Below are 51627 nucleotides of genomic sequence, written 5' to 3'. Positions count from 1 at the left end.
AAGGACCAGTAACATCAAAAAATTAAATTGTTTTAAAGTAATAAAAATATAATGCAGTATTGCCCTGCACTGGTAAAAGTTTGCTTCAGAAACACTACTAGTTTATATAAATAAGCTGCTGTGTAGCAATGGGGGCAGCCATTCAAAGGAGAAAAGGCTCAAGTTACAGAGTAAGCTCTGTAGAACATAATGGTGTTATCTGTTATCCATTATTTATCCTGTGCCCTATAGCCGTTTTTCAATTTCCACCATTGCTACACAGCAGCTTGTTTATATGAACTATAGTAGTGCTTCTGAAGCAAACAGATCAGTTTTACCAGTGCAGGGCAACACTACATGATATTTCCATTACTTTCAGTTTTTGGTGTTACTGTTCCTTTAAGTTAAACAGTGGAGAAGACTGTGCCACTCTCAAGCATTACACGTTGCCCTTCTGGCAGGAAAGGGGTTAAGAGACCAAGAAACCGATCACTTAAATACTCATTTTTCCACATCTGTAGATTATGAAGAGAAAAAAAAATACATAAGTGAAACCAGTGCAGCACAGACTCATCTCCAGTAAATATAATGGTGCAGCGAGAGCCACAGTGTGATCAGGTTTAACGAGCGAAAAAGCCAAAGGGCTGTAAGCTCTGCAATCTACAATGTGAGTAGCAGTCTAAGATGCGAGTAGCAGCGGCCAATAGACCCCGGTGTATGTGGAAGGATAAGCAAAAGCCTGACATCTCTAACAAAGGGTGAAATCCCTTCCCAGTGGGGAGTCATCACATACTAAGGGCTTTTTCAAATGCAGGCAAAGTTCATATAAAAATAAACATGGTGTATCATGACTTTGGAACACCGTTTTCTTTGGGTTGTCTTCTATTTTTGATGATTTTTGAAGAGAAGCTCTAAAAATCTCATTTAATCTGTCAGCTAGGAGGACTCCCTACCATTGCAAGCATTCCTCCCGCTCATTGAAACTTGAACCCAAACAGGTGGCCATACACGCGCCGATACAAGATGGCGACAGACCCAGTTGGCAGCTTATTGGCCCATGTGTGTGGCATTCTGATGGGCTTCCGCAATTGATATCTGATGTCGATCGGGCAGGGGTAAAAGTTCCGTCAGATCACAGACTGGATCTGTTCATTGATCCCACCGCCTATTATGATCCGATCGTTGGGCCCATGATTAGATCAGCCGATATCACCCGCCTCAATGTGGCCATATGGGGTAGAGCCGCTTGTTTGGCAAAATCACTAAATGAGCAAATCTCTATGTGCATGGATACTTTCACAAAGAAAAGAGCCACAATGTGAATAAGAGCAAAGCTCTGGTTACTTCTAAATGGACTAGAACTTTTGCAGGCAGCATGGGAAGAGACATTCTAGTCATTAATACTGAGCTGCATAGACCAAACCACTATGGATGACATTTCCTATTGGCTTCAATGAGAACTTCTCACGAGTTCATCTCCACGACACAACTGAGAACTTTATGATCCCGCCCCGAAGGTCTCATGAAGTTCTGAAAATAATGAGACATGTCACAGAGGTCTTGTGATCAGCAGATGTTTCTCCATGTGACTGCTGCCACTATCTGCTATTCCCCATGCAATTGGTCTTGCACTTAAGGGCAGGGGCACATGGGGAGCCTGTCGACTAATCGCCTCTTCTTCAGGGCAACAATCTCCCTGAACTGCCTTCCCCCTGCTTAAATGAAAAAAAAATCGCCTGCGCCAATGAACTCGCGGCGCAGTTTGGGGAGATTGTCACCCTGCAGAAGAAGCGTCTAAATCTTCCCATGTGTCCCTGCCCTAAACGTCTGTCACCCACACTTGGGCATTAGGTGCAGTATGTTACAAATATTTTTACTTGTGACAACAACAGCTTAACACTCTCTGTGCTACAACCTGGCACACAGCAGGTACACACTTACCTGAATGAGACGTCTATTTATACATGAAAGACAATGCAAACGATAACTTAAAGGGGAACTATCGCGAAAATGAAATAGAAGCTTCCTCATACTGAAGTAAGAAGCTTTCTGAATACAATCAATTAAAAATTCTGCATTGGTTCTGAAATAACCAAGTTTACCTTCACTATTCCTCTCTCAGCATCTGTTTCTCTTCATTCTGTCTTCATGCAGCAGTTGGGTGTCAGATATTCATTGACAGATTCAATATATCATATAGGGGGGGGGCTCCTTTTGCCTAGAAGATGTATTAGATCTCAGTCTATTAAAAACACCAGACATCATGTCTCTCTACATGCAGAATTTATGCAAAATGCAGTTATTTTGTTAGATTTTGTTGGTACTGGAATCAGTTATTTGAATGTGCTCTAACAAAATTACTGCCTTTTGCACATATTCTGCATGTAGAGAGACAGGATTTCTGGTGATTTTAATAGAGTGAGCTCTAATACATCTTCTAGGCAAAAGTAGCCCCCTATAAGATATATTGGATCTAACTGTCAATGAATATCTGACACCCAACTGCTGCATGAAGTGAATGAGCGAAGAGTGAATGAGTGAAGAGAAACAGATCCTGAGAGAGGTAAAGTGAACATAAACTTAATTATTTCAAAAATGGTACAAAATTTTTAATTGATTGTAGTTTATTATTTCATATGCTGAAGCGAATATTAAACTTTCATTTTCGCGATAGTTCCCCCTTTAAATTGTGAGTTTAAAATGGGCACTCTAAATTAACCCCTTTGCTGCCAGGAAGGTACCTAAGCAATTTAGCTAAATGCGTCTCTGCACCGAATGGCAGTGTATCGCTGGCAATCAGAGAAGGATAACGACAAAAGGAAGTAAAAAGGCTGCTTTAAACACACTTGTCGGCCAACCACATTCAATCTGTGTATATCGTATGGCGCTTTAACCACTATGGAGACTGTCCTGTTAAAATAAAGAGCAATAAATATAACCCATCCGAAAGGGGGAAGAAACAAAGGTTACCCTGCTTTCTAAGCAGATACATTTCCGTGAATATATTTAACAATCTCGTGGCACTTGCCTTTAACACTTTCTCACTGGATCAGGCAGTGATCCCACCTGCAGACTTACACAGGTCTTATCAAGGGCTACAGTACTTTGTATTACTTTCCAAAGGAGGCTGGTGTCGTTTTTCCTTTTCAAAGTACACGGGGGGGGGGGGGGGGTAGTTTAAAGCTGGGGGACTAATCATATACTCCTTGATGAGTAAAAATGACACCAATTCATATATAATCTTATATTGAATTGTTTTCTGTATGATTTGGCTTTCCATCCCACAAACGATGTTTTTGCGGGTAGAATAATCACTTTTTGCTTGTTCTGCGAGGAACGATAAGAGGTTTTGCATTTAATAAATTCCGTTCCCCTTTTCCAAAAATAAAAATCCAGAGTAATTACGTAGAATCAGACAAGGTTCCTCCTGGTGTGTGGATTCAAAGTATGTACATCTCAGAGCAGGCTGATGACAAACGGATTAAGGTGTCTTAGAAACGTCTCGGTGTCTGCTGGGATTTGACTGTGGGAGGGTAAAAATCACTACATGGTGTCCATAGAGTCACAATCTCCTCGCTCTTCCAAATCTTCCTCCACTGCAGGAGTGCCGATTGAGGCTGCAGGTGATGAGTTTTTACAATCAACGTTATCCTGGCGCTGGTAGAAAAGGACGTAGGCTGCTTTTGTCTGTAGAAAAAGGAATGAAATACATTAGCTGCTATCGAATAAAAGGCTTGGGGACGTTTAAGGCCTCAAGCACACGGGCAGATTCAGGGAGATTTAGTCGCCTGGGACTAATCGCCTCTTCTGCAGGGCAACAATCTCCCCAAACTGCCTTCGCTGTGCCTGCCGCCTACTAAAATGAAAAATCAACTGCGCCAATGCACTTGCGGCACTTTCGATTTCCAAAGTCACCCGAGGTTCGGAAATCGAATCGCCGCGAGTGCATTGGCGCAAGCGTTTTGTCATTATAGCAGGCGGCAGGCACGGCAAAGGCAGTTTGGGGAGATTGTCAGCCCACAGAAGAGGCGATTAGTGGCCAGGCAACTAAATGTCCCAGAATCTGCCCATGTGCTAGTTCCCTTAAAAGAAGTCTGTGCTCCTTATTTATCAGGTCCTTACCACAATTTGATCTTCAGAAGCCGGAGAGACGCTACTATCATCAAAATAGTACCACTGGTCTTTATCTTGGTTCTTTGCATACGCTGTGTCTGTGGGGCAAGAAACAAGCTGCTGTTGAATGTCTCACTGCTATGCATAGGCTTTAGGGTAAGGGTATACGGGAAGATTCGGAGAGATTAGTCACCCTGGCGACAAATCGCCTCTTCTTTGGGGCAACAATCTCCCCGAACCGCCTTCCCGCCAGCTATAATGAAAAATCAGGGTGGTACTTGCGGTGTTTCATTTTCCGAAGTCGCCTCACGAAGAAACTTCGGGTGACTTCAGAAAAAGAAGCGCCGCGAGTGCCATCTCGCTTGTGATTTTTCATTATAGCCGACTGGAAGGTAGGGGAAGGCAGTTCGGGGAGATAGTCGCCCCGAAGAAAAGATTTGTCGCTGGGGCGACTAATCTCACCGAATCTTAACCTAAATGAACAGTAACAGCAAAAAATTAAAGTGTTTTAAAGTAATGAAAATATAATGTACTGTTGCCCTGCACTGGTAAAACTGATGTGTTTGCTTCAGAAACACTACTATAGTTCATATAAACAAGCTGCTGTGTAGCAATGACAGAAACTGATAAAACAGGATTTTTGTACTCACCGTTAAATGTTTCTCTGTAGTCGAAAGGGGGACACAGGGACCGATGGGGTTAAGCTCCATCCTCCAGGAGGCAGGACACTTGAAGTAATTAAAGTGGGCGTGCCAGGTTAGGCTTAACCCCACACACTGTACTCAGACTTCAGTTTGTTCCAAAGCTGCTACTAGAATTACTAAACTTATAACAGGCAGAACTAGTAAACCAAGGAACCTATTCAGAAAAAACCAAATATGGTCTGTAGCTCGTCACTGGGCGGGAAGCCCTGTGTCCCCCTTTTCGACTACAGAGAAACAGATTTAACGGCGAGTACAAAAATCCTGTTTTCTCTGTCGTCTTTAGGGGGACACACCAAAGCAGTCCCAAACAGCAGGGTGGGTGCGAGCATAGACCGAAACTGCAGAATTACTTAATAACTGCTTGCAACACCTTACGCCCGAGAGAAGCCTCGGCCGAGGAAAAGGTGTCAACTTTGTAAAACTTGGTAAATGTGTTAACGGATGACCAGGTAGCCGCCTTGCAGATCTGCTCCAAGGAAGCAGAGTTACGCCAAGCCCAAGAGGCACCTACCGATCTAGTAGAATGAGCCCGGATACCTTCAGGCGGTGCTCTTCCCTTTGCAGTATATGCTTGCTTGATAGTTTCTCTAATCCAACGAGCAAGAGAAGTCTTAGAAGCCGCCTGTCCTCTTCGAGGTCCAGAGGGAATCACAAACAATGACCTTGAAGTTCTGAAAGCTTTTGACCGTTCAACGTACCAGCGAAGAGCTCTGACTACGTCAAGGCTGTGGATCCTGCGTTCCTTGTCGTTCTTAGGTTCCGGACAGAGGGAGGGAACGATAATCTCCTGATGCAGATGGAACTCCGAAACAACCTTCGGCAGGAAATGTGGAAGTGTGCGTAGAACAGCCTTGTCTTTGTGAAAGACGAGATATGGAGAGTCGCAAGACAGAGCGCTAAGTTCAGATACTCGTCTAGTAGAGGATATTGCCATCAGACCACTTTCCACGTCATCCATGCATCGGAAATTGAACCCAGGGGTTCAAAGGGAGGATCAAGTAAGGCTTCCAGCACCAGATTGAGATCCCATCCAGCTGTAGGCGGTCGGAATGGGGGTGCCACGTGAGCGACTCCCTGTAGAAAGGTGCGAATCGTCTCCTCAGTAGCTAGGCGCTTTTGAAATAGGATAGAAAGGGCAGAAACTTGCACCTTGAGGGAGCTGAGTTTAAGTCCTAATTGGAGGCCCCGCTGAAGAAAGGACAAGATTCGAGGGATACAGGGCTCCATGAACGTAAATTCTGACTCATTGCACCACTCGAGGTAGGAGTGCCAAACTCTATGGTACGACTTGGAAGACGATGGTTTTCGAGCTTTGAGCATAGTAGCAATAACCTCTTCCGTCAATCCCTGATTTCGCCAGATGGATGCTTCAACAGCCAGCCGTCAAAGAAAACAGACCGGGATTGTGATGAGCTATGGGCCCTTGCTGCAGAAGGTCTGGCCTGCCGTCCAGCCGGACCGGTGGAGCCACGGACAGTTCTTGAAGATCGGAGAACCAGGTTCTTCGCGGCCAGAAGGGAGCTACTACGATTACTGTGGCTCTGGACTGCTTGAGCTTCTTGAGCACCCGAGGGAGCATTGGAAGTGGAGGGAAGGCATAAGCCAGCTTGAACTGCCAGTGTTGTGTCATGGCATCTACCCCTGCCGCTAGAGGGTCTCGGTATCGTGCAAAGAAGGTTGAGACTTTTCGATTTCGCCTCGACGCCATGAGATCTATGCTTGGTCTTCCCCAGATTGACACTAGTTGATCGAAAGCCTCCGGGTGAAGCTCCCACTCCCAGGGATCGAGTTGATTTCGACTGAGGAAGTCCGCCTTTGTATTGGCCACGCCTGGTATGTGAATGGCTGATAGTCTGACAGAGTTCTGCTCTGCCCACTGCAGAATCTCTCTGGCTTCTGTCAGAGCTTTTTGGCTCCGAGTCCCTCCCTGTCTGTTGATGTAGGCCACCGTGGTGACTTTGTCGCTTTGGATGCGGACTGACTGTAGCCGTAGGAGGTGACTCCACTGACTGAGTGCCAACTTCACTGCCCTGAGTTCCAGAATGTTGATAGGAAGTCTGGACTCCGCGGGAGACCAGCGGCCCTGCGCAGAGTGGTTCTCCCAAGTTGCTCCCCAGCCCTGAAGGCTGGCATCCGTGGCCATCACCCTCCAATCTGGCGTCGCCCAAGATTGTCCTACTGCTAGGTTCTCGGGGGACAGCCACCACCGTAGAGCTTCTTTCGTCGCCGGAGATAACCGGACAGGTTGGTTCAACGATCCCCCCTTCCAGGTGGCAAGAATGCTGGACTGAAGAGGACGAAGATGTATCTGTGCGAAGGGGACAGCCTCGATGGCTGATACCATCGATCCGAGGACTTGCATTGCTCTGTGTACTGTGGATACCGGGCTGTCTATCAGAGACTGTACCTGACCCCTGATTCTGTTCTGTTTGACCAGAGGTAGACTCACGGTCTGCGTGAGGGTGTTGAATTCCAGCCCGAGAAAGGTCATGTGATGACTCAGAGTCATATTGGATTTGGACCAATTGATGGTCCAGCCGAAGCTCTGGAGAAGTGAAATCGCCCTTTGGAGATCCACCCAGGCCTTCTCTACTGACCGGGCTTTGATAAGTAGGTCGTCGAGATAAGGTGTCACCGAAATCCCTTGCAGTCTCAGAGTGGCTGCCGACACTGCCATTAGTTTGGTGAAGACCCGCGGGGCCGAGGACAGGCCAAACGGTAGTGCCACAAATTGGTAATGTCTGTTTTGAAATGCAAAGCGGAGGTAGCGATGATGAGGAGGCCAAATGGGAACATGGAGGTAAGCATCCCTTATGTCCAGGGACATCATTAGTTGACCCTGTTCCATGCCCCGAATTACTGATCTCAAAGTCTCCATCTTGAAGCGCACAGAACGGATGTACTTGTTCAGTCGCTTGAGGTCGAGAACAGGTCTGACCGTGCCGTCCTACTTTGGGACTGTAAAAAGGTTGGAGTAGAACCCGGAGAATCTCTCCGGCTGAGGTACTGGTGTGATAACCCCCGATCTCTCCATCTTGTCTATGCACTCCAGAAAAGGTCTTTGTTTTAAGGGATTGGAGGGTACCCTGGACATAATGAATCTCCTGGGAGGTTGTGCCGCCAGGTCGAGATGGTAGCCCCCAGAGACAATCTCCTTGACCCAGGCATCTGAAGAGTGACGGATCCATTCCTCCCGGAATCGTAGTAATTTTCCGCCGATCTGTTCCAACGATTCCGGAGGGATTGCCCCGTCATGCCGACGTGGGCTTATCAGCTGATGGTTTGTTGTGAGGTCGATTACTCTTCCACGGGGGGCGGTTCTTGTCGCTGGTTTTGGAGCGAAAGTGGGATCTTTGTGGCGGACTACCCTGCCGCGCGAACCGGCCACTCTGGCCACGAAAATTTTTTCCCCGTCTGTTGGCTGATGATGCTCTACTTCTGGCTTGTGGAAGGAAGGTGCTTTTACCACCTGTCGCTTGTGAGATAATCTTCTCGAGTTCCTCGCCAAATAATCGTTGGCCCTTGTACGGAAGAGAAGTTAAGGACTTCTTGGAACTAATGTCTGCTGACCAATTCTTCAGCCAAAGCGTTCTGCGTGCTGCTATTGACAGAGCCGAAGTACGTGAAGTAAACTGTGAGGCATCCAAGGAAGTATCACAAAGATAGCTTGATGCTTCCGCAATTGCTTGTGCAGAGGACAGAAGATCAGTTCGGGGAACACCACCCTGAATGTCCTTGACGAGTGACTCGGACCAAGCCTGAATGGCTCTTGAGACCCATGCTAAAGCCAAACAGGGCCGCAGTGTAGATCCTGCTGAGGAATATATTGCCCTTAAAAAACCTTCTAGTCTTTTGTCAGATGGATCCTTGAATGCCGCTGCGTCAGTGACTGGCAGCGTGGTAGATTTAGAAAGTCTTGACACTGGTGCGTCGACCACCGGGGATGACAACTGTACTGCCCATAATGGAGGGAGTGGGTCTGCTGCTGGCCCATGAGAGCATTCCTGAGAAGTGCCTTGCACTGTATCTTCAGCTTGTGTTTCTGGTGGAGCCCCAGAGACCATAGCTGCCCCCTGCCCCATGGTGCAAGTTCTGCAAAGCGACTCACCCTGTGCCCCCTGAAATTTTTGTTGACACTTAGCACACACAAAAAAATTCACCTGTGCTGTGGGGGCTCGTCCACCCGCCCTGCTGAATAGCCCCCCTGGCCTACCTTCTGCCATCCTATGTAGAGGGTGTGGGGTAGCCAACCTGTGCCGTCACCAGACAAGAGCTGTGCTGTGTAGCGCTGCTGAGCCGCGGGAAAAGACCCAAAATGGCCGCTGGAACGCACATGCGGGGGTCACCGGAGACAAGGTCATGCAGAATCAGCAGACATAGTGAACATACATTATATAACATATATGTAGTCACTTACCCCCCCCTCACACCGGCCAGACCCTCTGCGCTAGAATTAGAACAGGCATACGTCTGGGTGGTCTGTATAGCCCACAGGCTAGAGTTATGACCCCGGTGGATGTCCTCGCGTAGGGGGCTAACCATATAAGGTCAGGTAATCCTGCCTTAGGTGTCACCCCTGGTGTCAGTCACAGACTGACCGTAGATTTCTCTCAGAGGTAGAGATGTCCATCCTCCAGGTAGCAGGACACTTAAAAAACTGAAGTCTGAGTACAGTGTGTGGGGTTAAGCCTAACCTGGCACGCCCACTTTAATTACTTCAAGTGTCCTGCCTCCTGGAGGATGGAGCTTAACCCCATCGGTCCCTGTGTCCCCCTTAAGACGACAGAGAAAAGGCTATACGGCACAGGTTAAATAGTGGATAACAGATACCACCATTATGTTCTACAGAGCTTATCTGCTGTGTAACCTGAGCCTTTTCTCCTTTGAATGGCTGCCCCCATTGCACTGTAGCAGCTTATTTATATAAACAATAGTAGCATTTCTGAAGCAAACACAGCAGTTTTACCAGTGCAGGGCAACACTGCATTATATTTTTATTACTTCAAAACACTAATTTTTTGATGTTACTGTTCCTTTAAGGTGGCAATACATGTAACAATTACTTGCATTGTTCCTTTCAACACACACGTGTAGAGCTGAATCGTGAGATATACAGATAGAAACAATAGAATTAGTATCTGACGATTCAGTTCTAACAATGGCCGATGTTCAGGTGCCTTCAAAAGACGGCCCAATCGAGGAGCCGACCGATATCCAAGTGCTATCTTATTATTTAAATTCCCTCCAGTCCTAACGCATTGTAAATAACCTCTTTAGTTCAATACCCTTTGCCCAAAAGCCTCAGCTGGCTATTATTTATTAGGGATGCATTGAATCCACTTTTTTGGATTCAGCCTAACCCCCAAATCCTTTGCAAAAGATTCGGCCGAATACCGGGTGGGTGGGAAGGGGAAAACATTTTTTACTTCCTTGTTTTGTGACAAAGTCACGTGATTTCCCTCCGCCCCTAATTCACATATGCAAATTAGGATTCGGTTCGGCCCGGGCACAAGGATTCGGCTGAATCCTGCTGAAAAAGGCCGAACCCCAAACCGAATCCTGGATTCGGTGCATCCCTATTATTTATATCTTTGCCTCTGCCCTGCCCCCTCCTATGATGTCTGCCAAATGTGAGAATACAGATCAATGCAGAGGCTTGAGGGCAGGTTAGTGTTGTGCAGATAAAATATTTTGCACCTGCAAATTACTACCTCCTTGGATGATGTAATTTCATTATAATGAGGTCTCCATATATGCAGTGAAACAAATAATTAGCCCCTGACAAGCAACCAGTTGGACAGCACTGGTCTACAGTTTAGACTGGTTTATGATGCTTTTACTAAAGCTTCAAAATGAAAAAAAAAAAAGACAAGATTTAAAGGGACACCTATATCAGCTATTTGTCCCCAGACAAGTATCATTGTAGTTTGAGACCCTAACTCTCAGGTGACACTGGGTTCCCTGTAGTTCTGCTCTTATTGGCAGCTGATGGTATCTGTAATAAGCAACTCTTACACAGGTGTTACTTACAATGACCTCCTCCCATTCCTCCATAGTGGTCTGAAACTGCAACAAGATCATACACGAAGGGACCCGCTTGTGGGTCACAGACGAATTCGGACATATTCAGATCCCTAAAAGTAAAACAAAAGTTGGTGACGTTATAAATGCAGCTCATGATAACAGAAAAACTCAGGAAAGAAGCAGCCCGAGGCAGCTCCAGCAATGCCGCCCCCCTTGTCCCCAATGATTACTGCATCAGAGGGAGTCCAGAAGGGGGCTACATCGTTAGCGTAAAACGGACAATACCACTCTCTGCACTAGAAGGTTGAATTTTCATTTTAGAAAACTGAAATTCAACTCTTAAAGCGGACCGGTCAGCTACACATAAAAATCCTTTGCAAATAAAACATGGAAAACATTCTTTTTTTCTTTAAAAACATCCATACCTGTTATATCTGAGCTGTCAATCAAATATTATTTTCCCTGCTTCTATGCCTGAGGCTTAAGGTGGCCATAGACACACAGATCCGATCGTACGAATCGAGGATTCGTACGATTTTTGGATCGTGTGTGGCGTGTGCCGACATCTTTCGCCCGGCGGAGATCGGTCGTTTGGTCGGGTTTGATTTTGACCCATACGGCCGAACGATCAGATTACCCCTGATATAGCCATGCCTGTTAATGGCATATTGGGGAAAGATCCGCTCTTTTGGCAACATCGCCAAACGAGAGGATCTTTGCATTTATGGCCACCTTTAGAGTTGGGGCAGACAATTTCTTTCACTTTCCAATCAGCAATTCCTACATGTCACTGCTCTGTGCTCAAAATTTCCCCTTCACTCTTCAGGAGCGGGTCAAAAGGGCTCTTAAAGTTACAGGAGGCGGCTTTTTGCTGCCCCTTGTAAACGGCCGTTCATTGCCGCCTGAGGCAAGGTACTCACCCTGCCTCATGGCAGGAACGGCGCTGGTTGTGCTGCATTATATTTCATTATACTTCAAAATAGCCAGGGTCAGCACTGGATCTATCTACACAAACAAAAGGGCTGCGTGAGAAGGAAAATGCCAAATGCCCCATTGCAAATAACACTCTGCTGAGTAAGCGCTGGGCTAGTAGCAAAATGCACTGTGCTCAAGCCATTGTGGAATGTGCAGTGCTGAAGTGCTTGTGTTACAGACATGTCATTCTCAATCAACTGACTTTGTCATCATCTTGACAACAGATTCACAGACATACCACGAATGAAATCGTTTACATCCCAAATAGAAATACATAAAATATATTGTTAAGCTTTTACAGTATCTGTATATATTGCAACTTTGCTATACACTTTACATACGGTAAGTACTGTCTCAAGATTGTAACTGGACGAACTTTTTTTTTTTTTTTTTAAAGATTTTATTTTTAAATTTTTAAAATACAATTAAATGAACAATAAGAAGAAAAGGACAGAAAAGAAAGGAGAGGAGGCAATAAAAGGAGGCAAGGATATCAGTTATTTTGTACCCAGGTAGCACTCAGATGGCATCAAATAATTTGTAGATCCAGCCACGTTGCCCATATGGCTTCAAATTTCTATGGATAATTCTAGCAGGATTTGACCTTGCTCGTTTATTTGCGGATGCAACGTGTCGGGGCGTGACCCCTTTCTCAAGCATTATCCATGTTGTGCTGGTGTGTCTTGTATCTACACTGCTTTCGAGGTTGTCCAATTCCTCTAAACATCTAGCACCTGGAACTCGTGTGACTTTGGACGGCCAGGGTGTGCGAGTGTAAGTTTTTCTTTTTTTTTCAAATTTCTATGGGCAACTCCTTGCTAAGTTAGTAAGTTTCTGTCGTGGGAGGGAGTCATTTACCAATTTCAGCCAGAACTGCAGAGAAGGGGGATCCAGAGATTTCCAAGACATGAAGATTGCCTTTATTTGCACAATAGAACAGCTGTAAGTATCATGTTCTGGAGTAGGCCCGGAGTTGTAGTTCCCCTGTTAAACCCAACAGACATAGCTCTGGGGAGTGGATATTTGGGAGGGTGAGTTTTTCATTTATGTATTGGAGAACATTACTCCAGAATCTCTATTATTGGGCAGGACCAAAATACATGAAACAGAGACCCCACCTCAAGTCCGACACATTCTCATAGATTTTTGCTAGATGGTACGGGATTAAGTATGTCCTGTTTAGGAACTTTATTTGTACATACCTATCCTTCATAGAGATAGATATTTCTGGGACCAGCTGAAGAGCATCCTTCCACATCTCAACTAACTAACTAGGATATCCTTTGGCCATTTTATCTCAGCTTCATCTAAGGGCGCTGGGCTCGCTGTAGTGAGTATTATGTATAGCTAGGACAGACGTTTGGCCATGTTTTGTCTATGCAGGTGTCGCTCAAATGTCATTTCCCCTAGGTTTATGGGTCTTGTGGGGAATAGTATCGATAGAGCGTGTCGTATCTGCATATATCGCAGCCTCTCTGGAGAAGTGTAAAGCTCTTGCCGTAATACTTCATAGCCTTTACATTCTCTTCTTAAGGTCTCCCAGATTTTTTTGTTTGCTTGCTGGGCCCATCTAGAAATATCTGGCATGGAGTGGAAGTGTAGAAGGAAGTTATAACCCCATAGAGGGGTTTGGGGAGACCAGGCATCAGAGGAGCCCCAAATTAGCTTCAGGGATTCATGAAAGGCCTGTAAACAGTTGTCATAGCTGGGGATACAACATAGTTAGAGGAGGTTCCACGATAGGGGAGTTTTGCAAGAGCTTCAAAGGAACCTACTACCGCAACTTAAAGGACCACAGACGGATTATTTACTTTGGGGGGTCAGCCACCAGTGGACATATACTAGTTGAGCAGCTAGGAAGTATAATATGAGATTAGGTAGCGCTAGGCCTCCACCAGTGACTGGTGCTTGTAAAACTCTAAAATTTAACCTTGGATGGTCCCCTGGCCTCTAATTATTTTTTTCTATTCCAGCAAACCACTGTACTCTAGGGGCATTGGGAGCATTGTGCAGGACATATAGGAGCTATGGAAAGAAAATCATCTTAAAACATATTTATCCTGCCAAGAGGAGTGAATGGCAGGTCTTCCCAAATTGAAACTTTGTTACTTAGTGCCTGCACAATGGGACTTAAGTTTAGCTGTTCATATTTACTAAGATCCATATGGATTGTTATGCCCAGATATTTAAATGATGATACTACCTTGAGTTGCAAGATAGTTTCTGGGATATCCCTAGAGAGGGGATCAATAGGGAAAATGACTTGGTTTGGTTAATTTTGTATTATCAGCAGCCATCTTAAGGAGACTGTCAAGAGCGGGGGTGTCCAACGTTTTTGCAATGAGGGCCAGATTTGATGAAGTGAAAATGTGTGGGGGTCGACCATTCAGCCTGACATCCATTCTGAGGTAGCTAGCTTGCGATCAGGATCATTTACTCCTGGAGATTGCAGCGTTTAGGAAGTGGAGAAGCGGAGTCTGTTTGAACTTATTCTCGGCGCCTCATTTAAACAAGGAATCGCGTAGCTGTAATATTTGGGCACATTAGTGAAATGATCTGCCACTTGGTCTATACTGCAGCCTGCGTGCTGAAGGTGTTAGTAATAGACACGTACTGACACGCCGCCCTCGCATACTTCTTTAGTTTACTGTACTGGCACGTCAGTACGTCTATTGCACCTTCAGCCCTAAAGAAGTATGTGAGAGCGGCGCGTCACTATGTGTCAGTACGTGTCTATTGCCAACACCTTCAGCACACAGGCAGCAGTATAGACCAAGTGGCAGATCATTTCACGAATGTGCCCAAATATAATTGCTACAGCTTAGCGATTCCTGATTGCACTGTGCTGGTGGGCCACATTATTATTCATTTCATGAGAATGCCTGCAGGCCGGTGTAAATTTGAAAACGGCCCGCAATTGGCCTGCGGGCCAGACTTTGGACATGCCTGGTCTAGAGCCTGGTGTGGATTAGCCAAGTATAAAAACATGTCATCTGCATAAAGAGATATTTTTTCATTTACATTCTCTAGTCGTAGACCCTCAATTCCTGGATTTGCCCTAATTTGAATAGCCAGGGGCTTGATGGCCAAAGCAAAGAGCAATGGGGAGAGTAGGCATCCTTGTCAGGTGCCTCTCCTCAGATGTATGTGTGCGGACAGCCTGCCATTTACCAGGATCTTTACCCTGGGACGAGCATATAGCGCTTGTATCTTGGCTTTAAATTTTGGGTTAAATCTATACCGGATTAATACTTTCTAAAGATACTGCCTATTGGCCAGAACTTTAGCAAATCTCTTCACATCTGTGGACTAACTCTTTAATTGGAAAATAAATCAGATTGCCCACACCAGCTGCTTCCTAATATTAGCTTACCGAATTGGAAACTCGACCACAGCATCCAGCTTGTCCCTCCAAAAGCGATTGTATGAGAAACGCTTTAAATGTACCACCAAGATTTTAGGCAGGGACCACAGATCAAACTTCTTGGTGGCTCGCTGATGTTTTTTGCAGTTCGGGCAATACCTGAGAAAGAAGTTGGCATTAAAGAGATGAGTCACATGACATATCGTCTAACAATATTTGGCAAAATCTTTAGGATTTGGGGGTTCAGCATCCCTAGTATATTTCCCCTTAAATATCTTTATATTTTACAACAGGGGGTACAAGTGTTATAGAGCCATGTGACAGAAATCACATCACTGAACACCAATTGTAACTGATTACTAAGAACTGTTTATAAGAATATAATTTACTAAATAATGCTTGCTCTTGTGTATTATATGTAATTAATTTTACAATGAACACAAAAAGGTCCTGTGGTGTGCTGGATCTCTGTATTATCTGTTATATATAATCCTACAGTCTCAGGAATTGTATTTACAGGAATAAAGTTGATTTTATAGGAGAATTGTTAGGGACTGTATGTAAATATCCATGAATACGATGTATTCTCACTCAAGAGGCTGCCATTATGAACAGCTCAGGATGGTCGAAAAAATAGCCTGTGCATTAGTCAGCACCAGAAGTTAAATTATCTTAGAATATTTTGCAGAAAAAGGCCAGTGTATAAGTAGTAATCCCACTTGAATTTTTCTCATTGTGTATATTTCAGTGTAAATGTAAACCATGAACACCAAATCACAGGATTCCTGATACCTTTGCTAACATTATCGAAACTAATATAACATGCTGCAAGCTGCATTTACAACAATATTGCTTCAGCAGCTCTAAAATCTTTCAAGCATGCATAGGATGGGGCAACATTAAAGTTGTACTGATAAAAAGTGTAGGAAAGCTGCCTGAGTTAGGACCACTACATAGGGAGAATAGGGGAACCCACAAAAACATAGGATATGATTTCTCACTTTGAGTGCAGATAATAGTAACATATTAAGAGAAATATACCAAGATTCAACATATCTGACTCAAAAAACTGAACACCTGAAAACAAAGCCTTTTAAAACCAAAAGAGGGAAACTTGACTTTTGATCCCAGGTAACAGAATAATCCATCAAATGTCTTACCAGGGGTCATGCTCCCCAAGGGTCTCAGTCTTTGTAAAGAGCTGTATGCATTCTCGAAGGGCAACGGTTACTTTCTTCTTCTGAGGCTGCATCATTGATTCATGTTTGTCAAAAGCCTGTTTTAAAAATAAAATACAAATGATAAATATAGGATTTCTAGAGGAAAAACTCTTAAAAGTAAACATTACAATGTATTGTAAAGTTAACAGGTGTACAATTCAAGACCGTGAAATGCTACACATCTTAAAGGAGAAGGAAAGCTACGGAGGCATTTTATTGCCAATAGATTAGCTGCAATAGTACAAGCTAGAATGCTATATTTATTCTGTAGAATGTTTTACCATACCTGAGTAAAAAGCTCTAGAAACTCTCTGTTTGTTTAGAATAGGAGCTGCAGTATTAATGTGGTGTGACATCACTTCCTGCCTGAGTCTCTCCCTGCTCTGGGCTCAGATTACAGTAGAGAAGGGAGGGGTGAGGGAGAGGAGCAAACTGAGCATGCTCTTGCCCAGGGCAATGAGGTTTAAGCTGAAGGCAGGAAGTCTGATACAGAAGCCCATGTGTACACAATAGAAGGAAAGAAATGCTGTGTTTCTTTTGACAGGGGACTCAGAGCAGCATTACTTTGGGGGTTTACTGGTATATTTAGATGGACCTTTCTGATAAGGCTTACTTAGTTTTAACCTTTCCTTCTCCTTTAAAGGATGCCAACCACTGAAAACACGCTCTGAAACAGAGCTATGATGGGTAGGAAATGCCATACCCTTCCAAGAGATATTAGAACAATAATGCCTCAATTAAACAGTGAAAGGTACAGTTAATCATTCATTTCTTGCTCCTAAGAATCTGTTGAGCAATGGTTCATTAAAAACGCACAACCCAGCTTACCTCTGCTTCCTGATCATCATAAAACAATTTCTTGCTTTCAGAATCCCAATCAATAGCAACTGTTGCAAAAGCTAGAAGAAAAAAGGGAGGTTTCAGTCATAAAACGTGTATTTCCATTTATTGAATTTTCATAATAGGGAAGAAAAACACATCATTTTAGATGGGACAACATAAAGTTAAAGAAACTAGAACAAGATACATTTTTGTTTTTTGCAGCAATGAACTTTAAATTCCCCTGCATAAACTACAATAAACTCAAGGGGCAGGAGATTACCACTTGGAAATACTGATAAAGTGCTGAGCAGTAATTGTCTGACCAATGGGTGTGGTGGCAGGGTGAGAGTGATTCCCACATTAAGCTAAGCAGGGGAATACGAGGGCTTTGCTGGCTGCAAAAACCCAGTCAGGGAAGGGGTTTAATTACAAACAAAAATAGACAACACATTAATGCTTTGCAGAACTTATACCAAGCCACCTACACAGATATGCCCTTTCCACTTACAGCTGAGTTTCAGGTATCCCTTGGCAGGCATTGATCCCACCTCTGCAGTGGCATACGAATTCACCAAACTGAAGGTGAACAGCCTCTTGCGGCACTCCAAGGCTTTCTTTGGCATCTTGTTACAGGGGCTACACCCTCCCTCAGAGTTTTCTTCTTCCACACTCTCATCAGACTGCCCATTGGTCTCTTCCTGAGATTCTTCCTGATCCTCCTCTTGATGATCCATCTCATCTAGTGCATGAATAGAAATAAGCAACACAATTAGGCTGCACACATATACTTGATTATTTGCCTATCAGAGCTTTTCCAGCCCTCAAACATGCAGTATTTAACATTATGCACAGATTAGGGATGCACAGAATCCACTATTTTGGATTTGGCCGACCCCTGAAACCTTCGCGAAAGATTCGGTCGAATACCAAACCAAATCCTAATTTACATATGCAAATTAGGGGTGGGGATGGGATAACATTTTTTACTTTGTTTTGTCACGCAATTTCCTTCCCCACCCATAATTTACATATGCAAATTAGGATTTGGTTCCGTCAGGGAAGAAGGATTCAGGCCGAATCAGAATCCTGCTGAAAAAAGGCGAATCCTGGATTCGGTGCATCCCTAGTACAGATCAATATAAATGTTAGTCAGTATTAAGACTTTAAGAAAGTCAATTTAAGCAAAACGAGGAGCAAAGATAGGTACAAAACTTACCATCGCATTCACCATTCGAGCCATTGCATGCCTCACTGTCTGTACTTAAGCAGGTATATAACTCCGGATGAGGGTTCTTTACATACCGTCTAATGGAACAAAAAAAAAAAAATTATATATATGTTTAGATTACCGGTATCTGGATTATATTCCCTGGAAGTGTCATTTCCCTGGGTTTGGAGTGCAACCTTTTTATTTGCATTTATGGCTCTGTTGCAAGAAATACTTTGCACTGATGTTTAAAAAGGTGCAGCAGAAAAAGCAGTACGTACTTTATTCTATCCAGCACATTTTCATACAGAATGTCTAAAGTGAGATTGTGCTTTGGTACAGATATCATGAGGGGCTGGCCAAACAAGACTGTGCCGGTGGATGTGGCCTGCCGGTATCGTCTCTCCCGGAAGCAAATAGGAAGTGTAACCCAGTCTTCAGCTTTTCTAGGCTTGACTTCATATCTAAAGAGACAAAAAAAAAACAAAAAAAAAACAAAGTGAGCACTGGAACTGAGACAATGTTAGGGGCAGACTATCAAAATGTGAGAGTAGAGCTTGCAACAGAAAGGACTCATCCACTTTTTTATTCATTGCTATGGGATTTTTACAAGCGTATTCTCCAGTGGTTAGAGGTCACCATTTTATAAATACAGGTATGGGACCAGTTATTCAGAATGCTCGCGACCTGGGGTTTTCCGGATAACTGATCTTTCCGTAATTTGGGTCTTCATGCCTTAAGTCTACTAGAAATTCATTTCAACATTAAATAAACCCAATAGGCTGGTTTTGCTTCCAATAAGGATTAATTATATCTTAGTTGGGATCAAGTACAAGCTACTGTTTTATTATTACAGAGAAAAAGGAAATAATTTTTAAAAATTTATATTATTCGATAAAAGGGAGTCTATGGGAGACAGCCATTCCGTAATTCGGAGCTTTCTGGATATCGGGTTTACGGATAAGGGATCCTATACCTGTATAATTCTAACAATTCCACAGGAATGAACAGAAGTCAGCAGTCTATTGTGATGGAGTCAGGTGTCTTATAAGGTCCCCACCGCAGAGTTAGGGTTTAAATGGAAATTTTTTTTGGTGCAGTAATTTACCTTAAAGGCCACTGACTCATACAACATGCCCAGAACCAATGTGCATATATAGTGGCAACAATCAAAAGTCATATCTGCATTCTGTGTATTTAAAATGCCTCTAGGCCAAGTTTTGAACTTAAGAAACACAGGGGAGCATTAAAGTATATACTTATGACTTTTGACTGATATAGTGTATTTAGAAATGCATTCTTATTTTATGAATTACAAAATGTTCTGGGTGCAATTGTCACCAGAATTTCAGAAACAAATTCACTACATTTGCTTGAACTTTTTAAGAGCCATATTTTTAGATCACTGGGCAGATCCTAGGGCAAAAAAAAATGAGGGTAGGGTTATGTGCACATGCTACTGACCAGCAGTGTAACCTTTTATTTGGGAGTTATCCACTTACACAAAGATATCGTCTCTCTCCATAATGTGGCTCAGCATCTCATCCATTTGAAAAATCTTGTGAAAGCGATGGTTGTAGACATCGGTAACCACCATCTAACAACATAACATAAGCACATCACTGGTTTAAGGAACACAAAACAGCAGCAAATGATTTTTTTTTAAACTTCTCTTTTATGTGAACTGCCAAGCAACTCTCTGAAACGCAACATAAAACATTTTAAAGCCATGACTGTTCTAACACTAAGATTAAGAGTAGTACAACCAAAAAAATGCTCATCAGATATATACCGATGTTAGTAGCGAAAATAGGGTATATAGTGACCCAGATAAAGTCTGGGAATCAGCTTATTGAATAGTTATTTTCTGTTTGTATAAAAAGCTATGGTTTCCTGGTACAGATATGGGACCTGATTTCCAGAATGCTCGGGACCTGGGGGTTCCTGGATAGGGGATCTTTCTGTAATTTGGATCTTCATACCTTAAGTCTACTAGAAAATCATGTAAGCATTAAATAAACCCAATAAGCTGATTTTGCTTCCAATAGGGATTCATTATATCTTAGTTTGGATCAAGTACAAGGTGCTGTTTTATTATTACACAGAAAAAGGAAATTCTTTTTACAAATTTGGATTATTTGATTATAATGGAGTCTATGGGAGACAGCCTTTCTGTAATTCGGAGCTTTCTAGATAATGGGTTCCCGGATAACGGATCCCATACCTGTAGTAAACCTTTAAATACATTTCCAGTATGTCATAGGATGACCTTATGCCAAGCAACTTTTCACAGACCCTGGCAGTGAAAAATATATTGTTTTTTGAGGCTACAGTTGTATTGATGTGGTTACTTTTTTTTTAATTTTTTTATTAGTTATGATTCTATTCAGGCCCTCTCCTATTCATCTTACAGTCTTCCATCATTAAACTACTGTCAGATTGCAACAGTCAACTGGATAGCTGATTTTCCAAACAGGAGAGTTGCTGAACAAAACGCTAAATTCAAAAACCACAAAAAATAATAATTGAACACCAATTGCAAAAATTGTCTCTGATTATCGTCTACATTATATTAAATTTAATTTTAAGTTGAACTACTAAGGATCCATGCAAAGCAGCAAGTGGACCCAGTTTTGGCTCCCATCCCATAGGTTAAACCTAATGCTAAAGCTTATTTGCACCCTTGTGTGTCCTGACACCCAAAAAGGACAAGATTCTAGAACAGCCTTATGCAACAAAAGCAAATTAAAATTTTAGTGCAACAGTAACAACCATTGTAGGTTTACATCTTAACTGCACAGGTAATCAGGATTTTGCATAATGCACAGACGCTGCAGGTAATGGATACCCAGCAGATCTTAATGGATACTAAGCAGAAGTTAACACACCGCAACCAGTCATTTCAGGATAAGCATAAATGAAGCTTACATTTTCAGCTTGCACATCCGATATCTTAGAAAGAGCTGAACACAGGTCCAAAACAACTCCCATCTTAGGCACCGTCAACCGATACTGCACCACCACAAAAAAGAAGAAGTTTGAATTAAGGCAATTAAAGTATTAAAAAAAAAGTATAATGAAGCACAAACTATTGAAGAAACTCTGGGAGATTAAGTTTATGATATTTGTACAGTGGAAAATACAGCGGTGTGCTGATAATTATCATGCAATCTTGCGTCAACAAACAGCCACACCTTCTGTCTTCAAAAGTCATAAAAACAAAGGTCTAACATTTAGGGCAGAGACACACGAGCTCAGATTCGGGGAGATAGTCGCCCGGCGACAAATCCCCTCTTCTTCGGGGCGATTTATCTCCCGGAACTGCCTTCACGGGATGGCACTCGGATCGCTTTGTTTTCAAAAGTCGCCCAAAGTTGCCTCACGAGGAAACTTCGGAAAACGAATCGCTCCGAGTGTCATCCCACCGGTGATTTACATTCTAGCCGGAGTGAAATTAGCTGGACGACTAATCTTCCCGAATCTGACCGTGTGTCTCTGCCCTTAAGTGGTCCTGTACATAAGAACCACCTTCAACAAAAGGAGAATAGTTGCTTTCATTTTTATTCATAGTTTTTATTTATATTATATATATTATATCTGTTAAATATGTCTTTCTACTCTATGTCATATATTCTGCTTGATCCTTTGAAACAACAAAATGCCAATGCACTGAAGGTATTTTAAGAGCTGCTGTATTTTATCAACAAAAATATGTGACCTTTCTCTTGCTATATTGGTTCACTTGCTATGATAAATCAATGCTGTGTTCAACCATAAAACTGTAGATACAGTTTCAAGAGAAATTTTATTTATTACCTGTTTTGGTTTGCAGTGAGGGTCAGAACGAACAAAAAACACCTCCATTGTGCGATCTTTCTTCATGGGCAAAGGAAGGGTGAGATAACAGAATGGGTCGAAAGTCACAGAGACTTTGTGACACTCTGGGCACACCAGGGTCGACTTGAAAAGGCCATGGAAAATATCTACAATGATGGAGTTGTTCCGCCGCAGATGATTTTCCCAAGCTTCAGCTGCCACAATCTAGATAAAGTATGGATCTAGTTACATACACAGTCAGGTTGAAGATCGAAATATAATGTGTGTGTACAGAAAAGAGCTGAGAAACCATGCTTTTGCATAACAGAAAATGTTTAATAAATGAGCTAAAAGCAAAGTTAAGCGGTTTTAGGATTCTCTTAATCATCTCTAAATTAAATGTTATCATTACTACGTGGTCCCCAATTTTAAATACAACAGTTAACTCCGCTACAAAAAAAGTTGGAATCAGATTAGCTATATGGTCTTGCTTTGTCAAAGTTAGTGAAGCACTTCAAAGAAAAACGTTTCAATATTTCTTGCAGCATTTTGCTATGGTGTGGGAAATACTGCTACACAAAGATTATTTAAAGGGATGGTTCACCTTTAAGTTAACTTTTAGTATGTTATAGAATGGCTAATTATAAGCAGCTTTTCAATGGGTCTTCATTTTTTCTGTTTTTAAATTTTTGAAATATTTGCCTTTTTCTTCTGACTCTTCCTAGTTTTCAAATGGGGCTCACTGACCCCATCTAAAAAACAAATGCTTTGTAAGGCTACAAATTTATAGTTACTGCTACCTTTTAGTACTCATCTTTCTAATCAGGTCCTCTCCTATTTACAGTATATTCCAGTCCCTTATTCAAATCAGTGCATGTTTGCTCGGGTAATTTGGGCCCTAGCAACTAGACTGCTGATATTGTAAATTGGAGAGCTGCTGAAGAAAAAGCTAAACAACAAAAAAAACAAATAAGAAATGGAAACCGATTGTAAAGTGTCTCAGAATATCACTCTCTACATCATACTAAAAATTAATTTAAAGGTTAACAACTCCAATTAAAGAACATCATGGCATTGTATTCTTACAGAATCGGGTCGCCCATTCGCATCTTTCAGCTCTAGATATGGCTTCTTTTTTACTCTGTTTAAATCTTCATGGAGACCATCCAGGAGAAATGCTAGGAGTTCTTGAGAGTCCTGCTGCTGGTACCCAGAGAACTGTGGAGCGAATCGGCCAACCTGTGTCTGGAATGTTTAAAGAATTGCATATTGTTCAATCAACTTACCAAGTCATAGAAAAAGAAAGCTGAGCGCAAGCCATCTGTGTATTAGAAAGGAGAATGTGCCAACTGTTCAGAGGCAATGTAAATGGGAAAATTAATCTAATGCTTCACTTGTATTTCATCTAGAGCATGGCTGACAAACTGGAGTGTAATATACTGGCCGTCAAACATGAACTATGAGAAATAATTGGCCCCAATGAGAAATAATTAAATCCCCAAACATGTACATAGCTAGAGGATACAATACAGTGTTGTATTTGAATCTAATACATTATATTATCTTTCTACACATAACCTATTATTTACAGTCATATGAAAAAGTTTGGGAACCCCTCTCAGTCTGCATAATAGTTGACTACACTTTCAACAAAAAAAGATAATAGTGGTGTGTTTTTCATTTCCCAGGAAAATAAAGAGTACTGGGGGTGTCTTCTAAACAAAGATTTTTAGTGAAACAGTTGTCAGTTGTATGAAATTAAATCAAATGTGAAAAACTGGCTGTGCAAAAATTTGGTAATTTTGCTAATTTGAATGCATGTAACTGCTCAATATGGATTACTGGCAACACCAAATTGGTTGGATTAGTTTGTTAAGCCTTCAACTTCATAGGCAGGTGTGTCCAATCATGAGAAAAGGTATTTAAAGGGATCCTGTCATCAGAAAACATATGTTTTTTCCAAAATGCATCAGTTAGCTATATAAATACATGTTAATAATAATAGTGCTGCTCCAGCAGAATTCTGCACTGAAATCCATTTCTCAAAAGAGGAAACAGTTTTTTTTATATTCAATTTTGAAATTTGACATGGGGCTAGACATTTTGTAAATTTCCCAGCTGCCCCATGTCATGTGACTTATGCCTGCACTTTAGGAGAGAAATGCTTTCTGGCAGGCTGCTGTTTTTCCTTCTCAATGTAACTGAATGTGTCTCAGTGGGACATGAGTTTTTACTATTGAGTGTTGTTCTTATATCTACCAGGCAGCTGTTATCTTGTGTTAACTTCCCATTGTTCTTTTGCTTGGCTGCTGGGGGGAAAGGGAGGGGGTGATATCACTCCAACTTGCAGTACAGCAGTAAAGAGTGATTGAAGTTTATCAGAGCACAAGTCACATGACTTGGGGCAGCTGGGAAATTGACCCATGTCAGATTTCAAAATTGAATATAACAAAATCTGTTTGCTCTTTTGAGAAATGGATTTCAGTGCAGAATTCTGCTGGAGCAGCACTATTAACCGATTCATTTTGAAAAAAGATTTGTTTCCCATGACAGTATCCCTTTAAGGTGGCCAGTTGCAAGTTGTGCTTCTGTTTGACTCTCCTCTGAAGAATGGCAGCATGGGACCCTCAAATCAACTCTCAAAAGATCTGAAAACAAAGATTTTTCAGTATCATGGTTTAGGGGGAGGCTACAAAAAGCTATCTGAGAGGTTTAAATTGTCAGTTTCAACTGTAAGGAATGTAATCAGGAAATGGAAGGCCATAGGCACAGTTGCTTTAAAACCCAGGTCTGGCAAGCCAAGAAAAATACAGGAGCGGCCCAATATCAACAAATTCTTCAGGATAATGTTCAAGCATCAGTCAGTTGAAGTTACGCAGGGGTTGGATATTCCAACAAGACAATGACCCTAAACACACTTGGAAATCTACAAAGACATTTATGCAGAGGGAGAAGTACAATATTCTGGAATGGCCATCACAGTCCCCCGACTTGAATATCATGGAAAATCTATGTGATGATTTGAAGCAGACTGTCCATGCTCGGCAGCCATTAAATTTGACTGAACTGGAGAGATTTTGTATGGACGAATGGTCAAAAATACCCCCCATCCAGACACTCATCAAAGGCTATAGGAGGCGTCTAGAGGCTGTTACATTTGCAAAAGGAGTCTCAAATACGTATTGATGTAATATCTCTGTTGGGGTGCCCAAATTTATGCACCTGTCTAATTTTGTTATGATGCATATTGCATATTTTCTGTTAATCCAATAAACGTTATGTCACTTCTGAAATACTACTGTTGCCATAAGGCATGTTATATAAAAGGAAGTCGCTACTTTGAAAGCTCAGCCAATGATCACCAAAACTCCAAAGAATTGAGAGGGGTTCCCAAACTTTTTCATATGACTATATAGAGCACTTATTTTATAATGAGGGAGGTTTATCTTAAAAGTAACTTATAGCATAACAAAATGTCAGAAAATTTAGAAAATTGCAATTTAAGTCTTGGACTTTCAACTGCCTTTACGGTTGCTAGGGCTTAATTACCTTGGCAACCAAGTGGCAGGTTGTAATTTAGAATGGGAAATAAAAACCAACGGGCCTCACTGTCTGTTTTTTTAATTGATGGAGTCAGTGGCCCAACAACCACACATTTTCAGTAGAAGGATGGAAATCAGCAGGAACGCCAATGATTAAAAAAGCATTAAAAACATAGAATATAGACCAGAATATGTGCTCAGGGTAGGTCTATCTATAAAATACCTGTACTAAAAGTTACAATAAAGGTCAAATTCCTCTTTAGAGCCCAAAAAAACAAAATACGGCTAGGGCTAGATCTCATTTTAATCTTCAAATGCAGAACCTATCTTGCAAACTACCTCCACTAGATATTAAAAAAAAATACGACTAGCCTATAGGATCTTTGTTCATTGTCTGTACACTAGAAAAAAGGGGCTTTAACAAGGTGTAACCTTAACCATATCAAGTCATAAAAAAAGACAATCCATTGATCGTATCTAGCAGTGTCTAAGTATTAAAACAAAGGCAGAAAGCAATTTGTTAGACTAAAACAGCAAACTTACTTTGAACATACGCGGGGCCACATAAGAATGGTCACCAGACCAAATTTGCCGAATCAGCTCTGCATATGCCACCGCAATCTCCCCTTTCATGCCCAGTGGATTTTCCCTGTTAATCTCCTTCTTATACTCATCCGTCAGAAAGTACCTTGTTAAGGGCGGGCTGTTACTCAGACACTGCAAAAAGAAATACAATTTGTTCAGTGAGGGACCCGCAAACGTCGACGTATTCATTTTTCTGGCAGCAACACAGTTAAGAGTAGACGTGCATTCTTTTTTTTAAGGGAAAGCAAACTGACCCTTTAGAGATGTAGGTGCATGTGAGAAGCTTTGTGTGGCGAGAGAAGAGTAGCAACAGTGCCCTTGATTGTTTATAATTATATTCAGTTATAGCAGAGCTCTGACCAAGGTCAGTATAAGACAATTTGAAAAAAGTTTTTTTAGAGAGAGAAAAGGAAAAAGTATGAACTAATTACAAAACAGTTGGTCACTCCAAAATCTTTTATTTCTCCCCGCCTACTAAAAGCTCAAATTTGTGCGATTGGTAACTAATAACTAGTACAGGTCTGCTTCTTGCCGTTATTAGACCATGAGTAATGCAATAATTATAGTTAATCAGTAAAATAAATACTTAACTGCTTATCAAAATGAATTAATTGATTGTGAGAAGAGGTGCCAAGAATTATTGCCTTATGTATCCAACCATTGGCTTCAAGTTCATAAAACTAAAGTGCAGTGCATAAATTATAAATAAGCCAGTAGTATACTGAATGGCTCCTATATACAATCAATTAGCTCCCAGTTCATAGAGCAAAGTGCAGTGCAGAATTTATAAATAAACCAGTTCCCATTTAATTAAAATAATTCCTTAATGAACAAATTAGGGTTAATGAATCCCCTATTTTTCTTTCCAAAAATTCACAAGTTAAAGCGCAGAGCCATAAATAATATTAGAGTCCCAATCCAAAATTAGTTAAATAGTAGGTTAAAATTTATTGAATTGTGTGACCAGCAATAAGTTAAGATATAATAGAAAAACCATGCGCTCAAATCATATGAAACAAGTAGGAAAAGGAAAAAAGAACGGTGGAATTTGTCCCAAAACAAACTACCTATTTATTTCTTTCCCTGGGACACCACAAAGTAAAGGCAGGCAGAGTAACCGGGACTGTCTAGTTTTTTAGTTAATCTTATACTCAGATGAGAGGCTACCTTATTCTAAAAAAAACACAAATCATCGGCCCCATAGATTATTAGAGTAAAAGAGTAGACACAAACAGAATATGAATTGAGCAATTAGTTGTAGAAAAACAAACCCTCTAGGACCAAATCCGGACTAATATTTTTAAATAAAACAGTTGATTTAAAGTAACAAGGTTAAAACCAGTTTCTAAGCAATGAAACACTGACATGTGTTTCGCATAAGTGCTTTCTCAAGGCGCAAGTTTTGCATATGATGCATAATTAATAAATGTCATATCTTTGTCCCTGCTGAGCAGAATCCCTGAGTTTCCTGAAAGGCAGCTTCAGAAAGTGCACCTGGATCAGCTGCCAGACTGAAACACCAGAGACAGGAACATTAAAGGGGTGGTTCACCTTCAAAGTAACTTTTAATATGCCATAGACCGACCAATTCTAAGCAACTTTTCGACTGGTTTTCATTTTTTATTTTTTTATAGTTGTCTTTTTCTCCTGATTCTTTGCAACTTTCAAATGAGCGTTGCTATCTCCTTCTAAAAAAACAAATGCTCTGTAAGGCTACAATTGTATTGTACTTTTTTGTGGTGATGCTTCTATTCAGACTCTCTCCTATTCATATTCCAGTTTCTTATTCAAATCAATGCATGGTTGCTAGGATAATTTGGGCCCTAGTTACCAGATTGTTTAAGATGCAAATTGAAGACCTGCTGAATAAACAGCTAAATAACTCTTCAATAATAAAAAATTAAAACAAATTGCAAATTTAGCTCAGAATATCACATCATATCTACATCATACTAAAAGTTCTCAAAGGTGAACACTCCCTTTAAACTTGAAAAAAACTCAATATTTGGTGAACAATTCGATCCACCCTTAATGGGGCGGTTGACCTTGAAACAACTAGTGGGTTTCAGACAGATCACCAGAAATAACGACTTTTTCCAATGACTTTCTATTTTCTATGTGTCACCGTTTTGCTAATATTGAAGTGTCGTTTTTCACCTTGTGAAGCAGCCCTGTGAGGCAGGGTCGCGGCCCTGTAAACTGTTCTAAATGGATACATTTAGTTGATACATTTGTTATATTTGTCCCTGCTGAGCAGAATCTCTGGGTTTCATTACAGGCAGCTGTTAGAATTGATACAATAGTTGCTAATACTCCAGAGACACTGCTGAGAAATGTATCAACTAAATGTTATAAAATTGTAACAGTTCAGAGTCTGCGCCTGAATTACTGAGCTGCCAGACTCAAAACACCAGAGACACGAACATTCAACTTTAAACTTTGGAAAAACAGTAAAAAACGAAATAATGGAAAGTATTTTAAAAAAGTCTATTTCTTAAAAAAAAAAATGAATTGAAAAAAAAAAGTGTTTGGAAGGTGAACAACCCCTTTACAGGAGATCAGAAATTATCTTGTCAAATATACCTTCCCTCTATAAAATGTAAACAAAAGCTTGTACCTGGAGGGCAGAGTTCATAAAGCAAGTGTTCCCAAGATTGCTAAGGCCACAGAGACCTGGCTGTGATGATGACTCCCTGTAGCTATATGAACTATAAGATGGAGTGTATCCTCTGCAAAGGAAAAACAAAAAAGAGTTGAAAGAATAAAAAGAAAATGGGCAGTATAGACATCTTAAACTAGTTTATTCCCTACAGCAAGTTCTGTACATGCATATGCTCTTATAAGCAACTACCACATTACACATATTTAGATCAACTTTTTTCTTTAACTCTGCATGAATATTTTATGCTTCAAGAACATTTCTTTTCAGCACAACAAAGTTAGGATTTTTAGAACTGTCACCAAGGGTGACAACAAGGATTAATTAGGCTGGGTTATGTTAGGCTTCCCAAGTAAATCTGCACAATACTTGGAAAAAATGACTATGGAGATTTTCATTCATCCAAGTCATAGTATATCTAATATAAAATAATACTTGGAAAAGTATGGAGATAAATGGAAGTAAAAAATGTAACGAGAGTAATGAAGATACAGTATAAGAGGTTGCCAAACAAACGGTTCCTTCTTCAACATGTCCACCTTGAGGTGAGTAATATTGGGCAAATATGTTTATTTGGCCCTCGGGTCAACAATTGGACCATAATTGCTGCTATGCTGCGAGGACCACGTCTACGCACAGATACAGTCCTTGAGCTGATGGGAAAATCAAACCTGCCTGATCCACATCTGATTGATTATTGATCAGGTAGGCCTTCGAGGGCCCTATACACAGGCAGATAAGCTGCCAAATTGGTCTGAAGGTACCAAATCTGAGAGTGTATGACCACCTTTACAATCTAAGTAGCCCGTACACCTCACCAAATTTGAGTAAACATAAAAAGAATAAAAGTGGCCATACACCGAGAGATCTACTCTTTGGCAATGTCACCAAATGAGCGGCTCTCTCCCCTATTTGACCACCTTGAAGTGGGCGATATCAGGCTGATCTGATCGTAGGCCCTAGGGATCATAATGAAAGGTATACGGGCGGGACCACATCAGAGAACAGATGCGGTCTGCTATCAGACGGGATTTTTACCCCTGTCTGATGACATCTGGCCAACTCTCAGATATAGATCGTGGAAGTCCGTCGGAGGGCCCCATACACGGGCCAATAAGCTGCAGACTGTCCGTTGGCAGCTTTTATCAGCCCGTGTATGGACGCCTTAAAAAAATGTAATGTATAAAGGCTGGAGTGATTTCATGTATAACAAGTCAGTCAGATCACTACTTCCTGCTTTTCAACTCTCTTGGTTTACACTGACTGGTTTCCCCGGCTACCAGGTAGTAACCAATCAGAGACTTGAGGGGGGGCCACATGGGTCATTTCTGTTGCTTTTGAATCTGAGCTGAATGCTGAGGATCAATTACAAACTCACTGAACAGAAATGTACCATGTGGCCCCCCTTCAAGTCGCTGACTAACTCAGAGTTATAGAGCTGAAAAGCAGGAAGTTGGATTCTGGCTGTTTTATTAGACATCCAGTCACTCCAGCCTTTATATATTACACTTTTGGCTAACTAACTATATTAGAAACATTTTTTATTTTGCACAGCCTATCTATTTACCCAGTTTTTATTTTCACACTGAACTGTTCCTTTAAGCCGGGTACCATATAGATTACAGGCTATCACCGGCTAAGCTTTTTGTTATCCTGCCTACAGATCACACAGCTGCCATCAAACCTATTTAAATAGCATTACAAGTAAGTACAATGGCAGAAAAAAACACTATTTTACAGAATATTTTAAGACAAATATTTACCCTTTGTTCAAGCCTGAACTGTTGTTCAGAGCATGGGTACTGCTGTCTCCATTTGTCATGGAAGAAGAGGAAGAGGATGTAGAATAGCTGCTTGTTGATGGTTTTCCAGAGGTAGCAAAAGTTCTACTTGTTGCTGTACTTGATCTGGAAACGGTTAAGAAACATTTTTAAATAAAATGCAATTAATATTTTACATAGAAACTAAACAATGGTATTCTGCATCACAGGCTTAGAATACCAATATCTGCATGCATATCAAAGATGCAGATAATTCAAAGTTGAATAATTCTCTTCAAAAAGCTGCAATAACCAATTATGGTCTAGACTGTCATTTTGGCAAAGGGCTATTAGTTTATTATTAATTATTGTGATATTATTATACTTCTTGCTTTATTAGACTTTTTGAGTTTCACTTATCTGATATACAGTTAGGGTAAGGACACACTGGACGATTTGTCGCCAACGTTTTTAAAAAGCAAATCGCGGCGACATATCGCTCGTTTTGTCTCTGAACACAACCAAATGAAAGACGCCAGCTCCTGTGCCCACAGCGTGTTTGTAAATCGCCTGTAGCTCCAAAACGCACTGAGACCCTTTTCCGAGCGATTTATCAGAAATAGCATGTACTTAGAAAAGCACTGAAATCTCCTAGACACGCACACACATACAGATAAGTAGCAGCAATTGTATTCAAATTACAATGCGAACGCAATGACGCAAGAACGTAAAGACGCCAGGTTACAGCGGGAAGCACAAACCGTTTCCGGTTTGGGTGGAGCACGCACCGCACAGAGTAATGGGATACAAATCGCTCTGTGCCAATAGTCGCTGTGAATCGTCTGTTCAAAAAAGACGATCGTCTTGCCGCCGCGATTTACTTTTTTAAAACGTTGGCGACAAATTGTCCAGTGTGTCCTTACCCTTAGACCCATATATCTTTGGAGAGAGACAACTTTTTGCTAATTTTGGTTCTGTACATTACCACAATGAATTTTAATTAAAAACTCAGATGCAGTTGAACTGCAGACTTCTCAGCTTTAATTCAGTGGGTTGAACAAAAAGATTGCATAAAAATGTGAGGAACTAAAGCCTTTTTTTTTTAACACAATCACTTCATTTCAGGGGCTCAAAAGTAATTGGACAAATTAAAAAACTGAAAATAAAATTTTCATTTCTAAAACTTGGTTGAAAACCCTTTGCTGGCAATGACAGCCTGAAGTCTTGAACTCATGGACATCACCAGATTCTGGGTTTCCTCCTTTTTAATGCTCTGCCAGGCCTTTACTGCAGCGGCTTTCAGTTGCTGTTTGTTTGTGGGCCTTTCTGCCTGAAGTTTAGTCTTCAACAAGTGAAATGCAGCTCAATTGGGTTCAGATGAAGTGACCACTTGGCCATTCAAGAATATTCCACTTCTTTGCTTTAATAAACTCCTGGGTTGCTTTGGTTGTATGTTTTGGGTAATTGTCCATCTGTATTATTAAATGCCTCCCAATCAATTTGACTGCATTTGGCTGGATTTGAGCAGACAGTGTCTCTGAACACCTCAGAATTCATTCGGCTGCTTCTGTCCTGTGTCACATCATAGATAAACACTAGTGTTCCAGTGCCACTGGCAGCCATGCAAGCCCAAGCCATAACACTGCCTCCGCCATGTTTTATAGAGATGTGGTATGCTTTGGATCATGAACTGTTCCACGCCTTCTCCATACTTTTTTCTTGCCATCATTCTGGTAGAGGTTAATCTTTGTTTCATCTGTCCAAAGAATGCTTTTCCAGAATTGTGCTGGCTTTTTTAGATGTTTGATTTTTAGCAAAATCCAATCTAGCCTTTCCATTCTTGATGTTTATGAGTGGCTTGCACCTTGCAATGCACCCTCTGTATTTACTTTCATGCAGTCTTCTCTTTATGGTAGACTTGGATATCAATACGCCTACCACTTGGAGAGTGGGAAGAGTTGTGAAGGGGTTTCTCTTCACCATGGATAGGATTCTGCGATCAGCCACCACTGTTGTCGTCCGTGGACATCCAGGTCTTTTTGCATTGCTGAGTTCACCAGTGCTTTTTCTTACTTTCTCAGGATGTACCAAACTGTAGATTTTGCCACTCCTAATATTGTAGCAATTTCTCGGATGGGTTTTTTTTTTTTGACAATATGTCTAGCCCCATGTCAGATTTCAAAATTGAATATAACAAAATCTGTTTGCTCTTTTGAAAAATGGATTTCAGTGCAGAATTCTGCTGGAGCAGCACTGATTTGTTTTGAAAAAAACATGTTTTCCCATGACAGTATCCCTTTAAGGATGGCTTGTTTCACCTGCATGAAGAGCTCCTTTGAGCACATGTTGTGTGTTGACAGCAAAATCTTCCACATACAAGCACCCCCCCTCCCCTCAAATCAACTCCAGGGCTTTTATCTGCTTCATTGATAATGACATAACGAAAGAATTGCCCACACCTTCAAATAAAATCACCTTTGAGTCAATTGTCCAATTACTTTTGAGCCCCTGAAATGAAGTGATTGTGTTAAAAAAGGCTTTAGTTCCTCACATTTTTATGCAATCTTTTTGTTCAACCCACTGAATTAAAGCTGAAAGTCAGCAGCTGAACTGCATCTGAGTGGTTTAATTTAAAATTAAAAAGTAATGTAGAGAACGAAAATAAAAAAAAGTCTCTGTCCATAGATTTATGGGCCTAACTGTATGTGTCTGGCAGCCTTCTGAATTAAATAAACATTCTGCAAAAGCACACTGCTGACACTACAGCCAATGATATGTACAAAATGCAGTGGCTTATGTTTAGCTATAGTCTCTAAGGGCTCTTACAGACGAGCGTTTTTACCTGCGCTCCCCCGCAGGGGAGCGCAGGAGTAGTCGCATTACATTTTTTCCAATGGGGCTGTACTCACACAGGCGCGTGTAGGCGCCGAACGCAGGAAAAATGCAGCATGTTGCGTCTCAACCTGCGTTCGGCGCCTACATGCGCCTGTGTGAGTACACCCCCATTGGAAAAAATGTAATGCGTCTACTCCTGCGCTCCCCTGTGGCCGAATGCAGAAAAACTGAACGCAGGGGAGCGCAGGTAAAAACGCTCGTCTGTAAGAGCCCTAAGACAGCAGGAAAAGGAGTTTTTGACAAACATTTCCAAAAAAAATTTAACAAAGCCATCATTTCTGCTAGCTTCTAAAATATGAACAGCCTTTATAACAAAATAACATTGAAGTATTTACTGGTATTAATCTAGAACCTCGCTAACCTAAGTTTAGTTGGAGGTTTAAAATTCATTCCAAATGTCAAACAAATGGAGGAATATTGAAATATCTAAGATAGTTACTAAATATATTAAAGGTAAATTATACCCCTGAACAATGTAAGTTTCAGCCCATATTTAAAACATCTCATTCAGATAAAACTTGTTCATGAGAACTTATTTTTTTAAAAGTTGTATTTCTTGAGCTTTGCTTTTCTCTCAACCAATGACAAAATGCAGAAACGGCAAACATTAGTTGACATTTAAATCAGCAAGCCGGGTGGCTGACAGAACTAATGCATAATATTTCAGCAGATAAACATACCTTCAAACGTACAGTGACTGTTTTTTGCTTATAGGTCTGCTTTTGTATTTCTTACTTGAAGTTCCTAAAGTTGACTGTTTTGCCAACCTGACTGTCCCATCTCAACCTGTCAGAGTTTTTAATGCTAACAAACTACTGCTGCACAAGTATGGCAGCCCACTCGTAGCGAAACACGGGGGATCAGATATGTAACGTAAAATCAACAGTAAATACTTTAAGGTGTCGCTACCTCTTTAAGTAATGAAAAAAGGCCTGTTTTCCTGGTTGCAGTATTAAAGTCATCGGAGTCTCACTCATGGACACGGACATTGTTTCTCATGTTTAAGATCTATATCTGTCTTGAGACCATCTAATTTGACTCTGCAACAGGTTCTGCATGGAGCATTTCCATCACTAGTTCCTGGGAAGTACAACCAGGAAGTGAGAAACATTAGAATGATTTTTAAGCAGGGTGTTTTGCCTTCATATTCAGCTTATTATATTTTGCAAAAATATGTTTAGTACCATACCTAATACACATACCCATTGTACCCCAATAGTAGACTACTGGAGAATATCAATTCCCCTCAGAGGAAATATTTATACCATAATTAAATTTGGACCGACATTAAAATTTACATTAAAAAAAGTACTTCACTCAAATTTAAAACCATACTCACTTTGTCTGAGACTGTCTAGGCCATGTACCATCAGCATTCCTTTTCTCAATGGCTATCATCTGTAAGGTAAAACAATAGCCATTACAACTGCAATTTTATTTTCTTAAGCATGAGGAGGGCAGTCAAATATTTTTTCTTTTTGATAGAGAAGTCCACCACAATTCTGAACAGCTTCTAGTTCCCACTAAACCAACGGATGGTCAGATTTCACCTTGTAAAGGTTTATCATGAAGATGTTATTTTGACCCTACCTTTTTACAAAGAAACACACTCCATAACTATGAGAAGAGCCTCTGGGAACGCTCCTTTCTGCAACCCCAAATTTGGCATAATTTTTATCAGATGGGGCAACTAGAATTTCTGGCCATACCAGTACAGATTGGCTTTGACCAAGCCTGGGCAAATTCAGAGGAAATTCACAATTTAGCACTTTATGTGCCATCATAAATAAAATATATGGCACAAACACAGATTCCAGGTAGGCTTTTGATCTGTACTGTGCCAAGTACTTACTACTAACATGTGTCAAGATCAATGTGCCATATACAAGGGGTTAATAGATGCAATAAACACACCTATTGTTTAATAGCAGTCTTACGTTCATGATGCTGCTTTTGAGATTTGTGTAATAAATGCAAATTCATTTCCTGTTTACTGATCTGTTTATGGATTATTAAGACACAAGGCAGGACTGAGAAAGAGAAAAAAAAAGGTATATGGTTATGTAGAAAAGTGTATCTTGTAATGTGTGAGATCATAAGTAGAGGTACTCGTTTTGCAGTAAGTAGACTATCCATTTGCATCTGTCCTCATTGTAAAAAGTGTGTTACCCACACATTCAAGGTGTGTACTTTCCATCAAAAAATTCTAGCACAGAGGTATTTTTCCCTTTTCAGAGTGATGCTGTTTGTCTTAAGCAAAACCAGTTCATGCTTAATCTAGCAACAGACTTAAGCACAGGAACATGCACTTAATTTACAGGTAAAAGTAAGAAAAGACTCTCGAAAGAAAGAACAGAATTTATCAATGAATGAGGACACTTTAGATCTCTTTTTTGCTTCTTTATATAAACAGGCTGAATCCGTTTTTACATTAGACCAGGCAATTATTAACCACATCAATAACTTGCTATTGACAGAACAAGCTTTTTTGTTAGCGTTACAATCTAAAGATAGGAATCTAAAATATCCAGTATAGGCTATTTTCATTACCTGGCCCTGATAAAGTCCTGCATCTTGCACAGTGCTTTCTTTTTTGGTGAGCTGTTCATATGTGTTAGTCATGTATCTGTTCCATAACCTTGTCTCTGTCTCAGCAGAAATATTAAATATATTTCTCATCTCCTTTTCAATAGTATCTGCACAAGACAAACATAAAACAAATTACTATATAAAACATAATTCAGTTCAGAGCACTCACCACTCATGCAAGCAAATTCGAGCATCATATACCTTGTATTTTGAACTAGAATTGTTAATTGTAAATGTAAATTTAACGGTGAACCTCTTTTCCATTTTGGTTACAAAACAAGAAAGAGACAGACCTATTGTTATAGAAAATTCCCCTTTAAGAGAGAGGGAGGTATAATTTACTGCTATTGGTTAATTTATTACGAGAAAAAAGTGGTAAAACCCCCCACTTTCTTGAATACAATATAAAAAATTAGTAACTTGTAAACAGAATTAGTATGAAGTTGATTGTAATTAGTGGGTTGGTCTACAGAAATTCATTAGTCAGTTAAAGTGCCAGTGCTTAAATAGTACAATCGATACCCGTGACTGTAAAATGAATTACTTATTTTTAAAAAAATAATCAATTAATTTATTTAAAAACTGTACCCTTAATTGTAATATAATGAATTAAATTGAATAAATAAACTTGCTTGAGTGTACCCGCTAGATAATTAGCGATTATATTACCATTATAAACTTGAATTCATTAAACTAAAGTGCAAGTGCAAATTTCCATTTCCATTTTATAAGGCTAGCATTGAACGAACACACTAAGTAACACTTTTTTCCATTTTACCTATGGTGTCTGCTTTGCTGAAGTGACGTGTGATCACATTTTCTGGGTCACTATCATCACATAGCTTTAGCTCAATGAGGTAAACTTCAACCTTGCAGTTCTTCACAAAAAGACCATGTTCTACCACCTGTACGGAAAAAACAAGGACAGCATTCTTTTAGCAGAGAAATATAGCCTTTCACTGGCAAAAGAGGTATTACAAACTGGATTGTAATTTGATGAATGGTAATGTAACTCACTGAACCAAAGGGATGTGAACTCAAAAACAAGTATGCATATAGTAGCACAAGAATAAAACACAATGGGGTATATTTATCAAAAAGTGAAGATAGAGATCGCCACAGTCCTCTAGAGTGAAATTTCGCCACTGTTCATTCATTTCAATGGGATTTGGCTTTGGCTTTGAAAAATACACCTTTCAAAATCCCATAGAAATGAGTGGAGAGTGGCGGAATTTTACTCTAGAGGACTGCTGTGATCGCTAACTTCACTCAGATAAATTTACTCCATTATCTCTGCACAGGGTCCCCATGTCCATTTGCATACACACTTATATAAGACCCTTTGTGTTCAATTTTGATATGCCCTTCTGACTGAGGAAAGGCAATTTAACTTTAACATATCAGCTAAATAACCATCCTTACTTCCCAGACAGACCCTGGCTCTAGTAGGATCAGGCAACCTCAAAGCATTCTTAAGGTAACAGGCAGTTTCGGGAAAAGTTAACTGCATGCCCTGAAAGCTTTAGTGTTTATTTTTAAACATGTCATTGCATATGAAAGCACTGCATATAACATACATATAACTGTGAAAAGTATTTTTGTATTTGTCTCTTACTCATATACACTATTAGATTACGGATATACTTCAAGTAAAAAAAAAAAAAAAACACCAGCATATTCTGCATAGAAATACATTACTGTACAGCTCATTACTTACATACATGGTTACATTAATATTGTGAAGTCTATCTGAAGAAATAAGTCAAATCCACTGGACTTGCTGTGTTTTTTTTCCCTTGAAGACATTTCCCAAGTCACATACCTTTCTCACTATCGGATGTTGCCCTTCAACACTTCCATACCAGTTCATCAATTTTTGCCATGCTTCGGTTGGCACTAACACGTAATCCAGCTCATCAATTAGGTGCTCTTTCAATACCTGAGTATCTGGATCTAGGTGAAGTCAGAAAAGAATTATGGAAATCAGCTTTGCTGCAGATATGTACGGGCTTGACAAATCCGCAGTTGTTTAGCCATGTCTCAAATATTCTCCTTGCTTCTCCACAATAAAAAGCAAAGAGGTTATACCTAGCCTTAGCCACAATAACGCACTTTCACATGCACACTGAGTATTATCAGGTTGTACTCTTGTGGTCCATATGGCACAGCCCTTATTGGGTCCTTATTAAACAATTTTGGGAAGACATACACAGTATTGTGTTATGAAAGAGGAGATGACTTTTGTGCTTTATTCACAAGCAGAGTAGAAAAGATAAACAAATACAACACTGATAGAAGCATAGTTATCTCAATATATTTTCATTACATAAAAAAATAAAAAAAACCTTTTTATGCTTTTTTGTTTAACATCACCAGCATCTACCCTTTAATCACTTATCTTATGTACATCATTTACAGAGAAGGCTTTTAACTACCTGACTGCTTGCACCATAGATTCAATGGGGTATATTTATCAGAGAGTGAAGTTAGAGATCACCACGGTCCATTAAAGTGAAATTCTGGCACTCGTTATTCATTTCTATAGCATTTTTGAAGGCATATTAATCAAAGGGTGAACTTTCACTTTCCCCCCATTGATAAATCCTCTTTTAAAAATCTCATAGAAATGAATGGAGTAGAGGAATTTCACTCTAGTGGACTGTGGTGATCTCTAACTTCACACTTTGATAAATATGCCCCTATGTTTCTGGATGACTATGTGGAACATGAGTTGACTCACAGACACTTGCAGAGAATTGGCGGATACCCAAAGATCATCATTCTCCAAAAGAATGAAAAGTTTACTTAGATATTCAGCTGTCTTATGGTGAAATAAACGGTTCAGACTTTTATTTCATATTACAAAAAAAAAACAAAACACTATACATATACACTTTCCGGGTCGGGTCCAGGGCCCACCGGGGCTGCTGTCTCTGGGCCCCCCCCCACTGCTTGCCCCGCCACGATTGTGCACTGTTTTTTTTTGCCACAATTGCTCATGCACGCACGATCAGGTTTTTTGCCACAATTGCTCATGCACGTTCAGGTTTTTTGCCACAACCTGAAGATAATTTTTGCAGGGAGCAGGTCTGGTCCGAGCCTGTACACTTTAATAAAAGTACATTACCTGGAAAGAGTCCTGAATTGTCAACAGGCCCTGGGTAGAGACTGCTTTCTCCGACGTTGTACACGTCCCAAGCATCAAAACCAACATACTTCTTCCATTGTTTGAACCATCGACTGTCAATGAGATACCTAAAGATAAGCACAAATTATCAGGACGGAAATACACAAGTCTGTAAGAAGGAAAACTACCATTTAGCTACACGCTTATTGGCCCATGTATGGGGGAGGCCAAGCAGCCTACCTATATTTGGCAAAATATCAGCTGGGTAGCCATTAGACTGTATTGAATATACTAAGGGATCAAGGATTGCATTGGGGCACTGACACAGGGGTAGCCAAATTGGGGAAAGATCCACTGATTTGGTGAGGTAACCAAATAATTGACTGATTCAAGTTGTGTGAAAGATACACAATAATATTGTCGGAATGTCAGAATATCCGACTATATGTATCCACTTTTTATGAAAAAAAATGTAAAATGATTTCCCCTCCAGGGTATGTATTGTCAAGGAAAGCACTTAACATGGCGTAACCTTTATGTTAACTTTTAGTATGTTGCAGAATGGCCAATTCTAAACAACTTTTCAATTGGACTTCATTTTTTATTTTGTATAGTTGTTGAATGATTTGCCTTTTTCTAACTCTTCCCAGCTATCCTCAACAAGCTTGATAAAAGGCCATATTAAGGTCTGAAACGTTGCTGACCAGGTTCTGCCATTGAAATTGAAATAAAGGCATTTCTAAACAACTTGGTGCTCTACGAAGATTCTTCACTGAACACATGCAGAATAAAACTAACCAATTAGTTCATGTGCTTAGGTGTGTGATAAAAATGCTTCCCAAATGACAAACAACAAAAAATTCCTAAAAAGGGAAAAAAAGCAACTCAATTCTTCCAGTTAATTAAAGGGCTGTACAATTTTTTGCTGAAGTAGTCTCAGTACAGGTATGGGATCCATTATCTGGAAACCTGTTATCCAGAAAGCCCCAAACAATGGGAAGGCCATCTCCCATAGACTCAGTTTCAATAAAAAAAAAAATTCAAATTTTTAACAATGATTTATGTTTTCTCTGTAATAATAAAACAATACCTTTTACTTGATTCCAACTAGGATTGAATGAATCCTTATTGGAGGTAAGACAATCCTATTGTGTTTCGTTAATATCTAAATGATTTTTTTTTAGAAAACAAGGTATGAAGATCCAAATTACGGCAAGATCCGTTATCCAGAAAACCCCAGGTCCCGAGCATTCTGGATAACATGTCCCATACCTGTACTATCTTGTAAATACAGTATATCCATGTAATATATAGCAAGCATGTTGCTTAAGTCAACTTGAAGAACTCAATGACTGCAGCACACGCACTTGCACACAATAAAAGTTGCAATAATTTGTAATATGATGAAATGAAAGGCATTGTGAGAACTAAAGTCTTATGCTGCATTGTCTCAAGAGTCAGACATACATTTAAAGCAATGTAATATTTTAAATTAATGAATACTGGAAAGTTGTCTACAATTACATTATTTTTAAAGGGGACCTGCCCCACAGATATAAAAATATGTATAATAAAAGTCCTTTTTAAATGAAACCCACATTTTTTTTAATACAGTGTTGACAAAGTGACAGCTGTCTGCTTGTTGTGTCTGTGAATTCCAAAACTGAAGGCAATTAGATTTAAATAATTTATAAAGTGAAAGTAAAGTTAATTTAGCTTGACTAATACCACAGAAAGGGATTTGGCAAAGGATTACAGGTCCCTTTAAGGCAATATTTCATTTTTCTTTGTTATTTTCTGATTTAATCAACTACTGATGGGAGGGGTGGATAGTATGTGTATAGCTAATAAAAATGAATGCAGAGTCATTTGAAGTGGCTGATGTGCACATGTAAGCAGTGAAATTGTCCTTTCAGCACATCATTATGCCAGAGGAGGGCAGCCAGGGACAAGTGGCCAAAGGACAAATGCTTATTATGCATCTGGCAAAGCATTCAATTGCCAAACACTACTTCCTTGATATTGCAAGGTGTTTTTGGGCAGGGTTTTCTTCACCTTTTCCATACACCCTTTATTGTATTTATTGCGCTGCAGAATATGTTGGCTCTTTAAAACTGTGATCGTACTAATAATTAGTAATAAAGACTTTTTCCAATTACTTTCTATTTTCTATGTGTGACTTTCTACTATTAAGTGTAAAGTGTCATTTTTTCCCACAACCTTTAGTAGATCTGGAAGAGGCCAACTCTCTTAACTGTTCTAAATTGATACATTTAGTTGATACATTTTTTATTTGTCCCTGCTGAGCAGAATCCTTGGGTTTCATTACAGGCAGCTGTTAGAATTGATACAATAGTTGCTAATATTCCACAGATACTGCTGAGAAATGTATCAACTAAATGTTGCAAAACTGTAACAGTTTAGAGGCTGCACATGAATTACTGAGCTGACATACTGAAACACCAGATAAACTCAAATGTTTGAGTTAAAAAAACAAAACAAAAAAACCCTTACATTTAAAAAAATAAAAAAAACGAGTTTATACCCGGAGCTGGAAATCGCTTGAATCTGAAAATACTCCATCTGAAACCTGTCAAGGTCATGTAGAAGTCAATAGCAGAGGTCCCTTGAACCTTTTGATGATGTTTATGGTAGGTTTCCATCAAAATTAAATTAATTCAAGCGATTTGAGTTTTTCACCTCAAATTCACTGATTTTGAGTTTTTCCCATTCGAGTTTTTTCATAAACCAGAAAATATTGAGTTGTGAGTTCATTCGAGGTATAAAAAAAAAACTCACATACCTCTAAAACTTGACTTTAGTATTAAGGTGACATAACATGGGCAGATTTAAACTGCAGATTTGTGCCCTTCAGAACTATCCAACTTATCTGTCCATATATGGGGCCCTCAGGCAGCCCACATCTGCTAGTTGATGCGGTCCTTAAAGGGATACTGTCATGGGAAAAAAACATTTTTTCAAAATGAATCAGTTAATAGTGCTGATCCAGCAGAATTCTGCGCTGAAATCCATTTCTCAAAAGAGCAAACAGATTTTTTTATATTCAATTTTGAAATATGACATGGGGCTAGACATATTGTCAATTACCCAGCTGCCCCAAGTCATGTGACTTGTGCTCTGATAAACTTCAATCACACTGTCAGCTGCCTGGTAGATCTAAGAACAACACTCAATAGTAAAAACCCATGTCCCACTGAGACACATTCAGTTAAATTGAGAAGGAAAAACAGCAGCCTGCCAGAAAGCATTTCTCTCCTAAAGTGCAGGCACAAGTCACATGACTAGGGGCAGCTGGGAAATTGACAAAATGTCTAGCCCCATGTCAGATTTCAAAATTGAATATAAAAAAAACCAAGTTTTCCGATGACAGGATCCCTTTAATCCAACTTCTGGAATAACCGCAACAACCGGATGAGTCTGATATTTCCCATCTCAAGGTGGGCATAATGTTACTTTGCCAAACTAGTGGCTTATAATGTACAGCCAAGTTTCCCCCCCCCCCCCCGCAAACTCTGAAAGAAAAACAAAAAATACTTAAAGCAATACCGACACGTTCCTATAAAAATAATCCAGGATTCAGCCAAATTCAAGAACCTGACCAAATTGAATCCTTAAAATCACGCAAACAAGAGAATTACAATTTTTAATCTTAATTAGCTGCTTTCTCCTACACAGTTTCAGAATTCAGAAAAATATATTTACTATTTATTACACATATACATGCTGAAAGAGTAAAGTAATTTCTCAAAGCATTGCACTGAGTAGAATAGGATCGGTGATATCCTTGCAGCAATAGACGTATATAATTGCATAAATCTCTGCAGAATGGTGTTTAGAGTGCTTGACGTTGCCCCCTTACACTGCTTGACTTGACTTCTAGGCTTGATTACATCTAGAACATTCTGCACAAGGACTTTAGTTGTTTTCACCATGTCTGCGCGAGTTGCATTATATATAAACTGACCACAGTGTGAATGTGATAGGGACTTTGATTGTAAGTATCAGGCAGGAACTAATGTAAATGATATAAATGATTTGTAGGGAGTATTTGCTGTTATTTAGTGGAATCCATTCTTTTACATGTACAATGTTTCCTATGTCACTGGCTGCCATACAACCCTAAATGATATTAGATCCACTTCCGTGTTTGATAGTTGGCAAGGTATTTTTTATATCCCATCAAATCCTGCTCCGGATTTCCCCTCAAACAAGCCTTTAGTGATTCAACATTTTCTTCTTCATTCCCCAGCACTTGTTTCCATAAGGCCAAACTGTGAAACAATACAACAGTCAGCCAAATCTTGCTACAGCTCCTTTGCAGTCATATGAGGGTTTTCTTGCCTGTCAATTCATTTAAATTAATTTTCAGAATTACTTAATGCAGTCAAAGTTGTTGAGCGACATTCCAAAGTTTTGGGTGTCAAAGATTTAAGCACAGTGGTTAACATGTAACAACTCCTAATGACTATGATTATTAGGGTCAAGGACTTAGAAAAACAGTGCTTAACCCTGGACAAGTGGAAGGGCGTCCACACTTTTGCACACGCCCCAATTCCAATTTTCTTTGTTGCTACAGTTTAATAAATAATTAAAAAAAACATAACTGTGTATTAAAGGAAAGTCTTTTTTTGCTTGGGAGTGCCAAAAATTAGGATCACCCCAATTGATTTTATTTACTTACTTCCCGACACCCCAGGCTGGTGCTCCTATCAGCAGAAAACTGCACCGGGCCTGGGGTATCTACCAGCGAGCACCACGGAACGACCATCTTTCTGCTTCTTCTTGTGGCTGCACATGTGCAGAAGAGTGAAAAGCCAAACTTAAACATAAAAGTCGGCTATTTCATTCTACTGTGCATGCATCTGCCCCGGGAAATTTGAAGAACGAAGACAACGATTACTCTGTGGTGTTCTCTGGCAGAACCCCAGATCGGTGCATTTTTCCCGCTCATAGGAGCACCAGCCCAGGGTGTCAGGTGAGTAAATACAACAACTTGGGGGTGCCTAACTTTTGGTGACCCCAAGTTAAAATTACTTTCCTTCTCCTTCAACTCCTGCAAATATGTTATTCTCTAACACACTGATTCCTGTCGTACTTGTTTACTACTTTTCTCTTTAAAATTAACTAAATATGTCATTTCCCAAGGGGTGATCAAACACTTGAATTGAACTGCACTTGAAAAAAACCAGTGTAGACTGTGGAACATACATCTGCTCTGTTTAAATAGTTCCCCATTTACTTCATGGCTGTCATATTCTGTGCTGAGTCACTGGCATGCAAGTCACTGTCAAAACACAGCTACCACCCAAACTTAGAAATACGCCTTTCCCTGCCAAGCCAGCTCTAATGTCATGTAAAGCATAAGGAACAGGGGCTTTTCCCATCATCTCGAGCAAACATGTCACTCCAGCAAAACACCTTACTATGCCAGTAACCAGACTTTTATTACACATTCTAACTGTCCTGCCCTTGTTATCTTTACACAGAAGTCTTAATAAAATCATATTAGAATTCTATATATATATATATATATATATATATATATATATATATATATATATATATATATATATATATATATAATATATATATATATATATATATATATATATATATATATATATATATATATACCTTTCAAAACCACTGACCTTGGAGTAAATTTTGTATATAGGTAGTAATTAAAAAATATAGCTGCTGATATCCAGTCTTCGACCCCCACACAATGGTCAAACTAACTCAAAGGTAGATGCACCTCAAAGCCACTTACACTTATAGCATTTGCCAGAATACACAGTGCAGGCCTGATTGGAAAACACACTGCATTTACTAATCAAAATGAATGGTTTGATTGCTGAATCATGATACAGGGACCCTTAAGACTATATGTATATCCTCAGTCCAATACACTTAAGGGCACTCACTGTTTCGTTGTGCAACCTCTGGGTTCTCGATGCTAAAAACCCATGCACGGTGATAGAGTGGTTATTATTATTATACTTAAAATAAGTCACTGGCAAATTATACAGACTGATCAATCGCTCAAATCAGTTCCTGTGTCAGCAGAGGTTACAATCTAACGTATCCAACCCAAACACACTTGTTAAATTCAACAGAAACCTCAGCAATAAAAACCCCACATAAACAGAGGGTAACACACAGACAGTTGCCATGTTTGGAACTGATCTCAGAGCACCAGTTGCAAAGTTTTTTTACACCCGGGTCCATTTCAGGCCGGGTGTGATTGAGCCGCAATTTTTTCATTATTCGTGCATTGTTCACTTTTGGTTAAACTTTTATTATGATGTAGAGTGTGATATTCTGAGGCAATTTACAGTTGGTTTTCATTTTTTTTTTTATTATTTGTGGTTTATAAGTTACTTAGCTTTTTATTCAGAAGCTCTGCAGTTTGCAATTTCAGCAATCTGGTTGCTATGGTCATCATCATCATTTATTTATATAGCGCTGTCAAGATACGCAGTGCTATGGTCTGACTAAAGGTGGCCATACAAGGAGAGATCGCCAAAGGAGAGGATCTCTCTCCGATATGCCCACCTTGAGGTGGGCAATAACAGGCTGATCCGATCGAGGGCCCAACGATCGGATCCTAACGAATGGGAACGTGCGGTCAGATCGCGGGACCACATCAACGAACAGATGTGGCAGCGATCCGACGGGAATTTTAGTCCCATCTGATCGAGATCTGGCCAACTTTCGGCCAGATCTCGATCGGGGAAGCCCGTCGGGGGCCCCATACACAGGCCAATAAGCTGCCGACTGTCTGTCAGCAGCTTTTATCAGCCCGTGTATGGCCACCTTAACCAGAGCAACCATGCATTGATATAAGAGACTGGAATATGAATAGCAGAGGGCCTGGATAGTAGGAATGCTCCAAATACACTATTTGGGATCCAACCAAATCTCTGAATCCTTCATGAAAGATTTGACAGAATACAGAACCGAATCCTAATTTGCATTCGTAAAAAGGAATTGGAAAAAAAATATTTTTTTACTTCCATGTTTTGTGACAAAAAGTTGTGTGATTTCCCTTCCCATTGTTAATTTACATATGCAAATTAGGGTTCAGACTTGGTTCGGCCAGTGACGAGGAATCGGCCGAATCCCCAGCCAGATCCTGGAATCAGTGATCCCTACTGAATAGAAAGAGGAGTAATAAAAAGCAATACATCAATACCTTTGTAGCCTTACAGAGCATTTGTTTTTAGATGGGGTCAGTGACCCCAGTTGGACGCTGGAAAGAGTCAGCTTTCAAATAGGAATATTTGACCACAGCTAAAGGGTACCCGTGGGGCTGGGGGTCTTGCATATTTGTGTGAAACAAGTCACCGAATAGAAATGTATAAAGAGAAAGTAATGTAGTGAGGCGTTTGAGGCTCGGGCTAGTTCACAAAAGCTTCCCTGGCAGCAGGTCTGAGGTGAATAACTACATAGCCATACACATGAACGCTAGCTGTAGCTCTGCTGTGCTGTGCTGTGTCCCCGTGACTTCCGGGAACTTCTGCTCTTCGTCTGATACGGGTTTCATTTTGGGGTTGGTTTTGCTTTAAAGGAAGCAGTCACGTGACAGCGCCCACTCTAGACTTTGCGATTGGTGTAAACTTAACCCGGCGAAAGGATCTCCCCCTCGTGGTGCCGGCTCAGGCCTGCTCTCTCTCAGGCAAAAGCTTCCGCCATGGAGCCAATGACACAGCACCCCCGGGCCAGCAGGTCGCCAGCCGCTATCTCTGTGATAAGTTATGTTCCCGCCTGGCTTCTCCCACCACACACAACATTCGGCCTCTCCTTACCACTCGTCTCCCTTCTTTAGCGTTGTCTTCAGTAATTCCCCGAGCTCGGCCTTTTGGGTCTCAGTGTCCGCACTTTTGCACGGTTCGGCCGTCGGCCCCGGGGAGGGTGTGCGTGTGGTACAGTGCCCCTGTGCCGGTCCCGTTTCGGTACCTCCACCTCCTCCCTCTGCCATAACTGCTTTCCGAATATTCTGCTAGGGGTGGGCGCGCACGCTCCACCAGGGACTGATCTCTAGCGCTGTAGGAATGCGTGCGCGCTCACATATCGGAAGGAGAAAAGCGGCCGGTGAGGACGCGCGTGACCAGCAGAATCGGGTGCGTCTGGACGTTTTCTACGTTCGTTGCGTTCCATCAAAGCGTTTTCTACGTTCGTTGCGTTCCATCAAAGGTGACGAGAAACTCCTTACTAACGTTACCAGTTAAAATCACACAGTTTGACAGCAATAAAATCCGCTCGGCTTTACTTCATCGACGTTATTACGTTTTGTTCTCTCGGTCACTCTTCTGAATCATGGGGGGCGGGGCTCAAAATTACGTCACGGTGTAGAAAATGTAGCCCAGATGGGTTTGGACGTAAAAATAAAAGTTGTAGTAGTGTAATTTACTGGCAAATATGTTTGGGCCCATAATCTGCGTCAATACTGGTGTAAAATGTCGCATCCTGCTATTTGAGCGCATAGACCTGTGAGGGTGTGTTTATTCTCTTACACTGGCCCAGATCTATGCGAAGGCCACAAGGCCCTAGGTAGGGTTGCCACCTTTTCTGGAGAAAAATACCGGCCTTCCAATATATTTATCTTTTTTCCCTATTAATAACATTGGTAACAACCATAATTTTTACAGGTAAAATACCAGCCAGGTGGCAAACATAGGCCTAAGGCAGAAGGATTTTAGGGGCAGCAGGATTTTTGGGGTGGCTGCCCAGCCGCATCTAGGGTTGCCACCTTTTACAGGAAAAAATACCGGCCTTCCTATATATTTATCTTTTTTTCCTATTAATAACATTGGGATCAGCCATCATTTATACCAGCCAGTAAGGTTGGCAGGTCTGGACTGAGATTCAAAATAGGCCCTGGCATTTCAGCTACACAGAGGCCCAAACAGCACCTCACCAGCCCAATAAATAGTGACTGTCTATGGCAACTTACAGCAGCCCCTCTGGCATTTGCCAGAACCCACAGGTTGCCACCTTTTCTGGGAAAAAATACCGGCTTTCCTATATATTTATCTTTTCCCTTTGGGTTTCAGCACAACCATCATTTTTTCGGCCAGGCAGGTAAAAGACCGGGCAGGTGCCAACCCTAGGACTAGGGCAGAAGGATTTTAGGCATACCTCCCAACATTTTGGAAATAAAAAGAGGGACAAAAAAGATGCAGTGCAAAATTATTTTGACCACACCCTTTTGTGGCCACACCCCCTAAGTACCATGTTCATTTTACAAAATTTGCCAGGTTATGAAAGTTTGAATATATTTCTGAGTTTTTTTTGAGTTGTTACAGTTTTGCTAATGAAGGTAAATTGCCTTTTAAGCTGAGTCTAACTTTTCCCAAGGGACCTGTTATCTTATATTGTTACAATGACTTATTTGCTTATCTCGAAATTGTTGCAAAAGTATCTTATCTGCTGCTGTGGCTGTTCTGGGCTCCCTGCCAAAAGCTAATTAAGTTAGAAATATTGTTTCTTATTCTGGCTGTTCAGTGCACAGAAAAACGGGACTTTCTAGTACAAACGAGGGACTGCAGGTTGAGCTGTCAAAAGAGGGACATGTGCCCAGTGTATATGTTAGGAAATGTATGGGGGAGCCTGGGTACCCAAAAATTTTTTTACAGACTTTTGCAGCCTATCACTCTGAAAAAGTAAAGGACACCAGCGCTTTTTGGGACTTAGAAAATTGTTCAACTACAAATTGAAGAAACCCTTTACATTCCATTGCACTTGGCCTGGTCTGAGCTGGCGAAGGCAAGTCTGGTGCAACAGATAACATTCATCTTAGTGAATTAGCAAAGTAACGCTCTTTCGCCATAGCAAAACTTCGCCTGGTGCAAGAGTGGGAAGTAGAGTCTATCTCCTTCGCTAGCGAAGTTACGCCTGCGCCCGTTAGTAAATCAGCAAAGTCCCGAAATGACGTCACGGTGGGCGAATTTTCGCTAACGTTAGTCACTTCGCCCTTTAGTGAAATACCCCCATAGAGTTGCACGTTTGCATTAACTGCCCTTCCAGCCACAGACCTAAAGCTCCAATAGGTTGGCAGGGATGCAGGCTTTCATGCTCATGTTATATCTGAGAAATGAAGGGCCAAGCCACTACACATACTTTATCAGTGTTTGGGAAGGCAGTAGCTGTTCAACGAAGTGCCCTTCAAATACCCATATCTTACATTCTCATATGCTGGCTATCAGGCCTGAACTAAGATCCAAATTAAGCCCTGGCATTTCAAGTACACAGAGACGCAAACAGCCTTCCACTAGCCCAATAAATAGTGACTGTGGCATTTTACAGCAGCCCCTCTGGCATTTGCCAGAAGCCACAAATTGCCAGTCCAGTTCCTACAATTCACATAATTGAAGTCCCTTTAGGGAATCACTGTTTTCAATTGTTTTCAGATTGTTCACCAGGCATAAAGATTTTTTCAATTGCTTTCTCTATTTTATTCTTTAACTTTTTTCCAAAACTAAAGCTTAACTTTTAGGGGGTTATATATTAAGGGGTGAGTTGTGTTTTTTCTGAAAAATTCTAGTTTTTTGAGGATAGTCTCACTAAAAACTTGAATTTTTCGGGATAAAAAAAAACCCTCCAGCTAAAACCTGTAGAGGTTATGTAGAAGTCAATGGCAAAGGTTCCTTGAGCCATTTGAAGAAGTTTTTGGCATTCATGATTGTTGATTTTTTTCAGTGGTTTGCAGTCAAAAACTCAATAAATTTGAGCTATTCACTTTTTTTGCCTATTGCATTAATTCGAGTTTTTTGCATTTGTTATAAGCAAACATTTGAGCTGTGAGTTCATTCAAGGTAGAAAAAAAACTCACAAACTTGACCTTTCATAAATAACCCACTTAATGTTCCTGTCTGTGGTGTTTCATTCTGGCAGCTCAGTCATCCAGGTGCAGATTCTGAACTGTTACAATTTGTTACAATTAGTTTGTATCAATTATAACAAAACTCAGGGATTCTGCTCAGCAGGGACAAAGATAAGAAATGTAGCAACTAAATGTATCATTTAGAACAGTTTACAGCAGCGCTCCCCAACCTTTTTTGCCCCAGAGACCGGTGTAAAGCCCTAAAGGACCAGGGGGGCATGAAGTGAGCATGGCACTTAAAATTTGGCATGTGCCGTGTCAAATACGGACGTGCCAGTGGGAAAATTCGTGCGCGCCAAACTTGGACGCCCTACTTAAAATTTGGGCGTGATGTGTCAAAATCAACCCAGTTCAAGTATGTCCGCAGCTCGGTAGTGGCCCGTGGCCCAGCTGCTGGGGACCCCTGGTTTACAGAGTCCGCAACCCCCCCGAGCTGCTTCAGGAAGACGTATTAAGGTGAAACTTTAAACTTCAAAATTAGAAAAATGGTAGAAAATAATTGGAGAAAAAAATCTTTATTTTTGGTGATCAACTGAAGAGAAAAAAAAGTTCAATGGAATTTACCTTAGGATTTTAATTCACTGGTGGTCATTGGGATTTGATCTTGTCAAGCTTCTCTGCATTGTTAATGCTCTAAATATAAGTTATGTAAGTTTCTATGTAAGTCAGTGCAGTTATGTAAATTTTGTTGAAACTTACACAATTTTGTGTAACCTGACATCTATCATTGACTGAGGGCAGATATGAGGTTACTCAATGGGTACCCAGTCAAACGTCCAAAAACAGAATCTCTCCAGGCACCACTTACTTGATTATAGGTGTGCTTCTTACACACAGTTGCTACCCAGTCAAATAGGCAATACTGATCTTTTGTTGCCCTCCTGTGTTTGACTCAGCTTACTACAACATTTTGCTGACTATTTACGAACTTGTCACCCGAAGAAACTCTAAAAAAAACCCTACGAATTCTACTTCGAATTTCGTAGTATTAAATATTCGATGGACGAATTTAGAAGTATTTTCCACTTCGAAATCTGACCCTTGATAAAACTGCCCCACAGTGTAAGGGCATTACTTGACAACGCGATTGGAGCCGACACGTCACAATGCGACTAAACGCATGAGACATGTCGGATGTTTTAAAGAAAACGGAAGTGAAGGAGTTTCAGAAGTATTGGTTCTGCAGACTCATAATCCAGAAACCACATCTGCACTATAGAAACTCCATTGCAAAGGATTGTTGATACAAAACCATATTCATCTATTTTAAAATCATACTTAAATCATATAAGTTTTTTTTCTGCATAGATAACATCACTTCACTACATGCAGGGCAGGGT

The 51627-nt window shown here is 40.6% G+C and overlaps 1 protein-coding gene across 1 annotated transcript; it reads right to left on the bottom strand.

Moving 5' to 3' along the window:
* Positions 1 to 3314: 3314 nt before the first annotated feature.
* On the bottom strand, positions 3315 to 47421 carry usp4.L (ubiquitin specific peptidase 4 L homeolog). The gene is given in 22 exon segments (NM_001088983.1): positions 3315 to 3666; positions 4102 to 4190; positions 10827 to 10930; positions 15169 to 15318; positions 16320 to 16435; positions 17208 to 17278; positions 17710 to 17940; positions 18418 to 18506; positions 18690 to 18872; positions 19911 to 20005; positions 21337 to 21420; positions 22225 to 22449; positions 23311 to 23469; positions 26310 to 26483; positions 28969 to 29080; positions 30774 to 30917; positions 35005 to 35063; positions 36216 to 36361; positions 37033 to 37159; positions 38077 to 38207; positions 39382 to 39509; positions 47211 to 47421. Coding segments are annotated over 22 exon segments (2934 nt in total). The 5' UTR covers positions 47384 to 47421; the 3' UTR covers positions 3315 to 3522.
* Positions 47422 to 51627: the final 4206 nt, after the last annotated feature.

Source organism: Xenopus laevis, chromosome 4L, assembly GCF_017654675.1.
Source record: "Xenopus laevis strain J_2021 chromosome 4L, Xenopus_laevis_v10.1, whole genome shotgun sequence".
NCBI lineage: Eukaryota > Metazoa > Chordata > Amphibia > Anura > Pipidae > Xenopus > Xenopus laevis.
This window is presented reverse-complemented; position numbering and strand designations above follow the sequence as displayed.